The sequence below is a fragment of the Gobio gobio genome (genome assembly GCF_949357685.1).
Source record: "Gobio gobio genome assembly, chromosome: 4".
In the NCBI taxonomy this organism is placed as follows: domain Eukaryota; kingdom Metazoa; phylum Chordata; class Actinopteri; order Cypriniformes; family Gobionidae; genus Gobio; species Gobio gobio.
The window spans coordinates 56,721,902-56,793,990 of NC_137100.1; the positions used below are offsets into that span (position 1 = coordinate 56,721,902).

The 72,089-nt window shown below is 37.6% G+C and overlaps 4 protein-coding genes across 10 annotated transcripts in view; all 4 read left to right on the forward strand.

The window, feature by feature from the left end:
• Positions 1-1,978: 1,978 nt before the first annotated feature.
• On the forward strand, positions 1,979-5,522 carry figla (folliculogenesis specific bHLH transcription factor; the record flags this gene model as incomplete). Its single annotated transcript, XM_079815309.1, has 4 exons — positions 1,979-2,212; positions 4,422-4,571; positions 4,916-5,005; positions 5,337-5,522. 4 exons carry the CDS (start codon positions 1,979-1,981, stop codon positions 5,520-5,522), a joined length of 660 nt encoding a protein of 219 aa, XP_079671435.1.
• A 4,973-nt stretch (positions 5,523-10,495) lies between these two features.
• Positions 10,496-45,957, forward strand: add2 (adducin 2 (beta)). Of its 6 annotated transcripts, XM_079816045.1 has the most exons (16): positions 10,714-10,948; positions 20,262-20,505; positions 24,293-24,434; positions 26,430-26,581; positions 29,214-29,294; positions 32,037-32,186; positions 32,657-32,800; positions 32,895-32,993; positions 33,742-33,918; positions 34,846-35,085; positions 36,807-36,920; positions 39,506-39,592; positions 40,761-40,890; positions 43,273-43,341; positions 44,625-44,658; positions 44,857-45,878. In XM_079816045.1, coding segments are annotated over exons 2-16 (1,770 nt in total). In that variant the 5' UTR covers positions 10,714-10,948; positions 20,262-20,355; the 3' UTR covers positions 44,858-45,878. The 6 variants fall into 6 exon arrangements, with proteins under 6 accessions (XP_079672168.1, XP_079672169.1, XP_079672171.1 ...); XM_079816042.1 differs by lacking the exon at positions 44,625-44,658 and having other exon boundaries at positions 10,496-10,948; positions 44,857-45,938; XM_079816047.1 differs by lacking the exon at positions 43,273-43,341 and having other exon boundaries at positions 10,761-10,948.
• Positions 45,958-50,358: 4,401 nt separating this feature from the next.
• Positions 50,359-59,940, forward strand: snrnp27 (small nuclear ribonucleoprotein 27 (U4/U6.U5)). 2 transcript variants are annotated; one of them, XM_079816172.1, is made up of 7 exons: positions 50,359-50,513; positions 51,306-51,353; positions 51,444-51,564; positions 51,724-51,836; positions 58,744-58,823; positions 59,262-59,326; positions 59,642-59,940. In XM_079816172.1, exons 1-7 carry the CDS (start codon positions 50,477-50,479, stop codon positions 59,694-59,696), a joined length of 519 nt encoding a protein of 172 aa, XP_079672298.1. In that variant the 5' UTR covers positions 50,359-50,476; the 3' UTR covers positions 59,697-59,940. The 2 variants fall into 2 exon arrangements, with proteins under 2 accessions (XP_079672298.1, XP_079672299.1); XM_079816173.1 differs by lacking the exon at positions 51,306-51,353 and having other exon boundaries at positions 50,363-50,513.
• Positions 59,941-60,514: 574 nt separating this feature from the next.
• mxd1 (MAX dimerization protein 1) overlaps positions 60,515-72,089 on the forward strand; it is a 29,576-nt gene continuing 18,001 nt past the window's right edge. The window contains exons 1-2 of the mRNA XM_079816284.1: positions 60,515-61,738; positions 62,431-62,530. Of these exons, the coding sequence (XP_079672410.1) occupies positions 61,672-61,738; positions 62,431-62,530 (167 nt within the window). The 5' untranslated portion in view covers positions 60,515-61,671. The remainder of the gene's footprint in view (positions 61,739-62,430; positions 62,531-72,089) is intronic.

A 72,089-nucleotide genomic window follows, 5' to 3' on the forward strand; every position in this document is an offset into this window, starting at 1 on the left:
ATATAGCACCACTACCATATACAGAACATGTTAAGATATGGTGCTATATAGCACCAAAAGTGGTTCCTCTTACGGCAAAGAACCATTTTTGGTGCCATATAGAACCTATTTTTTTAGAGTGTAATACAGCGTCTATGGGAGTGATGTAAAATTAACATCTTTCTCTCTTTTCGCTGCTGTTATCAATCTCACTCTAATTTTCCCTCTTTTTGAAAGATGTGAAATCACTATTGTGGAGTTTTTCTTTTGCTATTTGAGCAAATGGGCACACAAAAAAATATATTTAATGTATACTCTCATTCACCGCTTTAAAAGTAAACCCATCTATGACAACTCTGAATAGTCTTCATAACACAAACTGTATGGAAGTTGCTGTTTCTTCTTGTTTCTTGTTTAATAAACATTATTAAAAATAAGAACAAAGCCAAAAACAGAAAAGAAAAAAGCAATTTGATGTCTTTCACAATTTTATCCAAGGCATGGAAAAGTAGGACATTAGGCCATTAGTTGTGAATTATGGAGATATTACTGTCTAGCTGAGACATTGTTTGCTTCTTTTTTATTTCATTTTATTATGTTCAACGCCAAATGAGATAAGAAGTGTGATAAGAGTTCTTTATTATGAGGAATGGCAGCATATAATACACTGAATCAAATCCTTTGCAGAACATTTAGTTATACCAGACTGATGTCTCAATATATTACACACACACACACACAAATCTTGTTTTACTGAAAACTGCAACACAGCCTTAGTGACTAAACTCTTCATTGACATTCAGACCAATAAGAACAGGACAATACTTTATCCACTCTCAATCTGGTGATTTCGTGATGCATCATTAGGTTATCTATTCATAGCCTATAAATTGTGTTGGATTTAGGTGTGGTTTTATGGGAAAGTAATAAAGATGAACAGGATGTTTACATTGGATTATTTTCAGACTTCACCACACTAAGATGTACAGTTATTTATTATTGAACTTTGCTAGCAATTACGATCTATGAAAAATGAGTATTGTTTTTATGTATTATATACAAATTACTCACCAGTAAGATGCATTTCCACTTAACTGTTCATAAAGGATGACTTCTTGCAAAAGAAAGAATGTGATAAACGGTATGTTTTCAGTACCACTCGCTCAGACTGAAGGCTAATAAAGCATATTTGTGTGCATGTGTAGGGCTATTACTGTTTCACTGAAGTGGGGATAGGTCTGAAGTATTATCTACTGAAAGGGAAGAAATGCAAAAAGAAATAACAATGTATGAAGGAAGATATGTTTATGCAAATGCGATCTGCTGCATTCATGATTGTAGGCTATTTGGTCCGATACAAAAATTAACCTGACAGACATGAACAGCTTTCAGAGAGTATAGCCTACGTTGTTGTTGTTGCTGTTGTTCAATGAAAAGTGAAAGTCTGTTGTTGAAAGGAGAAGCTCATCAAAATGAGTAAGACTGGATCGCAATTCAATCTTCATTCAAGTGCGTATAGCCTAACGTTACAGTCCTTGTGACAACTTCCCCATGTGACATCTATCCCGGCCGTCCCATTCAATTAAAATAATTTATCAGGACATCAACATTACCTTCTGCCAGCGGAATAAAAGAGAGCTTCATGTTTAATCACAGCAGTCGTTTCCAATCATCCAAAAATGAGTAGGGTAAAATGCATTTTCATGCAGATTCAATCTGCCCGTGCACCGCACTGCCATCTAGCGGTGAAGATTTGAAAGAGCACCTAGTGCACCTAATCTACATCGGTTAGGGTGGAGTTTGGCGCACAGGTGCTTTTAGTTAGAATTAGATTTTGATTTATGATTCGGTTGGCCAACTTCTTGACCAATAGATTCTACAGTATGATCAATTAAAATGCTTTATCTCTACACACATAGCATTTGCTTTAGCAATGTTATTTTAGACTATAGGCCTGCTGAGCAATTTTCTCATTTGGCATTTTAAAGAAAATACACGAATGTCAGGTGAAATGACCGGCAGGAAGTTCAGGGCTCTAGTGGGTCTCATGAAAGTCCCAGAGCGCGAGCTTATGGGCGATATTTTGTTGCGCGAGAGCGTTGAACCTTCACTTCCCGTTCACGTGAATATCGGCAAATTTGTCCGTTTGGATGACGGCCAGTACATAGACACGGAGGACCGAGATAAAGCTGTTAAGAGACGACAGCTTGCAAACGCAAAGGAGAGGCTGCGGGTAAGAGTTTACAAAGTTCATGAGTCATGGTTTGTTCCCAGTATTTGTACATTGCTGCCCTCTTTTGGCGAGCGAAGCACTGCAGGTTTGCGTTAGTTCATTAGTTCTGTTTATTCTCATTGAAAGTGTTGCTTTACTTGGCATTCCGTGATGGAAACGTCCTTTTAAACATTTCTCAAATAAATCAGCAGACTTGCAAGAAATAACCCACTATATTTCCCATTTTCGTGTAATTTTACCATTTACAGCTTGACTGAAAAATAGCAGTCAAAAATATTTACCCCCCCCCCCCCAACCCCTTTTTTAAACATAGACGTGAAAATACACTATCCGAACTTCTTGTTGAAGTTAAATAATTAAAAAAAAAATGAATGTATGAGAAATTATAGAAGTTTACTGTAAAGAAAATGTAGCCTACTATAAAGTATATTTTATTTTAATTTTTTTACTCTGAAATTGCTATATAATTTAAGCCATATGTCTAAATAAATAATTTTGAAGTTAATATATAAAAATGTGAGGTTCCTGTGAGATTTTTATTTAGGTGTTAGGCTACCAAAAACAAACTCTAAAAAAAACGAAAAAATTTTTAATGCATTTTCCTGTCACAAGGAACGAAAAAAAGAGCGCCAAGCAACCCACCGGTGAGACGGACAGCTGGGGCTCTTCACTCCATGGTAATGGCTCCGAGAAGTGCACCAATTTTTGATGAAACGGGGTGCAATTGCGATGGAAATTACACCGCAGTTTAAAGACTTGGGATTTATGTAAAAAGGGCTGAAACTTTTCTTTACTATAAATATTGTAGGGGTTTTATACCCTTTGTTATGGATTCTCGGTTTTTTTAGACTATAAGTCTTGGTCTTTCTTAGGAGTAGCATGGCAAAGTTTCCCGTTTTAATATGAAGTGGACTTTTAAAAGAGACTAAATCTATTTGTTTCATTCAAGTTTATAACTTTCATGGGACATTTAAATTGCCTGTTATTAAAGTAAACTCTTCTGCAATGAATTCAGTTCCCTTTAAGCTTCATGTGCATAACATGCAGACTTCTTTTAATCCTTTTGCATTTGATTATTGGTTTTTATAAAGTTTTAGAAAGATTAGTTTTAAATTATCTCTAATTGACTTGCACCTGAAAGATTTGCTATTCAAAATCTCAGGACTACAGGCCTAATGTAATAAAGGCCTTCCTGCTTCAGCTGGAACACTGGCATTTCATCACACTGGTATTTCTTTCATTAAATGCATATCCACTTTAATAACTACAGCTTTGACAGAAATACATGTTCAAAAAATTTTTTAGACTGACTAATGACCATGGCCTTTTTAAGCTGATTGTTTCCTTTTGTCAAGCGTGCTCTCTGAGTGCGTGCTCAGCATTCAAAATATACAATTTGCAATTATGAAAATCAAAATGTATAATTAGAGAGACTTTCTGACTTTCTCAGAGTTGATCTAATGCATTGTGACACATTCATTTGAATAAGTCCATGATGGTCGTTCACAGTCATGCTGGGCAACAGTAAGCTATAGCATTTCTGTGTTTTCAAATCATTGTAGATTTTGTAAAAGAAGCATGTAGTCAATATGAGTTTGGGCTGGGAGGGTGATGGAATTTTCACTAACTTCATTTAAAAACCAAAATACTGGTCTTAGTCTCCCCAAGGGGTCTCCAAACTCGGTCCTGGAGGGCCACTGTCCTGCAGAGTTTAGCTCCAACCCCAAATAAACACACCTGGACCAGCGGCTGAATCCGAAATTGCCCCCTATATATATATATATATATATATATATATAATAGGGCACTATTTGAGGGGACAGCCATTTGTAGTGGTGTCCGAAGCCATAGTGGACGTTATTGAGTGCACTCATTCAATCCCACAGTGCACCGCATTTTTTATTATTTTATTAGTGCATAACGTAGGGAATAGTGATCGCGGGTTTAGGGGGCGATTTCGGATTCAGCCAGTGTTTTACAGCTGATTAGCTGGTTCAGGTGTGTTTAATTGGGGATGGTCAGCGGCCCTCCAGGACTGAGTTTGGAGACCCCTGGTCTACCCAATTGTTTTCATCAGGGCTGCATTTCTTGAAAGCATTATGAGACCAGTTTGTTCCTCAGCTCCATTATGTTATGTTATTTTTTTGGCCCAGTCAAAAGCTGTCGTGAAATTTCGCCTGATAATGCTGTCGTCTGCTGCTCCTCTCAGGTGAGGAGCCTGAACAGCATGTTCTCGTACCTTCGCCGTATTGTGCCAGTGATGCCGCGAGATCGAAAGCCCAGTAAAGTGGACATGCTGAAGGCTGCAACGGAGTACATCCGACTCCTCTCAGCGGTCCTCAATCACACCTCTGCCACTGTGAGTCAAACCCCACATCATTCCCTTTTGTCCTTGAAGATATTACAAGAGCATTCTTCCCATAACGTAGGGTTTACCAGGACACACACGCATACCATATGGTGACAAAATGTCCCCGCAAGGATGGAAATATCCAAAATCCTTGTCCTTGTGGGGACATTTTTTGGTCCCCATTAGGAAAACCGCTTCTAAATCATACCAATGTATGTAAAAATGCAGAAAGTTTTGTGATGGGTAGGGTTAATGTAAGGGGGTGGAATATACAGTTTGTACAGTATAAAAATCATTGTTTATGGAATGTCACTTTAAAACATGAAAACAAAACGTGTGTTGGTGTGTGGCAGGGAAACGGGAATGCAAATGTTTTCCTGGACACTGGAATCAACTACTCAAGCATGGAGAGTGACTGCTCTGATCTCTGGAGCATGGAGGATGTGAGTTCACTTGGACTTTTTTTTTTTCTTTTTTTTTCATCCGTTCTAGAAGAGTGAATATTTTAAGTAAATGCTTCCAATCTAATGTCACACTAACATTCGACATTTTGGAGACATTTGTTCATCTCTCTAATGCTCACCAAGGCTGCATTTGTTTGATCAAAAATTGTACAAATATTAAAATGTAAAAAACTTTTCTAGATTAAAATATAATTCCTGTGATGCAAAGCTGAATTTTCAGCATCAATACTCCAGTCACATGATCCTTCAGAAATCATTCTATTATGCTGCATGCTATCGCTGAATCGTTCTCCTCGATCTCCTCCCTCAGGCCCTGGAGATGAATCCCTTTCTATCTGAGGCGGGTGTGAGCGTGGCTGCCCCACTGGTCACCATGGCGACAGGAGCTGATGAGGACATTGATCTCAACAACATGACCGTACAGTGTGTCGTACCAATGTACATTGTTCAGGTCGGCTCAGAACAAACCGTGGTAACGAGTACACTCTCGTCTTAGTGCCTATTGGTGCCTTGAATCACTCACGTTTTTCTATATGTGCCTTTAAGATCTTCACGTTATGCTATTTGTGCCCTTTATCTTTAATATTACAAAAATATTTGAAATGTCAGCCAAGATGAGGATTGATGGTTGACTTGATGCTGAGCTGTCATGAGACTTTTTGTTGGATTATTTATATGAGTTATTCTTATAAAATGAACTCCTTTATTTATGGGAGGAAAATCTCTATAAAGCTCATTTTGAGTTTTTCAGCTGCTTTATGGTTTACAAATATGAATAAATTGTAAATACTTATTAATATGTGTTAACGATTTTTTCCAACATCGAGGTTTAAAGTCATACGTCAATGACAAATAAGGATGTTCAAGATGATCTTAGGAAAATAAGTCTTTGCATGTTGAATTCATATTACTAAAAGACAAAAAAACATTTCTATGAAAGGGGTCATGATTGAGAAATCAACTTTTCATTCAGCCAACTTTTCATTGATATATAAAAGTTCATCATGATATGAGAATATGCTGTAAGTTTCAGAGCTGAAAACTTCCTTGTTAGTCAAAGAAAAGCTTTTATAGACACCAGGCCCAGCAAACGCTCGATCTCAGAATGTGCCAGGCTATGACATCAGAGTGTGGAGAAACACCGCCTTAACCGAAGAAGTACGCCTGGTTCTGTAGCCCCGCCCACCGACTCGTGCAAGAAATGTAACATAAATAGCATATAGGCCTACGTGGAGCTAAACCAACCAGATTGAACTCCCAAGCAATAAATATGCTGCATAAGCTTCATTCGGATTCCAATATTATGAATGCATGGATGAACTTTATTTTTAATGAATATCCAGCTCACGTGGGGAAGACATTGTGCGTTTGTTCCTTCATTTCACCGGATTCGTTTGTAAACAAGAGACTGGATTTGCAGACAGGATGAGATTACTTGAATGAATGAAGCAACACACTTGTGAGTACAAAAAAAATGTTTTGTATGTGACAGTATTGCATTGTTACAGATCGTTTGATATCTATTGATTATGTGTACGTGTCTAACTGAACATAACTTGTGCTGTCACAGGCTTTAGAATCCTTTATTTGGTTCATTGTCCTGCGATTCGTGATCAGACTCGGACATGTATGGGCCAGGGCTCGCAAAGCCCAACGTCCCGGGGCTGTGTGTTTTCCAGACGGGCTACCAAAACATATCAGCGGCCTGCCCAATGGGCTATCTCAAATAGTGGCATTCCAATTAATTGCGGGTGGATAATAGATAGATAAATCATTGTGTTTGTTTGATAAAGACATTCTGCGAGACCTTTGGGCGAATCCTCTATATGCTTTATGCAGAACGTCACATCAGAGATGGGCACTGGAGTTGGTGATCTAAACCAAACCAGACAGTTTTCAAAACTACCTCCTTACCTTGGTCTGATTCACTACAGTAAGCTTGTAATAATGATCATGTATAGCCTTTTCTCACAGCAGCTGGAATTATTAAACTTTTCATTTTGATGGTGGATTGTAATCCAGAAAGGTCCAAACGACAATCATCAGTGAAAACTATTCACCTGTAGTCAAAAGCAAAAGATTAGACTACAGAAATGTACAATGCTAATACACACTATAGCACAGTCACACAATGCTGAGGTTGTTAACATTTGAACAATTTGAGAACAAAGTATCTCTAATAATAATTTGATGTGATATGAGCAAGTAAGCCAGTGGTTCTCAAAGTGTGGTATGAGTACCACTAGTGGTACTCAGGCTGCCTCTAGTGGTACGCAGAGGAATCACTAAATAAATTAATGTTAAAACGCATACATTTTAATTTAATCTTTATTTTAGTTTTTTAGTTTTCTTACATTTAAGTGCAGTACCGTTTTAATTTAACTTTCCAACACATTTTAATTTAATCATTATTTTATTTACCTGTATGTAAGCACAGTGCAGTGTTAATGTACAAACTGTGTATTTACAATGTTAAAGTGGCAGACAAAAATACATATTCTTATTAGGAATAAACTGCCTCGTTTTTGAACCGTGCAGAGCTGTAGCTGAATAGTTAGGCCTACTACGCTACTGTATTTTAATGTTGGCCAATATGGTGGTACTTGGAGAGCCAAATATTTTCTGAGGTGGTACTTGGTATAAAAATTGAGAACCACTGAGCTAAGCGATCATTAGATTCAATCACCGTTGGTAACAAAACATTTTTGGTAAAGCCTTTTTTTTCTTTTTTCTCAGTTGGTCAGAACAAAAGTGGCAAACGTGTTACTTAATTATTCAGATGACATTTTCTGGGGAAAATTCTTATTTTGGTCATACTTCCAAGATGTAGAATCTGTGATTCCGAAGTACAGTATCCACACCGGTACACGAATGAATGACAGCCACACACACTCCTCCAAACATTAGATTCATCCGCACAGAGGAGCCGTGCCGACGCACAACCCACGTAAAGATAACCGGTTTGGCCTATAAGCAAATTATCGCTTTATTCCTGTCTTTTGCTTCTGCATATTATAGAGCCAATTGGATAAATTATCTTTGTGTGGGTGTGTTGATATGGATGTCAGTGTGGTTTGTATGTGTGTAATAAAAAAAAAATGTGTGTGTGTGAACTCTACTGGACTACAAATTTCTGTGCACCAGTGGAGCTCTGCTGGCATCTAATGGGGAAAATTTGGTACTGTGCCCAGACAACATTTTTTTGCTGGTTTGTTTTTAGATATCAAAATTTGCAACATGTTTCATAAAATATATATTTTATATAAAATGTCATTTTCATAAACTTAAACCTCCTATGTTACTTTTTCAACAATAATAATTTCTCTAAAACGACACCAAACTTAAGTCTGTGTTTCCAAGCTTCAAATTTGTATGACCGTCTATTGACGCAGATAATTTTTTTCCTCTAAGGCAGGGGTTTTCAAACTGGGCAGATGTCCTCCAGAAGGTTCTAAGGGGTCCCCAGAAAGTATCAGAGAATAAAAAGACAAAGCAAAAATGGTTCAAGTCTACTGAACATTCGAATGGTTCAGTTCTAAATGTTACACTCCTTTCTTGCCATACATATTTTCCAGATTTGTATATGAATGCTTTTGTCTTTCGAGTGAGTTTTTCTCACTATAGTCCCCTTTATCTTGTTCACTGGAGTTGTAAGGCAGTATTCTTAAAGGTCCCGGGGGTGTGTCTGCTGTGAGACTTCAGTGAAAACGCCCACTGTTGTGATTGGCTGACGTCTTTACATTTGAAATGTGTATTACATGTGAAACCCCTCTTGAATACTTTTGCCACTTTGTTTTTTTTTTACTATTACAGCCGTCGAGATGAACGAATCGTGAAAATGGTGATTTATAGCATTATTTTTAGATCTTTTCCCATCGCATGAAAGGCTGAAGTGATGAGCATTGAGTCAAACAGTCTGTTGATCGCGTTTTCTGTCACAAAATGCTTTCACCACAGCTAACAGCAAACACGACATCGATATGAATACAGGAAGAGCTTCGTTGCGCTGCATAACAGCGTCATTCATTAATTATAACGGCAGTTTGGGCAAGTGTGCAGATACACTCGTCGCGATTGACTGATTGTGATTGACAGCTCCGAACATTATAAAGAGAGTGTTCTTTGATCGCTCTCTAGTCTAATCACACTTTAAATAACAAATTTGTTTCATGCTACTAAGAGAAACAATGTGAAGTTGATCGTTTAGTCACTGGCTTGATTCACTGGTGCATAAACAGTATTAAGCGATTCGAAAGAAAGTCTGTATAAACTTGAATAATTAGCTACACATCAGCAATCACTGATCACAGATCAGGCATTAAGGAACACTGTTACACACTGTTTGTGGCGGTGCTGTCGACTCCATATCGTAAAAGTCTGTTTGTAAAGCTTGTGCTGACATTGCGACTGAATTAAATATAAAAAATAAACTGAATCCATTTTCTCTAAATTCTCTGGGCGGGCAAAGAGGGGAGGTAACCTTTCCCCGGATGATGACATATAGGGAAGATTCCAGATTGGCCCATCATCTGGCCCATCATTCTCAAAGGCAGAGCAGGACACCCAGGGCTTGGTTTATACCTATGTCCATTTCTAGCCACCGGGGGACCATAGACAGGCTAGGGGAACTCATATTAATGTTAAAAAACATCATAAAGTGAAATGTTCATGTCATATGACCTTTAACGCAGTACACAAGCTGCTTACGTACATGTGAAAGTTGCTTATTCAAATTCAAATTGAAGATGTTTTTCTTCAGGTTTATACATTCAACATTAAGTATAGCCAATTAAAGTTTGGAAACAATATGTTGTATTTATAATGTCACACTTACTGTTTATCTAACAGTTTAAATGTTTTTTCATACAGAAAATATAGATGGATTTTAGGGAGGAGGTCCCTCATAAAAGGTTCATTTGGGGGTCTTTGGCATCATAAAGTTTGAAAACCCCTGCTCTGAGGACCTCAGTGTAACTTTATTTAATTGATGCACAAGGGTTAAAGGCATAGTTCAAAAATTAATAAACCTGTCATCATTTACTCACCCTCATGTTGTTGAAAAATATCGCAAGAATGACATGCTTTGTTTCCAGGCAAAACTTAGAGAAACTTGTTCATGCTTTCATCACCAGCAGGGTGGACTATTGTAATGCTCTTCCCAAAAAGACCATTAGACAGCTGCAACTGCTGCCAGGATTCTGATAAGAACCAGAAAATATGACCATATTATCACGGTATAGCTATTGACTTCCTAGGGGGAAAAAATAATACTAAGGAAGTCAATGGCTACCGTCAACTATCTGGTTACCAACATTCTTCGAAATTCCTTCTTTTGTGTTCATCAGAAGAAAGAAACTCATAGAGGGTTGGAACAACATGAGGTTGAGTAAATGACAGAATTTTCATTTTTGGGTGAACTATCCCTTTAATATCATTAAACACCAGCAGGTGGAGCCAGTGGCCGTCCTTAACCCACAGCTGCATCATTCAGCAGGGAAAGACATATCCAGAATAAATCATCTGTGATCCGACAAATCCACGCTATTTAGCTAATGCTAAAAAAATACTTCCGGCTGTTTTAGTTTTGTATGCGTGTAGGCTACTAGTATTTTTCCACTACAGGCGAACAAACTCAAGGTTCTTGTAAAAAAAAAAAAAAATACGAGCAGGATCTGGATGTAGACAGTGAGGAGGTCATGAATCTGGCAGGCGTGGTCGTGGGCTGGTCCAGCCTGCAATAAACGTCAAAAACAGAGGGGATGCGGAGGTCTAGGAAAACACAGACCCAAAACGATACCATTCATACTGGAAAACAAGACTAATTTTCGATTGCTTGGTGCACGCGTCTGTTTTGAAACATTGCATTGTAGATTCATAGGGCGACTGTGTGCGTAAAGGACAAAGAGGAGAGGATGTTGTAAGGTAAGCATCTCTTGCCTCATTTTCTGTTCCATCACTATTTCAGTCAATAGTTGAGATTTCCTGGGGGTTAATAAATAGTACTCGAACATGTGTATGGAGGAATGTTGGACCCCACGCATCCATCACATTCACGGTGACCGTGATGCTGGACTGCCATGATATTGAGTGCACGAATATAATACAAGATACATTATAACACCATAACCAGGAACGGTATAGAGATTAAACACTCACTCAACACTGAAGAAAATGGAACTAGAATGTGTTAAGGCTAGAATAGTTTAAAGACGCTTGTTTGTGATGTAATCTGAATATTAGCCTACTATTGGTAAACGCGTTTTATCATGTCGTATTTTATTAATCCGACGCCTTGGAGCTTTGTTTTCATGTAAGCGTTAGTGATTGTACAAGGGCATGATGCATCAACTTTCAGGCGCCATAATATTGGGAGTCTCGCGTAGACTGGAAACCTGTTTTCTTCTCTCGGTTATCTCGTTTTTTTTTACCCGTCGTGTTGGAGTACTTCGAGCAAGCGTACGTCGTTCGTGTTGTGTTTTGAGATAAGAGGTTTTGTGCTCTGTAACATCATAACATCATGCCCCCTTCAAAATTCTCTTGTACTGATGCCCGGAGGCTGCTGGCGTTGGTGCTGATGCAGCGGGGCTCCTGTTGTTGCTAGGCAGCCGCGTACAGGCCCTGCCGCGCGAGCACCGGCTACTGCACAAAACAATCGACATAGCACGGTTTATAATGCTTTATAAGTTAACGAATGCATAAATGCCTTTTTGACAATAAACCAGCTTTTTAGTATCATTTCTAACAGTTAAGATGATGCTTTTGTCACCAGCTGCGTGTCTACCCCCTCTCATAGCTGTTCAAAGGGTGTTGTTTTTCTGTAGAAGAAGTGGGCGTGACACACGAGTCTTTCCCCCTGGAATATGAGCCCTAGAGGGAAAGAGAGGGTGGCAATGCTCAATCTCCAGCAGTCCTAAAATCCTAATACGTCTGCCAAATAGCCTAGACGATATGACCCTTTTTATTAGGGTTGGCTGACTACTTTTCCCTTTAATTATCATTTTGTGCATCAAGAACTAATGCAGCCTATATTATCATAATGCATTCATTTAATCTGCTTTGTTTCTATGAGGTTCCGCTGCAGGGGTGAAGGAATGATTTGAAAATGATGGGGTGGGGGGTATTATTGAGGGGGAGGGATGGTGTGTAATAGACTTAGATCTTAGACTGTCCCTTTCTTCCCAATATAGATTTTAACTAAATTAAAGATAGTCTTTAAGTAAAAACTGGATTTTTTTTGTCAGCATATCCCATTTAACCTAAAATATTAATTTGAAGTACCCCCTAATAAATTAAGTTAATTGAAATAATTGAACCACCCATGTTCACGGTTCTCTGGTAAACAAATAAAATATTTAATCTTTGTTAGGTTTTTTTTTTAATGTTATAATCTTGCATTTTTTATATTTAGCTAATTAATTAGCTTCTCATCAAGTCACAACCCCCTGCAGATCCCCAGGTGGGAAACCATGGGCTAAAATATTTGTAAATAGAAAAGGTTGTAAGATTGAAACATTTGTATGAATAAAAAAGCAAATAATAATGTAACATGCACTTTAATGTTGACTGTCTCTTTTGTATCATTTAGTGGTTTCGTTAAAGTCGAAAAATACATGTGTATTATTAGTGCCAATATTTGGCCCTGTATTAAGATGCGTTTTGGTCGATTGAATCACAAGTAGACGAGGCAGACACATTCCCGTTTACACCTGGGCTATATCAGAAATCGCACACTTCCCTACTGTATAGTAGGAGAAAAACAGTATGTCATGAAAGAAGCGTGCCCGAATTCACAGTGCTCATAAAAAAGTACCTGGGTGACAAACTTCTTCCGGCGAGATTCTGAAGATTGAACACTTTACTATCCCATGAGGCCACAGGAGAGGATTTATGAATGGCAGTGAAGCTTCGTAACTGACGCTGATAGGTCATATGATAATGACAGCATAGTGAATGTAATATTTCCAGATTACATTCAGTAGTGACGTAATTTCTTATTCAAAATAAGTACCTCAAGAGAGTATGTGATTTCTGACACAGCCCTGGTGTTTTTATCCATCTCTTTTGTCCACTTTCAACCACTTCTGTCCAGATTTCCTTCGAGGGGTGGGTCTATGGGCGGACTATAAATGTATGTGTTTTTTCAGATCTTTCAATCTAATAGACAAAATAAGTTTCCACAATATACATATGAATGTGTACGGAGACGACGGGAAAACATACGGATAGCATCAGCTTTCGTTTCTGCTCTGACAGCCGCAAGACCACGCTGAACGCTGTGAGCGTGTGTTAGAAATCAGGAATGGTTAGAGAAATGAACATTGTTGATTGTGCTTGGTACGTTTTTCGTCTGCAAACCAAACTTGGCTCTCCAGCCATCAAAGTCTAAATCCCGCCTGGCTAGCGCGCTTCCCATTAGGTTTACGCATTAGGTCAATAGGCGGAGAGTAGATGGTCTTTTTGGCTGTTTGAACACATTCGGCCACATGAAAACGCTACGAAAGCAATCCGGTCAAATGCGTTTCCGGCTACCTCTGGAAGTGGTCGAAAGTGGACAAGCTCAAAACGTTTTAGACCCCGTTTACACCTGTATTTAGCGTCGTCCACTTGTGATCCGATCGACCAAAACGCATCTTAATACCAGGTGTAAACAGGGCCACATGTTCATGTTGCCACATAAAAAAAAAAATTCATCATGGAAACAATTTTGGCAAGTTTGTACACAATCTTGCCTCTTAAGAAAAAAATAAATGTTCACACATGGAAAAAAAGGCCATGCATTGGGTGTGGATTTAGTATGGAATTGAAAACCGAGGCAGAGAGAATAGAGTCAAGGCTAATCTTACGTAGAAATTGCATTTTTATTCTTTACTGAAAATGTTCCAATTCATGGTGGTTTTAAAAAGCATGCCTTTTTTGCGAATGGGTCACTGAGTTCTCAGTGCATTATACAGAAGTGAATGCACCCAGAACCACACATTAACTTAATTATAAGATTCTTTTAAAATCAATCCAGCATCACTTTAACCATTATACATCTCCCTCATATACTCGCTTCCTACAAGCATTAAGATCTCTCAGTGGGGGAGAAAACCCCTCATCCGGTCAGGAAAGCTCTGTTTCAGACCGATCAATAGGTAACAGACACATGTTCATGTCTTTCATCCCTCCTCAACTTGACATTTAAATCCTGCTAAAGCAGAAGCCAAAGCTCTGCACATTTTTGAGATTAAAGTGTAGGTTGAAGACCAGAATAAATGCAGACTGATGATGGTTTGCTCTTATATTTGCTCTTTAACTCCTACTTATTGATTGATTTGGATCCACTAGAGTAGAATACTGTGCTTGAAACTGATCCAGGGACAGCACAGGGCGGTGCCAGCTTGGATCCAAAGGGGCCCCACTCATTATACAGTCTCCCCAGAGAGAGGACCTCTTAGTAGGGGTCCCAGAGCACCTGAGTCCCTGACAGACTACCAGACACGAAGATGCTGTGACTTCTAGTGCATTAACTCGACACTTTGAATATGTCACTGTTGTATTTTGGATGGAAAAACATAGCTAAATTTATAATAGATGATTAAAACATATGCTAAACTTATACTTTTTTTTATTCAGCAAGGATGCATTAATTTAAACAAAAGTGACATTTACAATTACAATGTATTTTAAAACGGTTATTTTGACATTTCTATTCATTAAGAGTAACAAAGCAGCACAACTGATTTCAACATATATTCAGAAATGGTTCTTGAGTACAAAATCAGCATTTCACAATGATTTCTGAAGGATCACGTGACACTGAAGACTGGAATAATGGCTCCTGAGAAAATGTCATACTTATTTACCATTTTTACTGTAAATAAATGTGTGTATAAATATGTACACCCTTTACATTTTGTGCATTCTGGGATTGTAGAATCTATTGTATTAAGTACTGTGCAAAGGTCTTAGACACATTAGTATTTTCAACAACAAAAAAAGGTTTAAAGCCATTTATTTATATTTTTTGCTGTAGAGTGTCAGTAGGAAATATAAGTTTACATTTCCAAACATAAATTTTGCCATAAATTGTAATGATCCATTGAGATTTTTTTATGCACAAGGAGTCTGACAATAGCCGGTAGGCTCCACACAGAGATCTCACCATCATCAAGTCTGTCTGTGATTACAGGAAGAAACAGAAAAAAACTGAGACAAGCTAAATCCAGAAGAACATCTCCAAGACGCTTTTAGAAACCTACCTGCAAAGCTACAGTACTGTGAAAAGTTTTAGGCACTTGTGTAAAAATGCTGTAAAGTGAGGATGCTAACTTTACATCAGCTTTATGGCAAAACGAATGCCATAAATAGATTTTATATATCAATTAACTTCTATTAACTAAATCAAATCAATACAGGGCGTGACCACCCTTTCCGTTTAAAACAGCTTTTGTCCTGGTACACTTGCACATAATATTTCAGGAAGCTTTGCAGGTCGGTTTCTTCAAGCGTCTTGGAGACTTTGCTGCAGTTCTTTTGAATTTAGTCCTGCATTTTTTTCTGTTTCTTCATGTGATCCCATGATGGAATATGCCGGCTGTTGTCGTCGGACTCCTTGTGCATACAAAAATCTCACTGGATTATTACAATTAATGGCAAAAGGAATGTTTGGAAATGTAAACTGATATTTCCTACTAACACACTACAGCAAAATATATAAATAACTGGCTTAAAACCTTTTTTATGGTGAAAAACATGGCTAATGCCGCGTTTCAGGCAACCCGTAATCCGTGTTTTTCCAACCTTCTACCCGTGAAAGTGCACTGGTAGGCAGTCAAACCCGTGACTTCCCACCCGTGAACTCGTACTAGATCAATGCACTCCCAGTTACGTGCTCTGACGTCACATAGCCCGCTAAACAACAATGGCAGCCCCTACGAATGTGTAAAATAAAATGTATAACAGCTGGTCTTGCCTTATGCACTGTTTTTTCTCCTCCGTTTCCCTCAAATAAGCAAGGAGTAGGCACCTTTGGCAATAGAAATGATTGTAAATGAGCATAAGTCCCGCACGTTCAGCCATGCTTTGTTTACATAAGCCCCGTTTCCACCGAAATTACCCGGAACAATTTGTACCAGGAACTTTTTTCCCCCCAGACCTGCTACTGTCTGCGTTTCCACTGCGGTCTAAAGTACCGTGAAGATTAGGCAAATGAGTCCAGAGACGTGGGACTGCGCGCGGCTGCTCCTCCCAGTCAGAGACGGACAATAATAATTTTTGTGCGATACTGTCTGCAACAATAACAAGTATGGAGGAGATGCAAGCAGCGCTGCTTTTGCTAGTTATGTATTGGTTTACTAAATATGTAATTAACAAAACTGCGGAAAAGAGACAAGCACTGATACTAAAGCGTATTCTGAAAGCTTGTAAAGCTAGATTTAAAATAAGACAACGTATGTTATGATCAGCTATTACGGACATTGACCGTGCGATTGCTGAGACAACACGCGCCATCGGACAGAAAGAGCAAGACTGATATTTACTGAACGCAGAACGAACCTCGCAAGACTTTTAAAAATGCCGGTTGAAATAAAATGCTGTGTGAGCTCAACCAATCAGCATGTTCAGCGCCCAAGTCCCACCCCTGAAAGTTCCGGAACTTTGAAAAAGTACTACCTTGCGAGCAGGGCCGTTTGGAGGGGGAAATATTTACCCGGAACTTCATTTAGACCCTGGTTCCTGCGGTCGAAAACACACCGAGTACCACCCCAAAGTTCCTAGTTCCTGGGGAAAGTTCCTGCGGTGGAAACGGGGCTTATGTTGACATATACAATAAGTACATTTTGACAGTATTTATAAAATACACAGCTTTAGAAACTTCTTTACTGTCTATGCTATAGCTACCACAATTGCTTGCACTCAGTCAGTTTGGCGTGACTTTGCTTGGAAGACGTGAGTTGTGGTTTGAAGTCGTAACTTACGGGCTCAAAACCCTTCCTGGAACGTAGCACTTTTGCACAGTACTGTATACCTCATTTCATAGCAAATTATATACCCTCACCGGCCACTTCATAATTAACTTAATGAGTGGCATAGATTCAAAAAGGTGCTGGAAACATTCCTCAGAGATTTTGTCAGGTGCACATCCATGATGCGAATCTCCCGTTTCACCACATCCCAAAAGTGCTCGGTTGAATTGAGATCTGGTGACTGTGGAGGTCATTTGAGTATAGTGAACCAACTGTCATGAGATGATTTGAGCTTTATGGCATAGTGCTTTATCCTGCTGGAAGAAGCCATCAGAAGATGGGCACACTGTGGTCATAAATGGATGGACATGGTCAGCAACAATACTCAGGGGCTCAAAGTTTGCTAAGAAAACATTCCCCACACCATTACACCACCAGCAGCCTGAACCATTGATACAAGCAAGACTGGAGCCATGCCTCTTATGTTGCTTATGCCAAATTCTGATCCTACCATCTGAGTGTCGCAGCAGAAAACGAGACTCATCAGACAGGCAACGTTTTTCCAATCTATTTTGTCCGATATTGGTGAGCCAGTGTGAATTGTAGCCTCAGTTTCCTGTTCTTCACTGACAGGAGTGGCACCCTGGTGTGTATTCTGCTTCAAGGTTCGACGTGTTGTATGTTCAGAGATGCTCTTCTTCAAATCTCGGTTGTAAGGAGTGGATATTTGAGTTACTGTTGCCTTTCTATCAGCTGGAACCAGTCTGGTCATTCTCCTATGATCTCTGGCATCAACAAGGCATTTGCTATATTTTCTGTGTTTGCTATGATAGAGTGTTTTGGTTTATTAGCTAAGTGTTTTTGTTAATGCTCTTTTAGTCAAAAGAGTTCACCACCAAGTCTCAGCGATTTGTTTTGGGGGGGTTTATGGCTGAGGTAAGTCTTATTGCAATAGTACGACAGTTGTGTAAAGTATTTGAGTAAATGTAATGAGTATCTTTTTGGCTACTTTGTAGTTTTACTGAGTATCAAATATATTAACAACTTCTACTCTCTACATGACAACATTTTTGAATAAGTAAATGTACTTTTTACTCCAATACATTTGTGATGAGTAACTTTACTTAACGTTATTTTATTTATCCACTATATTGATAAGACCTTTTTGAAGGATATTGGTTTACTTGGCCTTTGTGTGCACTTGAGCTTAACTGAGACTTGTGAGTTTGTAGACGTTTAAGATGCTGTTGTGTTGACCTTGATTTATTGCAATATTGGGGTGTTCAGTTTTATTTTGATTTTAGAAAATAAACATGATTTCTAATCTTACAAATCAATAGTTTCTTATTTTCACTGGCATGAGCACTAGTGCATCTTTGAGCCTACATTCAGTACTAGTAAAATACTTAAGTACTGTTAAAATCAGATACTCAAAGATTTTTACTCAAGTAGTATTGGAATTGGTGACTTGTAACTTGTAATGGAGTCATTTTCGCTGTAAGGTATCTAAGCTTTTAGTATGGTTTTCAGGTACTCTGGCTTATGATCACACCAGTGTGATTAGAAACTTTCAGTGTGTCATACAGACTATTTCAATTAACGACGTGTTTTATTCATATTAGATACAAATTGTGTAGGTGTGAGTTAACCAGGGCTTGACATTAACACCCGCCAAATGTGGGTGGATTTCATCAGTGGCTTGTAAAGCAGTCACTCCTACTAGCCACTTTGACAGATTGAATTTAATCTGTAACATAAACATTTTTCAATTGTAGTCTTTTAAATAGGCATCTGAAATAATAAACTAAGTGCAATGTACTGTTGTCAAAAATATAGATTTTTCAATACATATCGATACTGAAATATCTGAAACACTTCCAATACTCATTTTTCGCAGAATAGAGACACGATACCATCTGCGCTTTCTCGCTCATGATTTCTCCGACTGAGTTGACACAAACCCGCCTCCCCTCACTCTTTCTTTTGCTCCAGATGAATATTGTTGGTGTTACAGGGCTTGAATTTCGGCATGGGATTGCGCCGCATAAAGCCGCATTGAGTTCGTTTTGTCCGCTTATTGCGCTTAAACATTCAAATACACACAAAATAATGTTAAAATGCCGGACTTATAGTCAGTTATTTTTTAAATTAACTTGAACAGTGAAACAGTTGAGAAAGAAAACGTGTGTGTAACAATATAATGGATCTGTGTGTATAATGGATCAGGTCTTAAAGTAATAGCAGCCTAATATACCTGCTGCCAAATTATGAAATGATATAAAAAATATCTATATGGCAGTTTTTCCCCATGGTATCGATGTCAAAATTGTGGCCAGTGAAAATGGCATCGAAAACTTTGGAAAACCACTAGCCACAGTGGCTGGAGAGCAAAAATGTTAATGCAAGCACTGGAGGTAACTATAAAATTTACTCTATTCTTCTCCCACTTCACCGGCCACTTACTTTCATGTATTTCTGGAGAAGTGAATGAATTGAAGTGTTGTAAATCCGACAGATACGATTCTCTGAATTGCAGTGCAAACTAACATGGCGGCGCCCATCACGCGTTATAGATCAGACCACAGAGCTGAAGTGGCCACACTTTTGAGAATTAAACTTACGAGTGGCTTACTTAAAACACTTTCCCCCTTTTTTCCTGGTTTAATCTGCAAGGTAATTATAAATTGACACCAAAGAAAATTGCATCACCTTTTAAGCACGAAAGTTCAGACATTGTTGTATATTTAGTTCAGTTGATATTTCTGGTCCTCTGCCATAATTTTATTGTGCAGGCCGAAGGAGCATTTACAGTAACTTCTATTTACACGGTATGTTAAGGGAGAAATAAAAGATATTCAGGATCAAGATCTTAGATTATGTGCCATCAATCATTTGTTATACATCCTTTCTCTAAATGTAATTTCTTAAATAGACCTTCCTCGGCTAAACAAGCAAACTAATCAATCACATTTACTAATGCACATAAAGAACTGCATATTGCTGTCAGCACTATTTGCGTTGTGTGTTTGGATATATGACGGTTAGTGCGGCCCCCACTTGACTTTGGGTGTGGTGTGCTTATACTTATCTAGTATTTGCAGGACTGCCTGTGTGCATTTGCATGTGTGTAATATCCGCACATGACTATATGTCCTCATATGCATATATATATATGTAAAATAACTCTTCAATGATGTGCATGGGGATCTTTCATCACCATAGCTCCAGATTATAACTGAATTATTTACATATCGTATTTATTTTTTTGTCCAATCTCCCCCATCTAGCAATCTCGCCTGGTCCTGCTTTGCCTGTCCTTTCCCTTTTCTCTGTTTTCTTTCTATCCTTCTTCTCCTCTAATTCCACACTGGGGAAAGGAAGATGAGTAGGTCTCCCACCCCTAAAGGGACTCCGGTCCAGCATAGTCCTGTAGATGGGGAATGTCTGGAGGGAGAAATGATCCAGTCTCCCCAGCAGTCAACGCCGTCCAGTGGCCTCAAGAAACGGGTTTCCAGTCTCCTGCAAAGCCCTGTGAGTAAATGAAGTGTGCACTGATGAGCGAAGCTCAAATATTTGAGACATAATACAGATTTGTGTTTATTGCCTTATAGGTTTAAAGAAATGTTTTAATTCCAGAAGCATTTTTTTCCCATTTTTTTCCTCCAAATTACAACATTTGATTCAGAGTAAAATGTGTATGAAAATCTGAACAAAAAGACATTATTAAAGCAGATTACAATGAATAATGAATATTGTAATTTTAACATGACTAACATTTCAATGAAAATATTAAAATGTGAATACAATTATAAGTGTATTAATAATAAAATATCATCATTATTTGAAATTGCTAATTATTTTTATTTAAAGAAGCCTACTCTGTTTTCCTAGTGTATTTTTTTTTTTTTTTGCAACATTTGAGTCGGAGCAAAAAAATACATATGAAAATCTGAACAGAAAGACAAAAATCAACTACTTAATTGAAACACAATGATTAAATGAAATAACTATGATTAACAAAACCCGTTCAAATAATGTTTGAAGTTAATTTAAGTATATTCTAATACATTCTATGTAGATTAACAGTATGGGAGATTCATTTAAATAATTGTAATTAATAATAAGTTTAAGTTTATTATTTATTTGACCATGTGCAAATACATTAATCTTACAAAAGAAAAGATGCTTTACACCAGATTTAGCCACAGCTAATTTCCATCCACAGTCCCTGGGCAGATAAAACAATAAAATATATACATCTAAACATCAATATATATAACTCACTATCTATTTACAACCTCATTTACATTTACACTTCAGCCTAAGCTAACCCTGTACATACTGTTTACAATCAACTTTTTAAAATTGCTACAGTCAATTCTTACTAAACATTAACATAATCAGTGCTGACATAGTTGGTTTTCTAATAATACCTTTTTAACATTTTGAGAGAAGTCCCTCAGGTCAGAGGTTAATTTTAGACTATCTGGAAGATTGTTCCATTCTTTAACAGCTTTGAATGAGAAGGCTGTCTGTGCAAAGGCAGAGCATCTTTTAGGTAATCTACAGTCATTTCGACTTGTGGACCTAGATGTCCTGGTAGTCTGTTCTGAGCAGAGCTGTAGAAGTCGCCTCAGTGGTGGAGGTGCGTTATTATTAAGAATCTTAAAAATTAACCTAATATTTGAGTATACAATTAGATTTTCAAAATGTAATATATTTAACCGCCTAAACATTTGGCAATGGTGATGTCTTAATGTTTTTTTATCTAATACTTTTACAGCCTGATTATAAAGTGATTTTAATGGTTTTAATGTTATTTGACTTGTTTGAGACCAACAGGAGATACAATAGTTAACATGAGAAATAATCATTGCATTCAGATATATTTTTGCTGCATCATAAGTGAGCATATTTCGAATATGTTTAAAAACTGAGATATTGTATTTTAAAAGATTAGACAATTTTTTTATATGTTTTTTAAAACCGAATATTGGTTCTAAAATTACCCCTAAGTATTTGAATTCATCTACTACTTTAATCTTTTTTCCTTTTACAAAAACATTTAAATTCTTTTTGCAACACCGGCAAAGATCATTTACACTCATCATCATCTTCCAGCGTGCGTGCAGTTGAGTTCTGTTGACAACTATGCGTCGCTCAACATACGTCACTTAGTCCGTTGCTCTGATTGGTTGTAGGTCTATCCAATTGAGTGCAGAGGCATTTTCTTTCCTGGTTCGGTTGAAACACGCCCCATAATCACAGCCCAATGGAGCAGTATCAGACTCATATTCTGACTAGAATTGAGTATGACGACGTCAGGCTAGTAGGGGATGAAAAAAAAATCAACTACTCAATTGAATCACAATATTTACAGTTCAATATAAAACTGTTGACTGCAGTAATATCAGTGCTTCTAGTATCTTTGTTTTGAATGTTTTAAACATTATCACCATCAATACATTTCTCTTCTACGGTAAGGAATGAATGGGGATTTTACTTCCAGAATTCTGCTTTTGCGCTCTAATGGGAATGATATGATAATGACACTGAGTGAGGTTGTAGAAGTGAACAGGCATTCAAGTGGCTTCTATAAGCTTTTAAAAAGCTCACTGAAACAGCATATCTCCCATCCGCAGAGGACCCACACCGGTTTGCCTCCTTTTATTCGCCTGTTCAGTCCACCCTTTAATGTCCTGCCTCCCAATCCCTATGTCCTCTCTCCCCTTCCCCCTCATTAGGTTCCCAAAGATATGATTATCTCCACAGCTCAGATATAATCTGCCCTGAATCACCACTGACAGCTGCAGCTGGAGGAGAGAGAGAGAGAGAGAGAGAGAGAGAGAGAGAGAGAGAGAGAGAGAGAGAGAGAGAGAGAGAGAGAGAGAGAGAGAGAGAGAGAGAGAGAGAGAGAGAGAGAGAGAGAGAGAGAGAGAGAGAGAGAGAGAGAGAGAGAGAGAGAGAGAGAGAGAGAGAGCAGGGGAGGAGAAAGCATAGATAGTGCAGGGAGTTTTGGGTGTTGGTGCAAAACAATTAAAAAAAAAACACTCAGAGTGGAGGGAACTTATTGAATGGAGGACAGAACTGAAGAGCTCAACGTTCCAAATGAGGATGATTAATTCAATCTTTCTCTGTTGTGGACTGTACTGGAACCTGAACTCAAATATTCTTCCTGCTGTTTGTTTCCGTATGTTCACAAATGTATTGTTTTATCTGGGCTTTATGTCTGTTATGTTCTTGTGTGTGACATGTTTGAAGCAGTGACAGCAGTGTTTAATGCTTAATTTAAAACTTTTAAAATATTTATAATTACTACTGGGCTTACAAGTTAAAACTATTAGTAGGCTATTCCTCAAACATTATTTTTAGAGTTTATTATTAACTTTATTATGAACTCCTTACCTTCAGTATATACAATTAATTCAACATGAACTGCTTAAAGCACTCCATTCAAACTTTTTGAAGATTTTTTCACTTGTTTATTGTAAACTTCACACATTTTAAGAACTTTAAGATTAAACGTTAAAAAGTATCAGTGTTATATCAGTATCAGCATAGAATGTTCAGTATTCAAAATGTAATGCTTAATAGTGATTGCTTGAGTCATTCTTGCATAAATATATATATTTATAGATTGCAAGTACTTGTACTGCATTTTCTTCAGTAAATGGAAATATGGTTACTGTGTACAGTAAGTTTTTACATTAATTATAGAATATACACTACTATTTTCACTTGTTTTTTCTTTTTTAAAGAAATGTATACTTTTATTTAGGGTGCATTACATTTATCAAAAGTGACAGTGAAGAATTTTAAATTGTACATTTTAGATATTTCAAATGAATTCTGTACTTTTGAACATTCTATTTAAAGATTCATGTATCAAAGATTTCTGAAAAAAATAAAAAAATGTACGTTTCCGCAAAAGTATTAAGCAGCACAACTGTTTTCAACATTGATAATAATAAGAAATGTTTTTTGAGCAGCAAATCAGCATATTCGAATGATTTCTTAAGGATCATGTGACACTGAAGACTGAAGTAGTTATGCTGAAAATATATTAAAAACTGTTTATAATATTACTATTTTTACAGTTTTTTTTTTCTTTTGAACAGTAGTGTACTTTTCTATGATACTTTTTTTAAATGCATGTTTCATTACCTTTAACTGGACCATTTAAGTGAAATGCAAAAGAGCAAAATTATGGACATTGGTTATTTATCAACCACTAATGTGCTCAGTGTGCATTTTCCTTTATTTGTGGGTACTAGTGCATTGTGTTGCTAAATGACTGAATCTTATATGTGTATGTTAGTCCTTTAGAGAGGAGCTGGATGTGCTGATTCAGGAGCAGATGAAGAAAGAAGGAAGTTCCTCCAATCTGTGGGCTCTCAGACAGATCGTAGACTTCATGGCCACTCACGGATCTCCGGCCGCCCTGCCCGTCGCGCCATCAAGTACGTACTGTCTGTAACACATGCCATAATCTACCTACACTCTTAAAAATAAAGGTTCTTTATTGGCACTGATGGTTCCATGAAGAGTCTTTAACACCCATGGAAACGTTCAAATGCACAAAAGTTTGTTTTGTAGAAAAAGATTATTTAGCTGCACGATTACTCGTTAAAAGGCCGCAATCTCGATTGAAACACCCACATGATCTTATTCCTAAATGACAACGATTCGGCTATGACTAACATTTTTGACAAGTCATTCAGATCTGCGTTGGCCAGAGAGAGCAGTTGTCATGTATTGGTATGAAACAGCTTCACAAACAGTCTTTTCAACCACACATTACGATTATTTTTGTGTACGATAATTCAAATGATCACAAAAGTACTTGGATAAACATTTATAGTTCGGATATAAACACTAATGTCTACAGAAGCGATCAAAGTAGAGTAAATCACCTTTTAAAAGCAACGTGACATTTCAAATAAAGACATCATTACAACGTTACGCCAGTAGGTGACGAGTGAGATTTTTCCCAAATACGCTGATTCATCCAGTATCCACTTTATGAGTAAGTCATTGAATCATTCATTCAAACTGATTTTAAAAAATTACTTGTATTGTTTAGATGTGTATTCAGAATTGTTGGAGAATCATGATGTCTATAAAACATTTAAAAAAAGATAATTCTCAGTTTATCCAGAATCATGCTGCTCTAAATTAGATACATAAAATGTAATTGGAAAAAATGGTTCTTTTAAGAACTGAAATGCTCTTTAACATCCCCTAACTGTCACCCCCATTTTTGAGAATACACATGAAAATGCACTATCCAAACCTAAAGGGCTGTAATTCAAGAATGCTTTGGAATATAGACCTAAGTTTGGTCTTTTTTTAAAGAAGACACTCAGAAACTGCAGATTATTGCTGAAGTGTATGAAAGTATGAAAAAGTTTATGGAAGTGTAAATTTACTGTAAATGAAAAACACTGCACTAAATATTTTTTATTTTATATAAAATAAATATTTTACAAAACATGTTTTACTCTAAAATTACTATAAAAGCAAAGCCATATGTCTAACCAAGTTGTGTTCCAAATTTGAAGTTGATATCACAAAAATTGAAGTTCCCATGAGAATTTGTTCAGGTGCTATAGGGTGTCATTAAAATTCCTTTGATTGTTTTTTTTTAATGCATTTTCCCGTAAATATCTGTCCAAATATCACTTCCATCACAAAACAGTCACCAAATATGGAACCTTGAGACTCCATTTGAGAGAGTGTTTTGTCAAGATTAGAAAAGATTAATAAATAAAAGTTGCAATATGAAACCGCCCACTAGGGGAGGAGCCCGCTAGAGGAATTTAGAGTACCGTTTCCATGGTAACGCAACGTCCGATTTCAAAACCGTTTTCACAGGATGAATTTTGAGTTCGTAAGCTTTCGAATGATACCTAATTTATGATAATTACTCAAATATATGAGACACCAGGGTTCTATGGGATCTATGGGAACTTTTATTTTAACCTTTTTTTTTTTTTAAAGTGTAAGAATTATTTACGAATGATTTGTTCTGCTTGTGTTTACACTACATTTCATGCTGCTCTTTTCTCTCCTAATTTATCTATATAGTCTTTCATTTTATCTTCTAATGTAATATCAATATCATATAATACAAAAAGGAATTAGTTTTATCTATCGCCCTGAGAGTTTTCATTTTATTCAGTGTTCATGGGCATATCATAAAACATTATTCTTTTATTCAGACACTTTCAAATAAGAGGAGTTTTAGTTTCAAACTTAATGAATTTAATGTTGAAAGTGAATTCAGTTGAATTCAGTAAAGCTGAGCTGTTCACCCTTTCTTTCATAAAAAGGCTGCCGCGCCACTTAAACTGCAGTAGACTAACTGGTGCTGCTCTTTTTACAAAGTCTATCATGACTAAGACTTTCATTCATACACCCTTGTGCTCTTTCTCTTGTTCCTCATGCCTGTACAGCCGTTACCATGGTGACCCCCATTAACGATTTGCAAGGATGGGAGCCGGGCTCCATGGTGAAGGGGGAGAGACTGATGCGCTGCAAGCTGGCTAGTGTACACCGTCTGTTGGATCTGTACGGCTGGGCCCAGCTGGCCAACACGTGCCTCACAGTAAGGAAACACGACCCATAAAGACTTCTGTCAGTATGCCAAGACTTCTGAAAAGTGCTCCCTGCGCAACTTTTATCTAAGAGCTTGATTGATGAAACAGGCTGTAATAAATGTGATTTATGTGATTAACTCTTGGCATGTTTGGTTCAAACACCAAACCTAAAGATACCGAACCTAAAGGCACAGGGATATGTTCTCAACCTGACAGGTCGGTATTTATTACGCATATTTAATTCCAACCACACCAGAGTTCGTTTAGGGTGCTTACACTCATAGGCGTAATTTACGGGTGGGACGTGTGGGACATGTCCCCACCACTTTTTGCCAGGCTCGATATTGTCCCCACCATTTTTTAAAAGTAATTGAAAAATAGATTGCGGAAGGTGTGTATTAAAGCAAAAGCACAATCTACAAATCGTAATTCATTCATTTAACACATTTTTCCGCCGGTCAGAAGCTTTTTTTCCCATTACAGATTTGTGTATTAGTACATATTTACTAATAGTCGATAAAAAATATATAGCCTACACATCACTATACAACACATGCCCTTATTAGGAGAAAATATGTCATTTTAACGAGAAAAATATGTCGTTTTAACAACATAAGATCTCGTTTTTACGAGTAAATGATGTTGTTTTTTATGACACAAGATCTCGTTATTACGAGAAAGGATGTTGTTAAAACGACATATCTCGTTATTACTACATAATTGAGTGGAAAAATAATATGTATGTGGCAGCAATGCGTCACCGTATTAAATAAACACATAGCAAAACGAGTTGTGCGGTGTCCCCATCACTTTTCAAAGCAAAGTTACGCCACTTAGCACTTTTGGTGCGCACCCGGCACTCTGGGGTTTGGTTCATGTGAACTCCGGTATGGTTCGCTGCTGATGTGATTGCAATCATACTAAATTGCGGAAGTGAACTGCTATGAATGACTTATGATTTAATAAAAATGTGTGTTTGTGTGAGTTTCACTCATTTTCCCGGTGAGTGTGACCGATGTACAGCAAACAGAGAGCTGTAAATCTCATTTCTGTTCGTCTTCAGCGTTCTTTAGAGCATTTGCACATTTCGTGGCAGATAGACGCAAGTGCCATCACGTACTGAAGCTTTGGTAACAAAACCAATGGTTTAAAAAACTAAAATATAAAAGTGAGGTGAGCAACGCTATGCATTTTGCCACCTTCTCGCTGGTCGTCGTTACCAAGCAATGGGGTAAACAGCTGCTGCTTTGATGACGCAAATGCACCCCAGTTTGGACCCATATAATATGTACACAGTCCAGCGGGGCAGGGAGAGGGGAGCAATCGAACTCCGGTTCGGTCCAGGCAATCAAACTAAGTGTGAAAGCACCCTTAGAAGCAGACCGAGACCCATCTTTTCAGTGGCCTTGGTCCGCACCAGGGTTTGGATGGCAGCGTTCACACTTAATCAAATGAACCGCACTAACAGAGACATCGCACCAGGGTTCGTTTTAATTGAACTAAACATGCCAAATGTGAACACAGCCTAACTGTGCGTTCACACCGCCGCCGGCGAGAGCGTCAAACTTCGCTCTGGCCGCCCTGCCATCGACGCTGTAGAAGATTCGTGGACGCGCTGCCGCTCTGACTTAGATCGAATGCTTGGTCTTTTTTGAAACAGCATTTAAAGGGGCTGCAAAGCAAACAATCATGTTGATCGGCGTTTGTGCTGACTGACCACAAGTAGGGTATAACCATATAATATAACCTCATGAAATCATTTAAATGTGAAAGTTAAAAAAAGCAGATTCTTTTCCTTTTCCTTTGAGTAGAAAGTTCAAAAGAATAGCATTTATTAAAAATAGAATTCTTTTGTAACATTTATAAATGTCTTTACTGTCACTTTTGTTCAATTTAATGCATCCTTGCTGAATACAAGTATACATTTCTTTAAAAAAAAAAGGAAAAATCTTACTGACCCTAAAAAATTTTACGGCAGTGAGCGTGTCTGCTTATAAACAGTTACATAACTCATGCTTATGATCAAAAAAAGTAAGTTCACGTATAGTGCACTTTAAATAACCGTACACAGCTGCCAGTGAATCAATCACTTCTGGGGCACATTAAGCTGATTAAAAATACTGAATCATTTCTGCTGCATTTACATTAGCATACTTATTCATGTCTCCTATCACTCCTTCACTCAGTCCATAGGGATTTGAGTGTTTTAAAAAGCCTGTCCTAATAGGAAGTGATTTTGAGATCAAGTATGGTTACAAGAAGTGTGAAAATCAAGACTCTTAAAGGCATAGTTCACTTAAAAAAATTTAACTTCTGTCATTACTTATCCTTGTGTCGTTTTAAACCCTTAGGATTTATTTTCTTTGGAACAAAGAAAGAGATATGTTTTTTTATAACAAGTCATCCAAATTTGACTAAAACATAACATGAATACAGTCTAACACAGACAGAAATGTAAGACAGTATCTCTGAAAATCTCATGAAAAGCTGTAGTGGTTTTGTAGGACATGAGGATGAGTAAATGTCACATTTTTTCATTTATGGGTGAACTATCCCTTTAACCTCAGGTTGCTCCAGGGAGATTGTTCCTGTAAGTAACTATAAGTTGCTTTGGATAAAAGCATCTCTTTCTCTCTGCAGATGCGTGTTAGTAAAGAACAGGAACATTTCCTTGTGTTGCCGAATGGTCTGGCCTACGGGGAGGTGACTGCGTCCAGTCTGGTGAGGGACTGTCCGCGCACACACACACACACACACACACACACACACACACACACACACACACACACACACACACACACACACACACACACACACACACTAAACAAACTTGTGTCCTGCAAGATTTCTCCTGATGATAGTGTTTCACTGTGCTAAAGCACTCAAATGAAGGTCACTAGAAAAAGGAGTGCCATCCCAGATTGTGTGTATTATTTGCTGATAAAAACAGAAAGAATCAGTGTGTTCAGCATTTTTCTGGACATATTTTGTACATTGTTGCAAAAATAAGGCATTAGAAATTGTTACTCATGCAAATATTTCTCGTGTCCATGCATGTGTACAAATTGTATCATAAATTGTGACTTGTAATGGATAAAATAAGAAAAAATGCAGTTCAAAATTTTGGTCGACTAAAGGGATAATTAATAATTTATATAATTTATTTATTATATTTTTTTATATTAATATATAAATCTATATTTAAATATACATTTGTATTTATACATAAATGATGCGCACTTCCTGATTTGGTGAGTTAGGCGTGTTTCTGGGTCACTATATTTTGTTGATACTGGAACAACATTCCTGTCTGAAAATTGAATCCTAACCATATCCCTACCCCTAAACCTAGACCGTTTCTCAATATGAGTTCTTGTACTGTTCTCGTTGTCACCAGTCGCTGCCCAAATACTGTTCCAATTCAAAGTTCACATCTAGCCAAGTACAGTTCAAATCCCTGTCCTTGATCCGCCCCTTTTATCGAAGATGCATTGAGAGGTGACTTGAGCGGACTTGAGACAGACAGGTATCCCAGAATGTATCTCACACAAACCAGCAAGCGCCAATAGCAGATTAAACCCTGTGTAATTTAAAAATACTACTGTTAATGTATCACAAAATATAGTTTTAAGACTTTTTCAGGCGAGAATATACTTGTTTAAAGCTCAAATCTGTGTTTTGTTTTATTTATTGACATTTATCAAAAAGAGAATGGGTTGTGTTTTATGTCATATTTATTACAGTGATAATCATATATATGCACACTTATTGTCTGAACCACATATTAATATGTTTAATATTTTTTTAATGTAAACGGAAAGAGGCAGGGTTGTGTTTTATATTTCGTTTTGTTATAAATATACATGCAGTGAAGATAATCAAGGTACGCGTTGCCTGAACCGCATTTGTGTTGCTATTAATATGTTTAAGATTTTTTTAAATGAAAATGAAAAGAGGCAGAGTCTAATGGTGATGATACACAGGGCAACTTTTTGAGCAATGTTACTAGGCAATGTTGCCGTCAACGGGCAACCAGGTAAGACACAGGGCTCATGACCGATCTAAAGTATCCAGATAGAAATTTGTTGCCCATCCCCAATGGGAAAGTGGCCAAGCAACATTGCTCAAAAAAGTTGCCCCATGTATCGTCACCTTTAGTGTTTTATGACATATTTCGTTTTATTGTAGCCTAAAATATACATACAGAGATAACCGAAGTAGCCAGAGCGAGCTGAGTGACGTTATCAAGAACGCTGCCATTCCATTAGCAGATGGACGAGAGTTCATTCTCCTGAGTCGAACTTGGCAAGTCTGAACTACCAAGGACGCAAATCAGAAGTTTGCATACTTGGTATTGAGAAATGGCCCTAGACTCTAAAAAACACTGGTTTGAAAACAACCCAAGGGTTGGGTAAATATAGGACAGAATACATGTTGGGTTAATTTTATTCAATCAGTCTTTGCTGTCACATTTCCACCGTAACAGCGCCGGATCTCGTGCCGGAGCTTGTATCAGGTTCAGTGGGGGAACTACTAACTTTAGACGGCCGCCCTGTGTTTCACTCGTAGCCGAAATATACGGTGACTGACTCCCTAACCTGTCCATAAACAATCAGTGTACAGTTCTGAGAACATATTTTAACATCAAAAGTATTTATATTCTGTATCTTTTTTAATAAAAGCATCAAATTTTATGCCAGTCATCAGGCGTTTCCATCATGTGAAAAGATTGACGGGACACTCGTTTAGGGGACTCACATCGTGCCACTGTATGTTGCTTTGCATGAAATTAAATGATATACAGAACAACAGATCAAATGTATAGATAAAATAAATGTACACAAGCACCAATTTGACGGAACACTGCTCTCTCCTGAAGAGGCCGCAAAAAGCCTGCAATAAATAACTCAACCCCTGGGTTGTTATGTCTGACCCAGGGTCTGGGTAACACAAAAACTACCCAAATAATGGGTTGTTACATCTGACCCAGGATCTGGGTAACACATACTACCCAAATACTGAAAAAATAACCCCAAAAAATGACCCAAAAGGCTCAATTTGGGTAGAAAAAATAACCCAAGGCTGTAAAGAGTGTAACCCTACCCTAAAATCAGAGGGAAATGATAGGTGAATAGCAGTGATGTAGAAGCACCTAACCCTGGTTGTAAGCTTGACATAAACTGTAAACTTGTTCCTCAAATCTGATTGGTTGATTGTAATGTTGCACTTGGTGAAATCGTGTTCTGCAAATTATGCAGTCGTATCTCATTTTTAATATACATTTTAAGAAAGGCCTTTCATAATGCGAACCAGTATGTTGATTCATTGAATTACTGAAATTCAGTAACATGATCAGATTCAGGGTGGTCCAAATGAATCGCATTGAATCAGCTGTTTTTAAAGGATGTTTTCAGGTGTTCTTGTGAATGCTTGATCAAACCATGTGCTCTCTCTGATGTCCAGGTGAAGGTGAATATTCTCGGGGAGGTGGTAGAGAAAGGCAGCACTAATCTGGCAGTGGATCTGTCTGGGTTCAGCCTGCACTCTGCAATCTATTCTGCTCGACCGGACGTCCGCTGCCTGCTGCACCTCCACACTCCAGCCACAGCTGCGGTACGTCACACACTTGGCTAAGAAAAGTCCCTATTGCTGAAACAGCAACTTACAGTGGAGGAAGAGTTTTTCAATTCTCTGATCAAAAAGAATGACATTGAGAATGAGCAAATATAGTTAAAATTTATACAAAATAGTAATGTAAACCTAAATACAAGTTTGTTTTTATCTATCTATCTATCTATCCATCTATCTTTCTGTCGACCTATCTGTCTGGAAATATTTTAATGCTTTATCTTTTCAATGTTATATATTCTGACGTCCTGCCTAACCACAAAAAAACGTATTCCATTATTAAAAATAATCATTTATTATCATTCTATTATTTTATTAGCATTTTAAAATTACCTACAAACCTGCGAGCAGGACATTGTTGAAGATACTTCATACTGCATTCTCTCATTTCTCTTAATTGGTGTATTTTATTATTCTAGCAATGATCAGATAACCGCTATTAATCTTTCATGTAGGTATCGGCCATGAAGTGTGGCCTGCTACCGCTATCCCATGAGGCTTTGCTGGTGGGTGATGTAGCTTATTATGACTATAATGGAGTAATGGAGGATGAAGAGGACAGAGTGGAACTCCAGAAGAGCCTTGGCCCTACATGCAAGGTTAGTTTCTAGATTGCAGAAACTTCCCTCAGAACATGATGTTGTGAGGCTCGTAAGGTCGAAAAGGTGTTGATGAAATGTTGTTATTGTACAGGTGTTAGTGTTGAGGAACCATGGAATCGTGGCACTGGGAGAGTCAGTGGAGGAGGCCTTTTACACTATCTACCACATCCAGACCGCCTGTCAAACACAGGTAGGGGGAAAAAAAAGAAAATTACAGCCCTTCCCATGACGGCAGATTAGTGGGACAGTAGGAGTGAAGAGAGAGAATGCTAGTGTTCAGAGACTGAGCTAGCCCATGAAAGGGTTGGGGTGTAAGAATAAAAAATTATGTATACCTTCAAAAGTTAGGGGTCGGTAAGGTTTTTTAATCTTACTGACCACAAACTTTTGACCTGGTGTAAATACTGAACTGAATTTTGAACTGGTGTAAATACTGAACTGAATTTTGAACTGGTGTAAATATTTATAGTAAAAATTCTAGTTTTTGCTTTGCTATATATTTCATCAGCTACATATAATGCTGTGTGAGCGATTTGTGTACGGTAAAAATACCTTTATTCGGCCATTCACAAAGAACACTTTTTTTTGTTGAACATATTTTAACTTGAGCGTCACGTCATGTACGACACAAAAGTTCTGTGTGAATCGCCCCTAAAACATCTACTAATTCAACGCTTATTTGTACATGGTATACCAATAAAAGCAATCTGCACAATATAAAATGATCATTCCAGGAATGACTGGAAGGGTCATGGAAAAGTCGTCTAAATCCATTAGTCAAAACTGTGGGTCCCATGATAGAAAGACAATAAAAAGGATTGTGAAAACTGAACGAAGTGCTCGGGTTGAGAATAGTTGTATTGTTAGCTGGAGTGTGACTTCATTTCATGCTGTTTGTCCACACTGAGTCATGCTGCAGTGTTGTGCTGTCCTGGCAGGTGGCAGCACTGTGCAGCGCTGGAGGGGAACAAAACCTAATCATGCTGGACCGCAACATTCACAGGCCCATCTCCAGAGGCACTGTGGGTTGGGCTGGATCCACCTTCGGCCCTATGCACAAGAGCAGGCTGGGAGAACATGAGTTTGAAGCATCGATGAGGACGCTGGACAATCTGGTTAGTTGATTTCAATTTAAAGTGGTTAGTTGATTTCAGTTTAAAGTTGATTTCAATTTCAATTTTCTATTATGCTATTTGAAATGTTCTTGATTTTGTTTTGGATGTCTCTTACAATAGGTTTACATGCATTCAAAGTAAAAAATAAAATAAGAAATTCTCATAATATACATTGCACCCATCAACTCATTTCTCACAGTGTCTGAAACGGTTCGATAAATAATTCGGTCTGTCTAAACCCCTCCTTTCCGAGAGTCTTCTCTGCTCTGATTGGTCAGCTGGCCTGTGATTGATCTACTGCTTACAGCGCATGTTGCCAACAAAAAACAAACTCTTTCAGGCCTCAGCTACAACTACAGTGTTTGAGGGCAGCCAATGAAGACTATAGGCTGGCATTATGTAAATGTGTTACAAACCTACATAGGTTTGTGCCGGAAGTAAGACTGGAATTACGACTCGTTTCAGGCAGTTCACGATCGCCTCTTTCTTTTGGGAGACAATAACTCCATTTATCATGCACTTTGATCTTTGAGACTACTATATTACACACTACATGAAAGGTCATATCTGAAAAAGCATAATAGGGCACTTTGTGTCTATGATTGTGTTTACATAGAATATTGCCGAAGCATGAAAAAGAAACAAGAAAACGAAAAATACGAAATGACAATAGCAAACAACAATAAAAAAAGTATTAAGATAATTAGCTAAATAATGAATAAATAAAAAAATGTATATAATATAAAATAGACATTTATCAAGACATTATGAAGAAAAACAAATACTGTGATTATATGTACTGTATGTGGATGGTAAAGTCTAAATTTATCTAAAATAATGTAGACAGTCAAGACCAGAGCAATTGATCTAATTGTAATTTTATTGCTATTAGACTTGACTTTAGAACATTTGATGATCATTCTATAGGGTTACCGTACAGGATACGCCTACCGTTACCCAGTGCTGTTGGAACGCTCCAGAACCAGGAGAGAGGTGGAGGTACCCGCCACCGTCACGTCATTTTCTTTTCATGAGGATGGGGTTCAACCCCACCCGCGTCTCAATCCCCACACCCAGAGACAACAGCAGAAGACTAGATGGCTGAACACCCCAAATGTCTATCAGAAAGTCAACCAGGACCAGGCCAGCCCAGGACATCGGACTACGGTGAGAGAGATCTTGTATAACAAATGTTTCCATTGAAATAATGAGATCTGAGCTTAATTATTAGCGCTGACAACCAAGTTGTGTGCATACTTGGGGTTAGAGATTCGGACTCTGCAAATTACTAGTCGGAGTTTTAAATTTTGACATGTAAGTCATGCAACATACCTCTTATTGTGTGACCTAAGGTGACCAGATTTCTGATATTGAAACCGGGGAAATTTCCCAGTTTAGTTGTCAAAATATCATTGAAATCTAACTAATTATCTATGAATTAAAAAATAGGGACAATACATTTGACTATTCTTATGAATACATTGTTTTTGTTTTTTAATTGTTGTTGGTTATGATGCTAGCGGGTCAAACAAAACATAACTGTTTTAATACAATTATACAAAATCACACTATGAAAACTAGTAAATGGTGATCATTGCAAATATAGCGAATCAGTATTATATTTTTAAAAAATTATGACTTCACAAAAACACATTACTATTTTACAAAAATAAAAATATGAGATCAGTATATGTTATAGAATATATTTTTAAAACATTTATTGATTTTTCAAGTTGTATTATATTTTTATTTTCCCAAACTGAATATACTGTAAACAGTAATAATTACAACTTTTCAAATGTTATTTTGGTAACACTTTAGTATAGCGTCCAATTCTGTGAACTAGTTGCTTATTAGTATGTATATTACGCCGATATTGGCTTTTTATTAGTACTTATAAAGCACATATTAATGCCTTATTCTGCATGACCATATTCTACATCCCTTAATCCAACCCAATACCTAAACTTAACAACTACCTTATTAATTATCAAAAAGCAGTAATTGGGAGTATACTGAGGCAAAAGTCATAGTTAATAGTGAGAATTGGACCCTAAACTAAAGTGTGACGACCATTATTTTATGTTTGTTGTTTGTGGAAATGGATCTTTATTATAAATGGCTTATTATTTAGCATTTTTGGCTCTTTTGAGAACAAAGTATGTGCTTTCTTATCCATATGGGGTGTACTATAGTTAAAATATGAGTGGGAACTACTGCGTTGTGACGATGGAACTTTCAGAAACGTTTAAAATGATGTGCAAAATAATCCCGACACCATGTTCAGGCTTTGTGTTATATAGTACATACAAACAGTATTTCTTTAATTCAACATGATTAGTTATTATATGAATACCTTGAAACTGATAATGGTGTCTCTTTTGATAACTGATGATCATAGTGATCCATGTTAAGTCCTTCATTGATAAAGTATCAGTGTGTGACAAAGCAATCAGTGTAGCTTTCAGTGTATTGTAGTAATCAGAGTAGCTTTTCTTCTGAAAATTAATTTGAATGACTAAGCCAGAGAGTGTGCTGCAGTTCAGAAAACAGTCTGACTGTGAATCATAGAATATTATTGGTAGAATAATGGCGTATTCGTTACATCACTGTGATAGGACTACAGTTTCGCTGTCTCTTCTACCACAATGTTCCACCCACCTCCCTTTCTGCTTCTCTGCAATGCAGGGGAGATATTTTATTGTCATAAATCTCACTGCAGTGCTTCCACTGCCCTCTGCTGGTTCCTTTTGGAGCTGTTACATTACATCTTTCCCTTCAATTGTCTGCCTCCGTTAGCTTTTTAACATTAGGCTGGGTGTCCCGGGAATGATTGACATGCTTTCGGACAAGCTGAATTCCTTTTGTATTAATTTCTTCTCTTTTAGTGGCAGAAGGCAGAGGAAATCGCACAGGCCAGTGGACAGGCCATTAAAGAGAATCCAAACCAGTTTGTCCCACTATTTACCAACCCACAGGAGGTGCTTGAGACTAGAAATAAGGTACAGTACGTTTTTTTTTTTTTGTCATTGGGTTTAAACGTCTGTATTGAAACTGCAGAGTCAAAACTGAAATCAGGACAAATTGTGCATCTTTTCTAAGATCTTGTTCTCTTATGCTCGCCATGGCTGCATTTAAATCACATGATCCTTCAGAAATCATTCTAATATGCCGATTTGCTGCTCAAAAAACATTTCTCATTATTACCAATGTTGAAAACAGTTGTGCTGCATGTTTTTGCAGACACTGTAATACATTTTTTTCAGGATTCTTTGGTGAATAGAAAGTTCAAAATAACAGCATTTGTTTGAAATAGATTTTTTATCTATCTAACTAAATAGAACAATGTAACTATCCAAACTTTTGAACAGTATGTAAATCAAATTTAGCTGTAAGCTGCAATACTCCTCCAGCAGGTCGAGAAAGATAGTATAAATAGAAAGATACTGATGATGACTAAGGCCCTGTCCCAAATGGCACATTTCATATGCACTTTTGGTCTTGTGGGCTGGCTGCCATGTGCGCATGTCCGTTAAAGGGTTAGTTCACCCAAAAATGAAAATTAGCCCATGATTTACTCACCCTCAAGCCATCCTAGGTGTATATGACATTCTTCTTTCAGACAAATACTGTACAATCTGAGTTATATTAAAAATGTCCTGGCTCTTCCAACCTTTATAATGGCAGCGAATGGTTGTGTCGTTTTTGAAGTCCATAAAAGTGCATCTATCCATCAAATAACTGCTCCACACGGCTCCAGGGGGTTAATAAAGGCCTTCTGAAGCTAAGTGGCGTGTTTATGAAAGAAAAATATCCATATTTAAAACTTTATAGACTAAAATAACTAGCTTCCGGCGGTCAGTGGTACGCAAGTCGACTTTACGGCAAAAGAGGAACCCCTGGCGCGATGTACAGGAGTATCGCAAGCTTTGACGCCTCTCATGGATAGGGCTGGACAACAAACTCAAGCCACTCTTCTCTTATATCGAAATCCTCAGCCATTTCTCATTTTAGGTTTCTAATTGATGATCTGTGTCTTGTTTTGGTCTGTCCTCTGCGCTTCTGCATTTGTCAATATGCAAGCGTCGAGGGTTCAAGGGTGACTCTTTCACCGGAACTTTTTACTCTTTCACTTGCGTACCACTGACCGCCGGAAGCTAGTTATTTTTGTCTATAAAGTTTTAAATATGGATATTTTTCTTACACAAACACGCCACTTCGCTTCAGAAGGTATTTATTAACCCCCCGGAGCCAGGTGGAGCAGTTATATGATGGATAGATGCGCTTTTATGGACTTCAAAAATTACCTAACAATTCACTGCCATTATAAAGCTTGGAAGAGCCAGGACATTTTTATTATAACTCAGATTTTAATCGTCTGAAAGAGGAATGTCATATACACCTAGGATGGCTTTAGGGAGAGTAAATCATGGGCTAATTTTCATTTCGGGTGAACTAACCCTTTAAGTCCACGAGACCGTAGAGTGTCCCTTTTGTCATTTTAGGTTTCAGAAGGGAGCTCCCTTTGCAGTTGATATATGTCCTCAATGCGCACTTTTGACAAGCCCGCACTTCTTCCCGACGGTCAAAACGGCATTACGTCACGATAGTGCGGATTCGTAGGAAGACTGCGAGGGTTTAGGGTGCCATTTGGGACAGGGCAGAAGATTTAGTGTAGTGTGCTAGTATTTTGCTCATTACTTTGTCTCTTAATGGATCGTACTTACAAATTATTCAACATACAAGTCATTTTTTTAAAGAAAAGAGACATCTTTTATCATAATCAGCTACTATCATTAGTTGTTGCTGCATGACTGTTCAAACTGCTAACAGAACTGAGAGCAGATTTCAATATTATGGCAGAGAATTGCAGTCTCACCAACAGTGCGAGACAAAGTGTTTGTAGTGACAGAAATTTTGCAATATGTAGCTTCAGTTTCACCATCAGGAACAAGATGGCAGTGAAGGGAGGAGGGAATGGTCACAGGGAGGAAGAGAAGAATAATCAGAAAAGAAATGGACGAGGATTGTTCAGACAGAGGCAAAACATAATTAAAGTTCACTGAATAGAAAGTTCAAATGAACAGTATTTATTTGAAATGTAACAGTCCAAACTTTTAAACAGTAGTGTAATTCAAATGTAGTTATTATTTCCATAAATAAATAATATTTAAATGAATATGAAGATGTATTCATTCATTTTGTACCCTTAAATCATTGCGTTAATTACATGCTTGAAAGAAAGCCAAACATTGAGAAGTATCATTGAAGGAGTGTAACTGGACTTATGCGTAGCAAAGAGCAGCAAATACTTTATAAGATGATAAATAACTTATTTAGACTATAATATACTAACTTGAATCATCATATTCTAAAGAAAGTTTATGATAAAATAAACTTTGGATACATGTTTAGTTGTTGGTGGTAGTTTAGTTTAGGTGACATTCATTTTGGAGCCAAAATTCATGCCAAAAATATGCACACAAAGAAGTACGTTCAAGTTGTCTAATTACAGCTGTCTGCGTAAGCACAAAATACATAAGAAAGATGGATTTTTTTTTAAATCATTTTATTATTTGTATTCCAGATCAGGGAGCAGAATCGTCAGGACATGAAAACAGCTGGACCTCAGTCTCAAGTGTTAGCCAGTGTCATTACAGACAACAGTCCACCGGTAAGATCACAGATTTATACATTCTCAAAACAAGATATATCATACACTTCAAACTATTAAAACATGTCCTTTCAAATCCTTACTCTTTGTCTAGAAAATGTGTACATCCTTAAAGTTCCTTTATTATGTTATTCTAAAGGTTCCTAATAAGAGGTCTCCTACAATCCTACAAAAACATGCATCCGTCATAAAACACTGTTATTTTAATTATTATACCTCTTTTCTCAAAGTGTCTGAAACGGTTCAATAAAGGATTCGGTCACTCTAAACCCCTCTTTTCCGAGAGCTTCCTCTTCTCTGATTGGTCAGATGGCCCAGTCTGTTGTGATTGGTCGACCGCTTGCAGCATGTCAGAAAATAAACTCCCATTACCATCGAATTTACGCTCGGGAGGTTTCCTCAGCACTTGATACACAATGATGTGAACTGTAATGAGGGTGTATCAATTCCTGAGTCCTCATCCCTTGGAAGTGCTTGCAAAGTGGATTTGCTTTCACAGTTCTCAACATGTCGACAAACTACAGTGTTTGAGGGTTGGTCAAAGTAGTCATTGTTCGTGGGCATCCAATGAAGACCCTAGTGCATTATGATTTTTTTTTTTTCACTGTGTATTCTGACACCTTTCTATCAGAACCAGCATTAACTTATTGAGCAATTTGAGCTACAGTCGCTTGTCTGTTTAATCGGACCACTTCACTCCCCATGAGCATCAATGAACCTTGACCCTGTCTCCGGCTCAACACGGTTCCTTCCTTGGACCACTTTTGATAGATACTGACCACTGCAGACCGGGAACACCCCACAAGAGCTGCAGTTTTGGAGATGCTCTGACCCAGTCGTCTAGCCATCACAATTTGGCCCTTGTCAAACTCACTCAAATCCTTACGCTTGCCCATTTTTCCTGCTTCTAACACCTCAACTTGTCAAAATGTTCACTTGCTACCTAATATATCCCACCCACTAACAGGTGCTGTGATGAAAAGATAATCAGTGTTATTCACTTCACCTGTCATAATGTTATGCCTGATCGGTCTATATATAAATTTATCATATATAATGATATAATGAACAATGAGCACTTTTCATTGATCAAAATCCATTTCTAAAGACTTTTGCTTGTGAGCTTGTGCATGTGTTCATTATGTGAACATGATTGTTCTTCTTCCAGTCTCCAGAGACCGTCGAGCCCCCGGCCCCACCGGAACCAGAGACTCCAAATCCCTTCAATGAGCTGACGGATCAGGAGCTGGAGGAATACCGCAAGGAGGTGCAGCGCAAACAACACGGCCAGCAGGACGGTACGAGCTGATAGTGTCTTAACCAGACTTAGGCAGTGTAATTTTGTAACCCATTGATTTCTGACCCAAGTATTGATGTTTTATTGATTTTCTCACTGGATTAAAGAAGAGAATTCAATAAACACCCCGTCTTATACAGTACACATCCTTAGACAAATATTGACTGATGTCACTGCTACTAAATAAGTGTTGCTTTATATTTTATTATCCACTCTTAAGAATTAACGTTTTGACTGAGCAATATATTTTTTTAAATCAGCAAATACAGAATGCATGTATTTAATACTTTGAAGTGTGCCTTGAAAATAAATCAATTAAAGTTGTTGAATTTCAGTATCTTTCCAGAAACTTCTAACTTGAGGTTTTGTGTCCCTACATCATTTCTTCATGGTTCAGCACCTGAGCGCTGATCTTTTTGCACTGTTTCCTGTCTGACAACCTTCCCACACGCACTAAAATCCTAGAACGCCTTTACAGTTACTACCATTGTTGGGGAAGTTACTCGCCAAGCTACAAACTACCCATGATTTAAAGTAGTTCAACTATTGTTCAGGTGGTTAAGCAGGTTACATCAGTAAGTAGATCTACACTACTGTTCAAAAGTTTGGGGTCAGTGCATTTTTTTGTTTGTTTATGTTTTTGAAAGAAGTCCCATGCTGCATTTATTTTATCCAAAAACAGTAAAAACTGTAATATTGTGAAATATTTTTACAAAAGCAAATCTATCTATCTATCTATCTATCTATCTATCTATCTATCTATCTATCTATCTATCTATCTATCTATCTATCTATCTATCTATCTATCTATCTATCTATCTATCTATCTATCTATCTATCTATCTATCTATCTATCTATCTATCTATCTATCTATCTATCTATCTATCTATCTATCTACCTATCTATCTATCTATCTCTCTCTCTGTCTGTCTGTCTGTTTGTCTGTCACAACTTAAAAAAGACATCCATCCATCTGTCTGTCTGTCTGTCTGTCTATCTATCTATCTATTTATCTGTCTGTCTGTCTGTCTGTCTGTCTGTCTGTCTGTCTGTCTGTCTGTCTGTCTGTCTGTCTGTCTGTCTGTCTGTCTGTCTGTCTGTCTGTCTATCTATCTATCTATCTATCTATCTGTCTGTCTGTCTGTCTAATTCTCTATCTATCTATCTATCTATCTATCTATCTATCTATCTATCTATCTATCTATCTATCTATCTATCTATCTATCTATCTATCTATCTATCTATCTATCTATCTATCTATCTATCTATCTATCTATCTATCTATCTATCTATCTATCTATCTATCTATCTATCTATCTATCCGTCTGTCTATCTGTCTGTCTGTTTGTCTGTCACAACTTACCAAAGACATCCATCCATCCATCCATGCATCTGTCTGTCTGTCTGTCTGTCTGTCTGTCTGTCTGTCTGTCTGTCTGTCTAATTCTGTATGTATGTATGTATGTATGTATGCATGTATGTATGTATGCATGTATGTATGTATGTATGTATGCATGTATCTATCTATCTATCTATCTATCTATCTATCTATCTATCTATCTATCTATCTATCTATCTATCTATCTATCTATCTATCTATCTATCTATCTATCTATCTATCTATCTATCTATCTATCTATCTATCTATCTATCTATCTATCTATCTATCTATCTATCTATCTATCTATCTATCTATCTATCTCTGTCTGTCTGTCTGTCTGTCTGTCTGTCTGTCTGTCTGTCTGTCTGTCTGTCTGTCTGTCTGTCTGTATGTCTGTCTGTCTAATTATCTATCTATCCGTCTGTCTGTCTGTCTGTCTGTCTGTCTGTCTGTTTGTCTGGTATTCATTGATAAAAAGAACACCATTAATTTAAAATATAAATCTTTTGTAATATTATAATTGTCTTGAGTAAAAATATTAATTTACTGTCCCCAAACACTTGAACGGTACTGTGTATATATAATCTTTCTGGCAGTAATTTTTCTGGTACAAAAACGATGAGAATCTTAATTCAACACACTTTTATCAAACACATAAATTCACACTTGATAGAACTAATGAAATAAAATAGACGCTGAATCAAAAAAACAGCAGCATTTAACTATACATTTATTTTCTTTTTTTATTGATATTGAATGTAAATTACATGCAAGGTCTTGAATGGAAAAATGAACATGTTACCAGAAAAGCTACATTATTTTGAAATCAGCTGAGTTACTGTCACACTGCTAAAAAAAAGTGATTCATTTAGCAGCAGCATCGCTATTTTTAATAAATGACTCCTCAACACTGGTGATTACTCACTGTACACCTCCTCCTTATGTCCCTCTATTTCTGTTTCCTCTCCTCTTCTTCCCACTTCCCTGATGTTGTGTAAAAGGTGTGGAGGAGGTGGTGAATGACACGGGGACTTCCCCGACTACCTCCCCCATAAAGACCTCAGCGTCAGGTGAGACCCGGTGGTGCTTCACCTCGCACCTGTGCACGTGAACATGACACTGCCGAAACACCTGCTATGGTCCCACATGCTGATCTGTGTGTTGCATCATCAACTTCTGGTTGACAACCCCTGTTACTAAAAGCAAAAAAAAAGTTTTTTTTCTTTTTCACAGTAACACTTTTACAATAAGGTTGTTAATGGTAGGTAATGCATTAACTAACAATGAGCAATGCATTTGTTACAGTATAAGAAAAATTTGTTTTTTTAGTTCACGTCAGCTGAGGTGCATTAAATAATATTAACAGATACAACATTTGATTTTAATAATGTATTATTAAATGTTGATTAATGAAGATTAATACATATTTTACACAAAAATCACTATTCTGTCATGTGCATTATATATTGTTAACTCTTTACAAAAAGGTTTGATTTGTTAACATTAGTTAATTGCATTAATTAACATAACAATGAAGAATACTTATAGAGCATAGTTAATGTGCATTGACAAAATGTTTTAAGATCAAAAGTTGTATCTTTTAACATTAGCTAATGCAAATGTGAACTAACATGAATATTTGTATTAACTAACATTAACAAAGGTTAATAAAGGCTGTAAACATATGTTAGTTCATATTAGTTAATACATTAATGGTAAAGTTGGCATGAAACGGAAGTTGCGATTGTCTTTTCTTCCCTATTGTGACGTATATTCGAGTGAAACGGCTTCTTGAACCAGAAAAATGTTGAACCAATCGGCTATTGGTCGATATTGATATCGATACCCTCGAGCCAGTAAACACATCATCAGAGAAGAGAAGGGATTTTGCTACAAGAGGGAGGGGAAGTTATTTTTATTAAAGATTATTGGGGCGCATAAAAAATAATGTGCGCTGAAAATGTATTTATAATAAATACTGCAATATTCCACACAAAAACAACAATCGTAGATTTTGATTTCATTGCGACTAAAAACGAGACCTTATTGTAAAGTGTTACCCATATACTGTTATTGAAAATCTTTTGAAGAATCTAAAAAATGACAGGAATGAGAATGAATAGATGACAGAAGTTTCCTTTTTGGGTGAACAATGCCTTTAACTGCATGGGACGGTAATGTACAGTAACATGGGATGTCTGTATTCAAGTCTGTGTCAGTGTTTTCATTTCAATTTTTCATATTTTTATTTTTATGTGTGACATTTTCAGCTCTGTACTGTGGCCTCCATCTGTCTTCACACCTTGTCTGTCTGTCTGTCTGTCTGTCTCTGTCCCTCTATTATAATTTGTAGGACAGTCGTTTGGTACTGAGATCTTGTCTCACTAGTGAGTATATAGAAAGACATTGCACACAACTTGAACGAGCATGTTGGCCAAAAACTGTAAACTCATTGCAGCTGCTTCTGTGCCATGGTTTAACCCCTAAACATCCAGACAACTGCTTAACTGTTTTTTCCCCTTTTCTTTATTCTTTTTACTGTACTATTTCTTTTCCATTTTTATTTAAATTCCGTTCGCATGCAGATGGGAAAACCACAGATGCCGTGCCGAACGATAAAGGCGATGAGATGAAACAGCAGGAGGAGCTAGAAAAACAAATGAAGGCTCTCTCCATCACTGACACTTCAGAAACCACACCCTCGGCCCCGCCCACTGCTCCGCCCAACAAGCCTGCGGGCAACACCCCAGAGGGCTCGCCTTCCAAATCTCCTTCAAAGAAAAAAAAGAAGTTCAAGGCCCCCTGTTTCCTAAAGAAAAGCAAGAAACAGAAAGAGAAAGCAGAATCTTGAACTCAGACACGTTCTCAAAGTGTTCTTCACTAATACTTACACACAAACACATCTTCCACTATGTATCCATTTACTGATCTTTACATTGCCATACGAGTTTTTGATTATGGTTTTGTGACTTGAAACATGTTTCCGGTACACTCTGTCCATGCCGATGCAAATTTCACAATGCTTCACTAATGAACACTGAATATAACCCTTCCCCTTGCTTTAAAATGAATTGCACTTAGTACATGCATAGAAAAAAAGAATGTGGCATTGAGTAAGCATTGATTGTTCATGTCTATCGATTCTGATTGTTGCTCATTATCATGTTTATATAATTACATGTGGCATCACTGTTTGCTAAAATCTTTTTTTAACCACCACAAACATCCTACATCTCACTTTGTTATGAATAGCAGGGATAAACTAATTGAAAATGTGTAATTCACTGGAAATCATGATCGCAGTGGCTTGCAAACAATACATGTCAAAAGGCCAAAATAAGCAAGATCATGGCTTGTTGCTGCAAAGAAAATCCAAATGCACGACTTTATTCCACTTGTTTTTTTAATTGTTATTATTTAGTATCTTTATTTTGTATGTATGTGTGCCAGAGACTTCATTGCAGTTGTAATTATTTTTAAGATCAGCCACTGTTATTTAAATGCATTTGTGTGTATATTAGCTGGTTTATAAACTTAATTCCATGTCAATATTAGAATGTAAAATGCTAGGATCGGATGTACCATTCATTAAAGATCACATCCATGTAAAGTTGTTGTCTTTGGATTCCAAAACGATACTTCATTTTGAGTGAGAAAATAAAGGGTGACATTTATTTTCTGGTCATGTTAACTTGGAAGACGTTGCTTCCTTCAAGTACAAATATGTTGCAAGCAGTTGTGATGTTAACCCGTTCACGCATAGAGGTCTCTACAGTGGATAACTATTCAAAAAGCTTTTTATTGCATATGGGTTTTGATGGCATAGTTGCACATCAACCTCTACAGTGGACCCGAGTGCATCATCCTATACACTGCCGCAAAGTGGCAAGTCGCTGTTGATTTTTTCTCCTCCAAACCAAGATGGTCGATGGCCAGTGATGAATGCCAAGTTACTCCAGAATACTATCCTATCCTATAACAATTTTTTTGTAGCATCAAGCAATATCTAAGCAGTCATGACACTGTTACATTTTCTAAGTATTGGTTTTAGATTGGGAGGAAAATCTGATTAATCATCTGTCCACAAAATAAATTGGACATCATGCATCACTATATAAGCTACAATTCATACTATTACTGTGACTGTTGTTTTTATTTGCATGTACATCAAAAATATAATGTGATTACATTATGCACGTTACTTGTAATGCGTTACTTTACTCGTTACATCAAAAAAGTAATCTGATTACATTATGCATGTTACTTGTAATGCGTTAGCCTACTTTACTCGTTACATCAAAAAAGTAATCTGATTACATTATGCAGGTTACATTTAAAGCACTACTTCTTACAAAAAAGTAATCTGATTACACTATGCATCTAATGCACTACTTTACTCGTTACATCAAAATAGTAATCTGATTACAATATGCTTGGTACTTTTAATGCACTACTTCTTACAAAAAGTAATCTGATTACATTATGCATGTTACATGTAATGCACTACTTCTTACAAAAAAGTAATCTGATTACACTATGCATGCATGTAATGCACTACTTTACTCGTTACATCAAAAAAGTAATCTGATTACATTATGCTTGGTACTTGTGATGCATTACTTCTTACAAAAAGTAATCTGATTACATTATGCATGTTACTTGTAATGCATTACTTCTTACAAAATGGTAAATGGACTGCATTTATATAGCGCTTTTAACAGACCTACGGCCATCCAAAGCGCTTTACATTTTTGCCTCACATTCACCCATTCACACACCGACAGCGGTGTCAGCCATGCAAGGCTCCATCCAGCTCGTCGGGAGCAGCTGGGGTTAGGTGTCTTGCTCATGGACACCTCGACACTTGGTCAGGTGGAACCGGGGATCGACCCACCAACCTTCCGGTTTGTAGACAACCTACATGAACCACTGAGCCACTGCCGCCCAAAAAAGTAATCTGATTACATTATGCTTGGTACTTGTAATGCACTACTTCTTACAAAAAGTAATCTGATTATATTATGCATGTTACATGTAATGCACTACTTTACTCGTTGCATCAAAAAGTAATCTGTTTACGTAATGCACATTACTTGTAATGCATTACTTTACTCGCTACATCAAAAAGTAATCTGATTACGGAATGCAAGTTACTTGTAATGCGTTACTTTATTCCTTACATCAAATAGTAATCTGATTACGTTATGCACATTATTCGTTATGCGTTACTTTATCCTTTACATGGAAAGGTAATCTGATAACGTTATGGGTGTTACTTGTAATGTATTACCCCCAACACAAAAAAACATCTGATCACTGTTTTTCCACAGTCTGAGAACATCAGTAGGTTTTGTTAGGGTAACAGCTTAGGACCCAGGACCAGTAGTGAAAAATGAAGACCAAGAGTCAGGAGTGTAATTAATTAAAGAACAATTTACTGAAGAATAGTTTGCAGTTTCATCAGCAGAAGCCAGCTTCAAGTCTCACAAGGAGTTCATAGGCCGCGCTCCCTCTACCAGCCTACCCGCCTCCGCCTATCGTACATACAATTTATGAACAGTTATACTGTTTTCAAGGTCTAACCACGTCATTACTGCAAGTTGAATGATTCTGATTGGCTCAGAGAAAATGCACAGTCACTGTAAATTTCCACACAAGGATAGATAGCAGAGCATATCACTAAACTAGGTAGACTAGTTGTCGCCCCATCACTAGAATTAGATCATTGCTGACCTCGGAGGTTGCAGAAAGGCGTCTTCAAGTCCGGTGTCATGTGCAGAAAATGTCCATCTTCAATATTGGGCCTGCACAGATCATGCAACGCACATACACAAACGCTCCCTAGAATCTCAGCTCTCCCAAGGTTGGAGAGTCTTAACTAACTATCAACAAAACACTTCACCAAAACATGCTGATACTATGTGCTTCTCTCTCAGTGAGAGGTACAGACAGGCCAATTCTTTAGTGTTTCAGTAGTGTTTCAGTAGTGTTTCAAATATAAAATCCAAGACAAATCCATATCCTGCATAAATCCTGCATTCCTGTCGAGTTGGAGGTGTGTGTGATGCCTCCAAAATCCAAACACAGGACAACAAAGTGTTTTTGCGCACATCACACACCACCAGGACAGACCCTCAGTCACCACTCAGAGACCAAATACAAACTTTAGAAAATATAAATGAACGAAGAATCATGGGTCCTATTGTTTAATCAAAATCATAACTGGAAAGAATAATTAAAATCATAATAATTATATTGGAGGATGAATATTGATTGAGGCTTTGATTGTGGAATATATATATATATATATATATATATATATATATATATATATATATATATATATATATATATATATATATATATATATATATATATATATATATATATATATATATATATATATATATATATATATATATATATATATATATATATATATATATATATAATTATATTGAAGTTGCGGTAGATTCCAGAATCCTTTTGTTTTCTCAGAGGAGAGCTACAGTAGAAATGCATTAATCTTGAACATAATCAGAATTATTATCTAATAAGGGTAAATCAACGTACTCTGGTTGACTGGAGGGAGCTTGAGCATTTTCTACATAGTCTGAGTTGGGTTTCCACAGTTGTACCTTGACAGGTTCTAGAGATATTTGATGGAATCACATCCTCATGTTCTGATATCATAGACACGCAGAGGTGGACAAAGTACACAACTCTATTACTTGAGTAAAAGTAAAAGTACCACTGGTCAAATATTACTCCGTTACAAGTGAAAGTTCTAAAAACTGATTTTTACTTAAGTAAAAGTACAGAAGTATTTGTTTTTAAAAGTACTTAAGTATCAAAAGTAAATTTCCTTTTTTATGTCAATGCATTATTTTATTATCGTTGCATTGTTGTATAAATGCACGCTATGCCATGGTGGTTTAAGCCAGTCAGTGATGCTCCATCCGACATGCTAGCATAAGACCACCTTAAACTAATTTCTTTACATTTGTGTAGAGTGTGTAAAGTATTTAAATTTTAAATTTCTTTTATAAACGTTACAAAGCTCTTTACAAAGCTGCTGTCACTTTAAGGCTGAATGCATGGACCCTATACTCTGATACGCATACGATATTCTCTCTCTGTTTACTCTTCTCTTTCTCCCAGACATTTACATTTGTGAACCTTTTATGAGACATGCATCAAAGTGTATGCCAACTAAACTAATCTTTAATCTTTTGAGAAAACTGAAACATACTTTTTAAGTACGGCACACTGCGCAGAGGAACCGCCTTCTTCCATTTTGCTGTAAACTGATCAGTGTTCAAAAAATGTTGGGAAACTTCACATGACCATATACAAGAGTGATTACCGATAGGCTGTCTGCAAAAAAAAAACTTTTAAAGAAGAAAAAAATCATCCACCGACTTTAAAAGCTGCTACAGAAACGACTTTCTACTTTGAGGATCTTGATAGAAATGTAGTGGAGTAAAAAGTACGATATTTGTCTTTCAAATGTAGTGAAGTTAAAGTAAAAGTATCCCTAAAAAATAATACTCCAGTAAAGTACAGATACTCAAAAAGTGTACTTAAGTACAGTACTCAAGTAAATGTACTTAGTTACTGTCCATCTCTGTAGACACGCAATGTTAAACATGCATTAAGTTCTTCGTCCACTGGTCGAGTGGGAACAAACTCAATAGCATTTGCAATATTTTGTGTTTATAGTTTTCACATTAATTTATATAATTTTATTCATTGGTTTGTTAAAGACACACAATATTGCTGTGTTATTACAGTAATATTAATACAGTAATGTCCACTCAAGTGGACAACTGAAAGTCTGTGAAAAATAAGTTTAAAAAAAATCTAATCTTGTTTTTCATGCCCTACTAGAGCAATAAAAACATGGGGGAAATCCCTGAGGTTTTCATAATTCATGCATGAAAGGGTTAATGTATCTCAGAAGTATTTAACTGAAAACAGATATGCACTGATTTTCTTTTCTTTTGACATTCCAAATCTATTCAGTAAGGGGGCGTAATTTGTAATAGGAACTATTTTCACGGAACACTTTACGGCTTGTTGTTCCGGACTGCTTTTGTCGACGCACAGTTGATGGCGACCAACTGACGATTTAGTCTGGAAATTTCTAGCAGTTTGTGAAAGCGCTGTTTAAAAGAAAGGAGTCTACTTCATATTGATCTAATAATGGGGAGAAGCAGGAGCAGAACACCACCACGACGAGGTTCGAATTCAATTATTGCTTTAAATATATGGATGGTAACGTGTGACTGGCTGCTGTTGCTATCCTGCGCACAGTATTTACACACACACACACGCAGATCAAATTATTTTTCTCATCAAGCTATTTCTACTATTTTACAGCACAATGTAATACAGATAACCAAGTGGAAGTATTGAACTATTATTTTAACATTTCATTTGTTGCTTAACTGTATCTTTTAAGGTGACTGACTGTTTTTGTTGAATGTTATTTAGTAACGTCTTGTTGTTACTATGAAAGATTGGTTTTGTTGTTACTAACTATGAAAGATGGATTTTGTTCTTAAATGTTTATTTTATTTCACAAACAATGCAATGGTTGTAACATCTAACACATTCTCTTTTTTTTTTTAAAGATGTTGTCAGTGGCATCTACAAAAACCACACTAAATGAATTATAGCGTTACAATTATTTTAATAATAGAAAATTTTAATATTTTTTCACACAAATTCACTTTTAATTCAATAAAATAATGTCCAAAACATCGATTACACTAAAATCCATAATTATACCTGTAGAATTCATTTTAATTGGATACAAATAATAATTATCTAAAAAAAAAAAAAAAAGTATTGAACGCACTTGAAATTCGTAGATTATTAGAAAACACTTGATCACATTAAAAACAATAAATTAAAATGTAAAAAATCTTTATTGTTTATCTTAAATTGTTAGTGTGGTGATAATATATGTTGCATGCACATTGTATTTTTTTTTTAACACTGGTTGACCTTGTGTTAATTGTGCTTATAGATAATAAGAATTTGAAGAACCAGATGAAGGGCACAGTGGACATTTCAGGCAGCTGGCAAATTTAAATATTCAAACATAAAGGTTATTTATTTTGTCCCAACCTTTTGTTGGTAACGACTTTGTGGTTTCTCATTCCAGAGAGGCGGCGTTCTCGCTCGTCCTCGCGAGATCGTGAGCGGAGGCGCAGGGAGCGCGAGAGGTCCCGCGACAGAGACAGGCGAAGGTCGCGCTCACGCTCCCCCCAAAGGCGCAGATCCAGGTGAGCTTGTGGCATCAGACACTCACTGTACACACATTTGATTAGTGAAGAACTTAACATGCCTGTGAATCTGGTTAGATAAAAAGTGGAGCTCTGGGAGCTCAATGTTTAGTTTTTGATAACCCCTCCTCCAGCTGTGTGCCTGTCTTATTTATGTAGGTCTCCACGGCGACACCGCTCCTCCTCCCTGTCTCCAACGCGGCAGAAGGACAGACGGGACGATGATAGGAAGGAAGTTAAAGACAAGCCAGCAAAGGTCCATCAGATATCAGGTGGAGCACTTTATTTTATCCTACAATAAAGTGCTGCGGTGATGTTGTGCTTTTGCAGGCCAACCCGGAAGTTAGCATCAAAAAAACAATAGGATTTTTCTATTGACTTTTGGGTTATTGCAGTAAATAAGTAGCCTGATGTCGTCATACTCAATTCTAGTCAGAATATGAGTCTGATACTGCTCCGTTGTTTTGGGGCGTGTTTCAACCGAACCAGGAAAGACCTCAATTGGATAGACCTACAACCAATCAGAGCAACGGAGCGACGCATAACGTTAGCTGTCAAATGTCAACAGAACTAAACTGCACTGTGTTGCCAAGTAGGGCTGGGACGGTTACCGCATTACCGCAATACCGCGGTCACGTGACGCCTACCGCGGGTCTGAGATCGTCACCGCCATCACCGCAAAAAAACAAAAAAACATTGGCCTGCACATGTGTGCACGTTGTGTCTAATTCCATGGATTCATTGATTCTAATGACATGGATTGTGTCTAATGACGTGCGTGTCTTATATGGATTCAAGGTTTTCTAAACAAAACTGAATCAAAAGATGGAGCAAATCCGACCTTACGAGTTGCGGAGCGCAATTTTCCATTATAACATTCCATTTGTATCCGTGTAATGTCTTGTAGCCTATAATTTGAATTAAATTTTACTAAAGCATAAAATACAGGCGCATAAGCAGGTTTTTAATTGCACGTGCTTAACACAATTCTCTCACATGGTTGCGCAGCCGACAATAGCGGGTAGGGAGATAGAAGTCATGAAAGCAGAAAAAAGAACGCACCGCCCGGGCCGTGGGTTTGTGTCGAACGCTGGTGACCGATTTTTCCCATAGCTGGCAAAAAAAAACCCCACGGCTTCAGAAAGAACAAACTGAGCTGGACCTGCCTCAGCCCTCCTTAGTAGCCTACTGGTAAGTTTTAACTGTCTTCCAACTCTGTTTGGGAAAGATTGACTACAAATAAGCTGGGCATGCAAAATTTCATTCAATATAATCAATAAATAATCTATTGTAGGCAATTAAATATAAGTAGGCTATGTGATTCTGAAATTCCAATTTCATTAAAAGGCTATCGAAAAAGATATCCGTCTGGCAGGCTTACAAGCACAGTAGTGTGCGACACTTGGTTAAATTAAATAGCCGTCGTTAAATATTTGAACCACTGAGACAAAAGCGCACACGAGATATATAGGCTAAATTAATATGAATATGTAAAAATATGTAATATAAATATAAATAATAAGTAATATCCAATCACGGTAGTGTGAGCAGCGACACTTTTTTAAATTAAATAGCCTTCGTTAAATAGCACCACTGAGACAAAAGCGCACACGAGATAATAATAATATAGTATGTAAAAATTATTTATGTAATATAAATAACATAAATATAAATAATTATATAATATGTAAAAATTATTTATGTAATATAAATAACATATATATCATATATATATATATATATATATATATAATCATTAGCCTAAATAGCCTTGTTAAATTAAAAAGTATTCGTTAAATAGCCTTGAACCACTGAGACAAAAGCGCACATAACACGAGATATGTAAAATAATATAAATAGGCTATGTAAATGTTATAAAATATAAAAAATAAATATAAATAATAAACGTAGCATAATATACAATCACGGTAGTGTGAGCAGCGAGTGACTACACTTTGTTAAATTAAATAGCCTTGAGCCTTCGTTAAATAGTCTTCATTAACCACTGAGACAAAAGCACACACGAGATGTAAATTGTAAATGTAAATTATAGCCTGAATTTGTAAAAATATGTAATATAAAAATAGAAATACTATAAATATAAATAATATATTATATTATATGGGCGGGTGTGCGCGAAAGTCGTTATAGTTTAAGTGATTGTTTGATGACGACGACTGTAATCTGAAAGTAAAAATATGGGAAATAAATAAACATGAACAAATAAATATAGGCTATATTACTGATCAATACCGATAAATAAAAATGTGTTTGTTTGTCTTTGTTTATGCTGTTCCATCTTCAGATCTCTCAGTCGTGATCTGATCTGCTCTCTCAGCAAAAAATATGACTGGGATGTAAACCATGGCCTAGTCTATATTTCGTTTTGCCTGCACTTTTTTTCCAGATATCATTCCATTTCTGTTCTAATTGTTCCTGTTCTAAACGTGAAAAAATAAATGTAAAATAAACATATTCCTTATTATGTTCAATTGCCTGCGCTGGTGTGTGCGGCTGTGCGCGAAACTCGATCGGAAGCCGTTTAAAGCGGTTTACCGCTGAACCGCGGGAATTTCTTGCTTTTCAAACGCGGTAAGAAAAAATCCATACCGTCCCAGCCCTATTGCCAAGTCCGTTTATTATGTGACCCCAATTATGTGATTTACAGACCCAGGAATGCGAATTTTAGCAGGCAGCCCTGCCAAAATAACGCACATTTTACCCCCCAAATGCCATTTTTTCCAGCTTCTGTTCGGGCATAATTACTCCTCTACGGATCAAGTCCAGACCGAACGTCCCAAGCTCAAATGTTGTGGGTGGGGCTAAGTTCGGCTGGCATCCAGGCTAGTAAATAAGCTCTGTGACCAACAAAAGTTTAGTCTTTATTCTACATGTTTTGTTCATTATTTTTTATCCAGCTGAAAACGCTTGGCGCTCTCCTGACAACATCTCGCCTCCGTTTTTTTTTTTCAGTTGAGATTCTTTGCTTATGATGCGGAATAACCGCAGAAGTGTTACTAGTATCTCATTTCACAGATAGTTTGTTTCTGAATTGATTCTACATAAAAATGCAGAGACAATGTAAAGTATTTGCCTGGCTCTTGATTTTAAATTATTTTGTTCTGTTATTATACTGCTTGTTGTTGTCTGTTGATGTTGTACAAGCAGAATGTTGCGGTTGGTCGATGTTGTATTTGTCCCGCCCCTCCTCCACTGTGATTGGATGGCTGGGTGAAAAGTGACAGTGGTGAGCGCTGCGTTTTACTCAAAGTTGAACATTCTTCAACTCTCGGCGACCAGTAAAAAACGCTCAGCGCTTGAGCGTGAAATACTCGCTCAGCGCCTCGTTACGCTCATAGCGTTCTAAAAACGCGGCGCTCCCATTGAAAACAATTGAATATACGCCAGCCAGCCGCGTGAAAAAACACTTTGGTGGACACCCGGCCTTAGGCCTCGTTCAGACTGTCAGTCCTAATTTGATTTTTATACAAATCCGATTGGAATCTGATCTAATGTTTGACTGTCCACACTGTGAATCGCAACTGTTCAGATCCGAGTTGTGTGTCCATGCAGCTCTTTCGCTTTCCGGAATATCTGCATTGGTTTTCTATGGCAATAACGTTGCGTTTGTAGGCATAAGCCAAAACCAGCAACATCAAACACAACATAGAGGGGTTTGTAAAACAGATGTTGTATTATTTAAAACATGGCATTGTGTAGCCACTGCGCACAGGACTACTGCGTCTTCTGAGGCAGCTGCTGAACCATAGGAGTCTGATATGAGTGGCTTTATTCCACGCTGACGTTTCTGCCGGTTTTCAAAACATGTCTCCAATGTCCTTTTCTTCTCAACCGGCACTTTGCAACAACCCAACCTTGTTTCTCAAGTGACTTTCAGCATGTTTCTATAACAACGTCTGGCGTTTATGCTTTACGTGGCGTGAGTCACATGAACCACACAAAATCCAATCAGGTCACCACACAAAAAGCGGTCAGACTGCAACGAATTTCAAGAAATTGAATAGGATTTAAACCTACTTATGAATGTAGCTCGAAACAGATTTGTTAAAATCTGATTTCATGTGATGTTTGGCCGTTCAGACTTGCTAAATCTTATCGGATTTGGATTGACAGTCTGAACAAGGCTTTAATGTCCCCGACAGCCTCTGTAGTCCCGTTTAGCCACTTGTTAGAAACCATCTTTTTCAAGACGTAAAAGCTTTAAAGGATTAGTTCACTTTTAAATAAACTTTTGTTGATAATTTACTCACCCCCATGTCATCCAAGATGTCCATGTCTTTCTTTCTGCAGTCAAAAAGAAATTAAGGTTTTTGATGAAAACTTTCCAGGATTTTTCTCCATATAATGGACTTCAACGGGCTCCAAACGGTTCAAGGTCCAAATGACAGTTTCAGTGCAGCTTCAAAGGGCTTTAAACAATACCGGGCGATGAATAAGGGTCAGAATTCGAGCGTGGTCATAGATGTATACGTAGATGCCTCATTAGCCTGCATGGATCAGTAGAATGAGGCATCTATGATTTATATCTATGACCACGCTCGTATTTTGACCTCACTTAGCGGAAGTTATGGCGGAGCTCAGAGACGATCACGTTCTTCTGATAAGAGGTAAAATAAGAGCATAAATACTGCTCGGTTTCTCGCAGAAACTGATCGTTTCGCTCGATAAGACCCTTATTCATCGTCTGGTATAGTTTAAAGCCCTTTGAAGCTGCACTGAAACTGTCATTTGGACCTTGAACCATTTGGAGCCCATTGAAGTCCATTATATGGAGAAAAACCCTGGAATGTTTTCATCAAAAACCTTAATTTCTTTTCGACTGCAGAAAGAAAGACATGGACATCTTGGATGACATGGGGGTGAGTAAATTATCAACAAAAGTTTATTTAAAAGTAAACTAATCCTTTAAGAGGTTTATACTGGTGTATTTTATGTAGTAGATTAAAATGAAAATATCATAAGCTTGTGTTCACCACAGACCTTATTTCAGTTATTTAACCAACCCTGCAGCACACAACTTCAGCTGGGTTCAGAGTCGGACTACACTATATTTTTGTTACGATAGTCACTGTCAGATTATGTGATTTTGACTCCTAAATTCTTGTTGTGTCGTGGACAAGAAACATGTCAGACCAATCATCGCTTGCTGTCAGCGAGAAATTACTATTGTAGTAATTGCTTAGTTTTCACCAAAGCTCTCTCTGTTTTGTTGATCATTAAACGGTTACGATGCCTCAGTGTGTCTGAAATCAGTTTCACAAGGTACCTTTGTGTACAAACACTGCCTACACAGTCATTGCCTGATGCATTGAGGCAACAAGTCAGCTGCCTAAGCTTTCGGACGCAGCCTGTGGCTTCCGAATTGGCATGTATTGCACTGGCTGGCGTCTTATCAGAAACGCCCCAAAAAATTAAGAAAATTGCACTATTTCACCTAGCAGCACCAATACCATCGTCTCCCTATCGTTTCGCCATTTTTGAATGCTGTGTGCTGTACAGAAGAGCTTCTCTGCTCCTATTGGTCAGCATGTGACTGTAATGGAACCCGACATGAAGGACCGAAAAAAATTAAACATGGCCTGTATCTCAATGTGCATACTATCTATCCTAAATAGTATGTGACATTAGTAATAATATTCAATACTATTTAGGGCGGATAGGTAGCCTGACGTCGTCATACTCAATTCTAGTCAGAATATGAGTCTGTTACTGCTCCATTGGGCTGTGATTATGGGCGTGTTTCAACCGAACCAGGAGAGAAAATGCCTCTGCACTCAATTGGATAGACCTACAACCAATCAGAGCAACAGAGTAAGTAAGGTGTGTTGAGCGATGCATAGTTGTCAACAGAACTCAACTGCACGCACGCTGGAAGAAGAAGATGAGTGTAAACGATCTCTGCCGGTGTTGCAAAGAGAATTTAAGGATACACGGAGTACTTACCAACACAATCATCATTTTTGAGAGGAATAGTAAAGGTGAATGCATGTACGAACAAGTTTAGGATTAGAACGAATTCAACCCAAGCACTCTTTAGTGATGTGGATGGTTACGGTACTGTTGATCATCTGTCCATCATCGTATAAAGCCCGCCTTGACAATTTGATTGGTCTGAACAGCTCTGGTTCGAGCATAGTTGCTCCACAACGGATCAAGTCCCGACCGAAATTCCCGACCTCAAATGTTGTGGGCGGGGCTAAGTTCGGCTGGCATTCAGGCTTGTGGATAGGGTGAATGGTATGCAGTGCACATTGGTATTCAAGGATTCTAGTCTTTCTGTCAGGACTTAGTGAAGCGCCACAGATGCAGCGTCGGTTGTTGTCCACTATGAGACACTATACGAGATAAAACGATCGATTCTTGTACCCCAGTGCGCATTGCCGTTTACGAATCACCACAATACTGTGTCAAATAGATTGTGCCAAAAGTACCAAATACTTTGTCAATGACACATCAAAATTCACTGTGTTTACTTATTTAATAAAGTTAAAGTATAACATTTGTCACATACAAATTGTGCATAGGCAGTGAATCTTTTACACATTTTAGGCATTGTGTATGATTTAACAGTTCACATTATTCCAAAAAGAAAAAGTAATCTTTCATGACCATTTTCTATTTGAATATATTTTAAAATGGAATTTATTCCTATGATGCAAAGCTGAATTTTCAGCATCATTCCTCCAGTCTTCAGTGTCGCTTGATCCTTCGGAAATCATTCTAATATGCTGATTTGCTGCTTAAGAAACACTTCTTATCAATGTTGAAATCTTTATAATTCTCTGATGCATTATTCTTCAATGAAAAGAAAGTTGAAAAGAACAGCGTTTAATTAAAATAGAAATCTTTTGTAACATAAATGTCTGCACTGTCACTTTTGATCCGTTTAATGTGTCCTTGCTGAATAAAAGTGGAAGAGAACCTACTGATTCCAGACATTTGAATGCTAGTGTTCATACATAAAGATACTCTCAAGCTTGAACTTGACCTTCAGCCTACACTTCTCAGTAAAAAATGTCAAACTACAGAAGTAAAATGGGTTGTGATTGCGAAATGCCTTTTCATTCGTGTATATCATGGTGCTGGGAACAAACTCTGAATGTACCCATGCATGACACATTTAAGTTGATGTCCTTTCTCATCTGATTGCATCTGCAGCTGAGGACATGCAGGGAAAGACTGAAGATGAAATCGAGATGATGAAACAGATGGGCTTTGGATCCTTTGACAGCACAAAGGTGAGGTCACTTTCTTTTCTGCTAATTCATGTTAGAATCCATCCTACAAGAACAGCCAAATGAGAAGTAGATGTTCTTTGCGTTTTGTACCTTTTTATACTTGAATATGTAAATAGTGGCAATGTATTGTTGTCAATCACATAGTTTAGTATGTTATAACATTGGCTGCTGTCTTTGGGTGTTTTGTCGTCATGGGTAAAAGTACATTCTGTTCCACAAGCTTTTTTTAAAATGGCAAAGCTGATCTTCCAAATAACCACAAGATGGCACAGCTAGACAGAGTGCATGCTAAAAATATTCCTGTTGAAAACCAATTAACATTGAAGATATCTTAAATATTCTGTGCTGTAATACTCTTCCCTATTTTGTATTAATGCGCAGTTATTTTTACATCATTTAAAAATAATGTATGGTGTATAATTGTCTTTTTATCAACAGGGCAAAAAGAAGGAAGGAAATGTTGCTGCATTTGCAATTAACGTGTCACAGAAGAGAAAATACAGGTCTGTGTATTTACAGCATTCTGAAATTAAATAGCTCATCTGCCCCAAACCCAGATCCTTCACTTGATGAAATTAGTTCTGTGATTTGTAATTACTGGCTTTATTTTGTAATTGAATCCTTTTTAAAATGTATAAACGGCATTTGTTGTGAGAAAATTAACTTAAGAAGTTAATATCCCAGCAACAGCACCGTATTTGGCCAATCACCTCTGCAGGTACTGCACAACTAAATGACAAACGTTCTCATTGGTGGGCAGTGATGTAATGTTTTGGTGCAGGAAGGAGATCAATGATGTAATCATATTTCTCTTGCAGGCAATACATGAACAGGAAAGGTGGTTTCAACAGACCCTTGGATTTCATTGCTTGATGGAGTCGCCAGGAACCAAGTGTTAATGACTTTGACTTTTTGATGAAACGTATATTTCTTTTTCTTCCCCCGAGTTTATGTAAATGTGTGTTCCAGAGGTGTTTCCAAATGTTTTTTTTTTCAGTCAATGGCTGTGATGTTTGTTGTAGCTACTTTTAAAAAGCGGTTTGACTTCGTGGATGCTTTGCCTTGAATATCTTATTTAGCAAAAACCTTGCAGTACTAAATAAATGGGAATTCTTGATGAATGTCTTTGTCCATTATTTTGTTATTGTGCAATTTTAGCATAATTGTGTTTATTGAAAAATATGACAGCCCACTTGAATTATCACGTGGTGATTTAATTGGTCTTAAAAACAACCAGAGAAATACAATTATTCCATTGCTATCTGTTCAAAACCTACAATTCGTGTGAAGTCATTTTAACTATAAGCATGTACAAGGGAGGTGTGTCTGTTATGAGTTCGGAACATTTTAAAGGCGTCCAATCACAGGCGACAGCACTGTGGCGGTCCAGCCAATCATAACATAACAACAATACACGATTTGCATAATCCATTTTGGCTCAGGAGCAAATGCCAGGATACTACGGCACAGGCTGTACCCTCGCTCCAAAATGGCGCTACAGTGTTGCTTAGTTGCACCATTATCTTGCGGAATCACATTACAGCAGTCATATATTCACGCTTTATAATACACCTCAGCCATTGGTCCTCCCTAGACACAATCGGCTTGATTGACAGCACACGTATCCAATGAGATGATCGCTTCCTGTATCATCCATCCAATAGTATCGCATGTTCCCCAGAGCTACTGACAGGCATACAGTAACATGACAGCAGCTAGCAAACATCTCATCTGCCTGGCTCAACGACGTTATGGTTTCGCTAGCTGTGTGTTTTTGTCCTATTTTTGATTAATTTTCCTCAGTTGCACACAGCCACAGCTTAGCATGTGCAATTAGAGCTGTTTAATAAGTAGCCAGTTCGTCTGTCACGCTTGAAATATATCGAAACCAGCGATTGTTTGGACTTTTGGAGGCCGTGTATTTTATTTTAAAGCCTATTTTCAACGCATTTTCTTCAACGATCAATCAAGATTTTTTCCTTTTTTATTACACAACAGTATTGCCTACTTCCTCTCTGTGCAGGCATATCAAAATTGACGTTTTTTTTTTACAACAACAACAACAAGGAATTGGGGTTGAACGCTGTTTTTTTTCTTCCAGCCAGCAACCAGCACAGCAGCACCAAAGCTCAAAAATTATTAACTAAAAATATCACCAGCTGTGCAAATACACTTTTTGTGTGACAATTTATACAATCTGGCAACCAGTACCCTCATCAGATCGATCTGACCGAGCTGTCAATCCAGTATTTTCGGTCTATTTTTTTCCAGACTCAACGGTGGTCTCTAGTTAGCAGCGTTTGCTGTCAGTATCAGAGCCTAAAAATTGACCAAGTGCAGAACTAAAGCTGTGAGCTCTTATCTGTTGGACAGCTCATCTATAAAAGTCTTTAGACCTTCCTGAGTGTCACCACTTACATGCTTTCAGGAAGAGTTGCCAGATTTTGCAAACCTGGAAGGTTTTGTTGTTGTTGTTCGTGTCGTACTCTCACAATTTTATCATTTAATGTACAAAATCTCGTTTAATATGAACAGGACTAGTTAATTGAGTTATTTTTGGCAGCTGAGGGACATTTTAAATCGTTGTTTTAATCATCCAGCTATTTGGAAACCAGCGTGTTTATTTGTGTTCGATTTTTTTTTACACATTTTATCAACAATCCCCACATCTAAACATTTCCCTCGCTGCCTTATACAAAAATATTTTGTAAATTCGTCTGACTGGAATTTTTCTTGCTCTAAACGCTGGAGGAAGAACCGTGAAGGAACGAAAGGCTGCTGCTTGTTTTTTTTCCTCGTTTATTTCTAACCCGGATTGTCATTTTTTTATCGCTGTTTATTGCTTAAAATGACGGCTATTGAGAAACTGCAGATGTTGATCGAAGCAGCTGAATATCTTGATCGAAGAGAAAGAGGTAAAGCAACATAATACGATATATATGTATATGCATGCACACACATACGTATATAATGATATATTGGCATGCAAATTAATCCTGACACTGTTGCTAAGGTGCTTGTTTGCTATAAAGAACAATGGTGCTTCGACCTATTTATTATAAGTGAATGCATGAAATGCAGACGCGGGTTTTTCCGTTGTTATGACATTTTTGGGAAGATCAAGACGTCGAGAAGTGTCCACTTCAGCTGTCTGAGACTGTGTGCTGGTCAGTCACCATACACTTGGCTTTCACAGGGGACACTAATGTGTTGTTAACGCTCTCTAGCGATAAAACCCAAGCGTGTATGGCATATATATCTTTTTTTAATGGTGTTTGATGACATGTATGTGTGCATATGTGGTAGTGAAATGCATTTTTCAAGCACTGCTGTTGGTTTACAGTGGAGGGTTTCCTGTGCATCCCCCTTCCCCCTATCTGTTGTGGTTCGGCTGGCTACTGGGTTTACTCCAGTTCAGATGACATCATTGACCCAAAAGCAAGACATTTTGCCTAGAAATCGCTTCATTATGTTGTATAGCATAACCGCTTTTCTCCCAGGAACTAAAAAAAATTGTCAATATTTGTAATCAATCGCTTTGATTTTCAGGTGGTCAATGCGCTTTGTGGTCTAATGAGCTTCTAAATGTCTCTGTTTGAATTTGCAGAAGCGGAGCACGGGTATGCCTCCATGTTACCCTTCACCAGCAACAAAGAGAGGGATGGCTTGAAACGGAAAATCAAAAGCAAGAAAAATTGCAGCAGCAGGTACTTCCACTTAGTTTCCTTGTGATGAATCCAGGTCTATTAGTGTGTACTCTTATCTACAGCGAATCCCAATACGCCCTCTAACCAGGAACATGATTCACACACATCACGCGAAAGGACCGTGAGTCCCGTGAGTGATCTGTAAATTAGCAGACATGCACATATCTGCGCCGTGTGTGTACGTGACACATACACACCCACTGATTCATCCTCGTGCAGGTGCAGTCAGAACACGCCATCCCACATTCAACATGGAGAGAGACGTATACTCGCATGCTGCTCGATTCTCTCCCTGTGACTCTCACCACCCACGTCCCACAGTCACAATTTACTCACTCACTACTCAACGCCTCAGATTTCATCAGCATCATCCGATTAGTGGGCCTGGAACTGTCCGTCGCCTGTCAGTGGGTGAAATCAGTTGCCTTCATTTTTTTTCTAATTAGGCCTAGAGCTGATTGCTAATTTGTTTCATGGAAATTGCTTGTTTACCACCTATTATCAGGCAATGCTGTTTTTTATGTTTACATCAGTAGTGAAGCATTCAAACTCATGATTTTTAGTTTTGTTAAAAAGTGATCAAAAGACAAGACAATAGCAGACATGGTCACCCCATTTTCTGAATGCATATTATAGATCTTATTGTGAACAAGTAAAAATGGACCTGGCCATGTTTAATCCAAAAGTGTCATAACTGGAGCTTCTCTCTGGTGGCTCTCTTAGTCCGCTTGAACCCCACATGCTCGCGTACATCGTCCTGCACTTTTGAGTGCAACGCCCACATCTCAAAGTCCAATCAACAGATCAGGGCTCGACATAAACGCTTGTCCGCTTGTCCGGGACAAGTGAATTTTTTGAAGGGGCAAGTGAAAGAGAATTTTACTTGCCCGACGGACAAGTAGCCTGATAAACCGTCATTTAAAGTCCTCATGAAATCAAAATCGATCTTATTTACTTTGTTAGCCCACATTACAGGTCTTAGGGTTAACAATTAATCCGTGCAAGTTAATACACATAAAAAAATTTTTGCCATGGTAATCTTTAATCAAAATCTGAAAAGTAACTTCCGGTCTTGAATGGCGTTCCCTTTCCGATGACGACTATGTGACGGCTTGGGTTTGAATATCCTTAACCACTCCCCACCAACCGTTTTGCGCTGCACACCGGCAGGCGAAATGGGGTCTTGCGCACCCAACGCGCACGAACGGGCACGACCGCCCACTCCGTGTTGACGTAATTTTTGCCGCGCGCACCTTCGCGCTCTTGCGGACGCGTCGAGTATAAACAAGGCTTTTGTCTGCTATGAGCGTGAGATGGAGCGGAGGAGCGCTGGAGTGAAACCCTGCCCTATATTCAATATTCCGTTTCGCTTGGAAATACGTCACAGCACTGTCACATCAAATCAGTCAAATCAGTCACATCAAATCATTTGCAAATTCCGGTTCACTGGGTCTTTAACAAAAAATAACTAGGGAATCACCAAAATGCAAGAATGATTCTGCATTCATTTGTGTAAGTGGAGATGGATAGTGGATAATAATGTATAATGAACTGATGGTAACTCTAACACTCGCGCTGTGGACGCTCGCGTAGCCTCTCGAGGAGAAATCGAAACAAATGTGCACCGCTCAAACAGAGAAACTCCGTTAACACACTGCCGTAAAAATGTAGAAATGTGGAGTTTATTTATATTTATAACATATGATACAGTTGCAACGTCACATTACCAACAAGAGTGCTGTTTTCCTGAATAACATCACGACTGAAAATGACACGGATTTCAAATGACAGTTCCATAAACAATTAATTAACATCAAGTCACTTACATTTTAGATGCAATATTGAGTGTTTTTGTTCTATTTCCGCAGCGAAAATAGTTCTAACCAAAGATCTCAGCAGAACGCGTGTGACCGCAACAGCGTGTCAGTGAATGATTCAGTGTTTTGAATAAATCGGTTGAATCAAAGATTCAATGACCTATTCGTAAACGACCGCCTCGTTCTTGAATGAATCAGCCGTTTGAACGAATCGACTCATTGACTCACTCATTAAGACGGTCACCTGCCGCCACCTACTGTTTAATGTTTAAACAAACTTTCCTATTTGTATATTCAAAAAATATATTTAAAACAATCTCATAACATTATTTAATGCAGTTGTAATTTTTCAGTGTAAATTATTTAATTTGAGTGTCTTCTAATTTAATTTATTGATCAAATTTAAGAATATAAAAGGAAAGCTGAAGCATAGCCTATATTTAATAAGATTAGGGGAAAAATGCCCTTTATAAAAAGTAAAAATATCACAAATATGCAGATTTAAATATGTCAAAGCTGATTGAACACTGGTGAGAATATTGCTTCAGAATACATTTTATTTACAACACACACAAAAATTTTTTCGGACGAGCACATTTTTTACTTGGACAAGTGAATGACAAAGCACGTGAACAAGCTTAATGTCGAGCCCTGCAGATGATCTGTTACATTCAGACGTACCTCAGAATACTGAAGAAATGATCCATTTCATTGGAGAAACTTGTAAGGAGAACATCATCAGTATTCCAGCTTTATGCCAACTTTGACTCTATTCTGATTATGATGTGAGCCATGTATCTTAAACTCCACGTTCTAGAAAATGTTCTGTTACACTATGTTCTAAACAGGCGCAGCTTGATAAGGTGACATGTAATAAATCTTTCACATCAATGCAGGCTTTTGTTCTAACCAGCTGTAATCGTGACAGGAGTTTGGTTTGTTTGGTTTCTACAGAGTGCATTTGGTGGCCTCGTTTCCATTAGTATTTTTCTTATAGAAAAAAAAATGCTTTTGTTATAAGCCATGAACCAAACCAACCAGCTACAAGCTGAATCACAAAATTGCTAACTTTGAACGTGAAGCAAAAAATTTATTTGAAAATCAGACAAAACCAAAATGCTGAAGGTCCAAATCAATGCAGTTTCAAAGGGATTCAAAGGGCTTCAGAGGCTCTGCACGATCCCAGACGTGGAATAGGGTCTTATCTAGCGAAACGATCTGTCATTTTCAAAAAACAATACTTTTTAACCTAAATTGCTCATCTTGCGCTGCTCTGCGACGTGCCAAGGATTGCGCAATCACGTTGTAAAGGTCACGCTAGACGGAGGCAGAAGTACCGCCCCCCGTGTTTACAAAGCGCACATGAGAAGACAAATACAAACGCCCTTTAGCAAAAAAAAGGTAAAACAACGATGTCGGACGATTTTGAAGTTGAAAATGGAGTGTTTTGGTAAAGGGCGTTTGTATTAGTCCTTGCACGTTCGCTTGGGGCAGTTATTCTGCCTATGTCTGACGTGATTGCGCAATCCTTGGAACTTGGAACAATTTAGGTTAAAAAGTATATTAATTTTTTATTTACTTTTTTTAAATGATCAATCGTTTCGCTAGATAAGACCCTATTCCTCGTGTGGGATTGCGCAGAGCCCCTGAAGCGCTTTGACACTGCATTGATTTGGACCTCCCATCATAGACATGGAAGGCTATGATGGGGAGACAAATCCTGGAATGTTTTCCTCAAAAAAGGTAATTTCTTTTTGACCGAAGAAAGAAAGACATGAACATCTTGGATGAGATGGGGGTGAGTAAAATATTAGGAAATTTAAATTTTGAAGTGAACGAATCCTTTAAAAAAGCTGAGTAGTTTACATCACTGTATGTTACTGTGGGACGTTAAACATCCATCATAAAACAGTTGTCAAATAGTAAATGTTTAGCTACTTAGGCTATATCTCAAAATGCACACTCTTTCACTGTAAAAACTAAAAGCGTCACGTTGGAATTCACACCCATCTCAATGCCTATGGCGGTTATGGCCCTGCTTTAAAGGTTCATAAGTTTTCGTTCAAAATCAATTCCCCTATATTGAAAATTAATGGGATTTTTACTTGCGAACCCTCACTGTTGCACTATATTCCTGTGGTGTTGCATCGATTTGCCCCGCCCACAGTGAAATCTCATTGATCCATATACACACAGCTGTATATTAAACATCAAATTAGTTGTTATTGGCTAGGATGTGGTGTTACTCTGAATCTGACTGGTCTGATAAAGGTAAGCTGGGCTTTGGGGACAGATAAACTGTATTATTACACTAAGGGGAGATCTTTTAACTGTAACTTATTGACAGCGCACGCTGCTGTCATACTCCACATACTGATTCACAGCCACAAGGCCCCTTTTAAAACAGTCAGCATAGGGTCAAAGCTGCTGCTTCTGAATCATGGAGCTGAACTGTTTTTGGAATATGACCTTGGATAAAAATCTAGTTATTGTGTGACCCTACATGCTGAAAACAGTCCCAACTCTAATCTGTGTCTGGATGTTTGTGTGGCTTGTAACTGGATATTAAGGCCTAACAAGGGTAGCAGTAGGTTTGTAGCTATTTATATACAGCCTTATGGTGTGTACAGAGGAAGTTTAAATGTTGGTTTCGTTTTAGAAATTGTAGGTTGTTTTTAACGAACGGGTCTCTAGACATGCCATTGTAGAGTACAAGTGATCACCCAACATTTGTTGTCATCACCTTAGACTATAAGGGGTCATGTTGGCTACTTGCAAAACATTTTTTGAAAGTTTTTGAAACATTAAATGCTCGATTTGATCATAAATACAGTATAAGAGTAATATTGTGAATTATAATTACAATTTAAAATAACTGTTTTCAATTTGAATATATTTTAAAATGCAATTTATGTTGAAAACAGTTTTCAGGATTCTTTGATCAATAGAAAATTCAAAAGAACAGCATTCATTTGAAATAGTCAAAGTCAAAAATGTCTTCAGTGTAACTTTTGATTAATTAAATTTAATTAATTAAAAATTAAAATGAATTAATTTTAAGTATTAACTTCTTTCAAAAACTTCTAATCAAAAACATTAAACTCCACCCCCCTTCCTATGATCCAATCAATTCCCAAGGATGAAATCAAGTTCTGCCCAACATTTTGACACAATAAGGAAGAAAATATGTACTGTTTCACGCTGACTTTAACAGTAGTATATATATATATATATATATGCATGGGCGTCGGAAGCAAAAAAAAATGTGGGTGGGTCCTCAGAAAAATTTTACTGGAGTAGATTTAATTTACATTAAGTACAAATATACTGCCTTGTTTGCTAAACGTCTGGTTGGGAAAGACAAAATTACGGAAATCACTGTATTTTATAGAGCTGCAATGGTGTAAGGGTAAGATGCATGGCATCAAGTTTTGACGCAAATCGACCCGAGGTTCGAATCTGCCTTTTGCTGAACTTACTCTACTCCCTTTTCCCATCACATATCAGATTGGAAAGGCATTTATTTTCAATAAAAATGAAGAAAATATTAATAAAGTGGAAATAAAGCGTCTAACATGTGTTTAATAATAAGTGTTTATCGGTTAGGGGTAGGTAAACAGACGTGCTGAATTAGAGACGATAAAAGTGAGTTGGTCCAATATCATTGGTCGTAAAAAGTGGGTGGGTCTTGTCCCACCCACATACAATGGTTCCGATGCCCATGTATATAGGCCAGTTAGACATTTTTGTGGCCTGTTTTTTGCTGTACTCATCAATGAGATGATTGCCAAAAAGGACTATTGCAAATAGTCACCACAACATTTCCTGTTGCTATTAGTATCAAAGCTGTAGTCCTGTTCCACTCTTTGGCATTGCAGTATAAACAAAATATGGTCCCCATTAACTGCTATAGACAGGACAAGATATATTTAATTTCTGTAAATTACATGTTGCAATATTTTATTTGCATATGCAATGCATGTTACGTTTTATATTGCATTTCTTTTGAGAATAGCAGGTGATGGAAAGCAAGTGAGTGCAAAATGACTTGAAAAACTTAATCATAATCTTAGCTGCAGTGAACTTGAGCATACATAAAAAAGATCAAACTAGTATAGCAAGTTTTGGTGCACCAAACGCATCAGAAATCTTCTGCACAGCCTCAGAATATGCAAGTAACCTACATTCGCTACGCCAGCACTGGTGTTAATGCATCATGCATGAAGCGCTTTAGCTCTAGAGCACAAACCGGTGTTTCTGCGCTGAATAAACTCCTCACATCTCTCCAACTGCACGCCTGACTCATTAGACGGCTCTCCCGTCCATTCACACCGCTTGGAGGATGGAAAGTCATTCAGTCGCTTGAGCTTTGAGTGTGCATTCGATGGCAGAGCTACTGAAAGGCGTCTCAGGAATGCCATTTACGTTTGAGTGTGTGTGTGTGTTGTGCAAAACCTTTATTATATGTAGGTCAGGTGGATCTCCTATATGGTGGATCTCCCATGCAAACCTGACTTCCCCTCCAGCTTTCCGTGTTTGCGTTTCCTGATGGATCATGGGGGGAAGGGTGGCAGTGTGTGTCCCTGATCTGTGTGCGTGTGAGAGTGGTGGGCTGGTGCCTCCTCTCCCCCTCCCCCTCTTCTCCTCGATCCAGGCAACCAGCGCAGCTTGAACACCCCCAATATATATATATATGACAGAGCTCCTCCTACCTCTCGCTTACATTCAGACGGTATGTGGGCTAATGCACATAGCAGCAGCCGTGGGTTCTCCTCCTGTTCCTGTATGAATGTGTGCACTGGTGCCGTATTTAAAGTCCTTTTTGTATTCACTATGCACACTTTGCTGTGTGGGTAACACAGTGTTATGCCTTTGAGCCATCACAAGGTGAACTGGATGTATATGCAGCTAATCGGACAAGATATGTTGTAAGAAACGGCTTGGCCTTTTATGTGTTGGAACAGGTGGTCTGGCAAGTACAGTAGCAACGAGGGGAGTCAACTTGGCGTTACACAGTGATACAGGCTGTTATGTCACTGGTATCTGTCGATCCCCAGCACCGCCCCCCAAATCCACCTCCAGAGCGAGATGCCAGCTGAGCAGATCAGCTGATCTCTTTGCATGGGCGCACTAATGTTAGGGAGCTTGTTTATGAATTCAACCAACCAGTATCATAGCATTCAGAAAAAGCAATTATGGACAGTAGTTAGGGTAGATGCAGTGTTATTGTCCGTATATCCTTCACAGCTTTGTCAAATGAAATATGGTGTCTACCCAGACAAAGGCCATGAACGATAAATGTGATGAGAAGTGCTTTGAAGATTTCTTTAAGGGGGTACAGTTCTTGTGAGACTCTGACATGCGAAGATGCCTTCTGCTCCAACATCGGATGTATTTTTAGAGTGAGGTCATGAGGTCAGTTTGAAGGATGGATGAATGAGAGAGAGATGATTCGATCCTTCTAAGCTCCCAGTACTCTTTGCAGGTTCTGCCGTTTGCAGTGTTCTAACCCTGACCCATGCTCTAGTGCTCATGTAAGATCTTGTACAGGTAGCATTCAAAGTTGCAAGGTCCACCTTCTACTCTTTTTATACAGTTCCAGTCCACTAATTTGATTGGGCAAGAGTGTTGAGTTGCTGATGTATAGAAATGCTGCCTTCAGATTTCCTGGGAAAGGTCTTACTTTTCACTTTAGATATTGTAATCATAATTATGTGATTTGCCAGGGTTTTTGTTTTGTTTTGCTGGGATTTCATATGTACATTACAGTCAAGCCAAAATGATTCAGACAACAGATATAATTTTTTACTAGTGAGTGTAGGACACTATAGTTCATTTATGTAAGTAAGGATAGCAAAATAAAAGCTCAAAACTGTGACATATTATACCCAAAAATACATAGTTCTTGTCATATTTTATTACCATTTTCTAAACTATAGCTAATAAACTGTGATAATGTGAGGAAATGTTGAAGGTGTCTGAATAAATGTACATATTTACTTTCTTATTTCCACTACTGTTCTAAGCTATTTTTGAAAGAAATTTCTACTTTTATCCTGCAAGGGCAAATTCAAATCGATCAAAGTTACAATGATACAAAAACCTTTGAACTTTCTATGAATCAAATCCTGATAATAATAACGAATGTCACCTGAGCACCAGATTAGCGTGGCTGCTGAAAATTCTCATTTTTGCCATCACAGAAATAAATTACATTTTAAAATATATTCAAATAGAAAACAGTCATTTTATATTGTAAAAATATTTCACAATATTATTTTATTTACAGCATTTTTGCTCAAATAATTGCAGCTTTGGTGAGCAGAAGAGACTTCTTTCAGAAACCTAAAAAAACCCTAAAAACTCTTATTTACATCAAACCTTTGAACAAAAGTGTATTTTTTCTTTTTTCCACTTCCAAACAAATAAAGGAAGCATTTTAGCAAGACTACAGTAAATTAGAATGAAATAAAATAAGCAAGAGATGTGCATTACGTGTACAAGTAAAGCTTAATTGGTCTGTTTTATCATTCTTGTGCCTTTGAGAATAATAGGAAATGTCGTTTTCAACTGTATGTAAAATGCAAATTATCTAAATTGTACATTCAACGTTCACATTTTGAATGGAAAACAAGCTCCCAGTGGTCTCTACGACGTTGTAGCATTCATGTGCGCTAATCTCATGATTTTGATCGGTTTGTCATGACTTAAAGGCAGCAAAAACAAGATATTGGACTTATTGTCTATTGAGATCTTGTTTTCCCTCATCTTTCTCTCCTCTGCTTTGCCTCTCTTTCACTTCTCTGTTGATCTAGAAATGGCCTCTGTGAAGCATGGTGTGTGAGGATTCTACCCCCCCCACCGCTGTCTTGTGTCTCAGGCTTGTGTTTCTAGTTACTGTTGCTAAGTGGGGCCAAGGGCCTCTATGTATTTCGCGAACGTAGCGAGAGAGAGACAGACACACACAGAGGACAGAGTACATTTGCGATCAGCAATTAGCATTTTGGCAACTTCTGCATCCACTAAACAAGCCATGGGGCCCTTAAAATCTTGGAGTTTGTTCCTGTATAGCCTTTACACCACGTACACACACTCACACACACAGACACCAGTTCACCTTTGTACTGAACATTCAAATCAGCAGTGAGCACAGAACACTCTCTGTGTGCCTTTCAAACCTAAGAACATGTCGGTGATGTTGGAGCCGTAGCCTGTCGATTAGTTTAGGGGGGGTTAAAACCCCAAATATGAGGATCCCCTTGCAAGTGGAGTTATGTATTTTGTTTTTATTGTATGTTTAAAAACGAATGTATATATTTTGTGAAAAATATGTGATATCATGGAGCTATAATTTCTTTTCTCCCAAAATGATTGGCTTTTTAATTGTCATTTTGTTAAATGAAATAGTAAATTGTTAAAAGATTATCTGTAAAATATTTTATTTTTGATAGTTGATGGTGTATATAATATTTATATTTGTATTATATTATTTGACAGTATACTTAAACATTTGATTTATTATTTTAATATTAAAATATTACTTTTATTTAAAATTGGCTTTCATTTCCTCTTTCTCACAGCCTCGTTGAATTAAAGACTGAATATAAACATACTTTTTTTTATAGAAATCTGCTGATATGATGCTAGGGTGTTGTGGGTGGTTGCCAAGGCATTGCTGCATAGTTGCTAGGGTGTTCACATCAAAAGAGCCTACCATCAAGTCTCTATAGCATTCCAGTTTG

Bases quoted from the DNA above. Each gene is read 5' to 3' on its own strand.
- add2 (XM_079816042.1), top strand. From the start codon at position 20,356: ATGAGTAGGTCTCCCACCCCTAAAGGGACTCCGGTCCAGCATAGTCCT. The intron at 20,506-24,292 runs GTGAGTAAATGA...TGTGTATGTTAG, and splicing joins CCAGTCTCCTGCAAAGCCCT to TCCTTTAGAGAGGAGCTGGA. The intron at 33,919-34,845 runs GTTAGTTGATTT...ATCATTCTATAG, and splicing joins TGAGGACGCTGGACAATCTG to GGTTACCGTACAGGATACGC.
- snrnp27 (XM_079816172.1), top strand. From the start codon at position 50,477: ATGGGGAGAAGCAGGAGCAGAACACCACCACGACGAG. The intron at 50,514-51,305 runs GTTCGAATTCAA...TTGTGCTTATAG, and splicing joins CAGAACACCACCACGACGAG to ATAATAAGAATTTGAAGAAC. The intron at 58,824-59,261 runs GTGAGGTCACTT...TTTTATCAACAG, and splicing joins GATCCTTTGACAGCACAAAG to GGCAAAAAGAAGGAAGGAAA.